The sequence below is a fragment of the Triticum aestivum genome, chromosome 6B (genome assembly GCF_018294505.1).
Source record: "Triticum aestivum cultivar Chinese Spring chromosome 6B, IWGSC CS RefSeq v2.1, whole genome shotgun sequence".
Taxonomy (NCBI): Eukaryota; Viridiplantae; Streptophyta; class Magnoliopsida; order Poales; family Poaceae; genus Triticum; species Triticum aestivum.
In genome coordinates this window covers 484289582-484361670 of record NC_057810.1, presented here as the reverse complement: position 1 = coordinate 484361670, position 72089 = coordinate 484289582, and the positions used below count along the sequence as shown (strand labels likewise).

Genomic DNA, 72089 nt, shown 5'->3' with positions numbered 1-72089 from the left:
CCACCTCTTGGTGGCGGTTGACAAATTTACCGAGTGGGTTGAGGCAGAGCCGGTCAGCAAGTGTGATGCGGCAACGGTGGTTCATTTCATCAAGAAAGTAATCTTCCGTTTTGGCTTTCCTCATAGTATCATAACTGACAATGATACCAATCTATCCAAAGGTGCTATGAGAGAGTTCTGTCAAAAGGAGCATATTCATCTTGATATTTCATCAGTAGCTCACCCACAGTCCAATGGTCAAGCTGAGAGGGCCAATCGGGAAATCTTGAGAGGTATAAAACCCCGGCTTATGGTTCCACTGTAGAGAATGTCAGGTTGTTGGGTAGAGGAGTTACCCTCAGTAATTTGGAGCATAAATACTGCGCCCAATAGGTCGACAGGCTATACGCCCTTCTTCATGGTCTATGGGGCAGAGGCGGTTCTTCCAAGTGATATCCGTCATGACTCGCCGCGTGTGACAGCTTATGTTGAATCTGTTAATGAAAAAGCATGTCATGATGCACTTGATGTGTTGGATAAGGAGCGTGCCTTGCAGAGGCTCGTTTGGCGATATACCAGCAAGATCTGAAATGCTATCATAGCCACCGGGTTAAGACCCGGACCTTTCAAGAAGGCGACATGGTACTCCGGTTAATCCAAGATCAAACAGATATGCATAAGTTATCCCCACCTTGGGAAGGGCCTTTCATGGTCAGCAAGAATCTTAACAATGGGTCATATTACATCATTGATATACGTGAACATAAAGAGCCACGTCATTTGGAGGAGGAGAACCGCTGGCCATGGAATATTGCCCATCTTCGGCGTTAATACACTTGAGCCACTGGCTCTTGTGCTGTACATACTTCTGTCATTGTATATATTATGATCAATATAATAAAGCCGACATCCTTGACAATTCAGGGCCTCTGTCGTTTCATTTTTAAACATCCGAGTCTTTATTATTTGTTCATAAGGTTACTTGGGGCCTTCCAACCCAATGGGTTTAGCTTTCTTACCCTCTTAACCAGGCATAAAACGTTGAATCCCTAGTTTTGACCTGCATGTCTGCTTGATGCTTCTCCACCAGTTAAACATGAATGCCCCATCGTACTCTTAACAGTCAATATTTTAAGAGGACGACTCTAAGGCTGTGCGGCCTATGAAAGCACTCGAATCTTAGCGGTTGTGAGGTCCATGAAAGCACTTGAATTTTAAGGTTGTGCGGCCTATGAAAGAACTTGAATTTTTTCTGAATTTCTTTTTCTCGACATTTTGGATTTGCACTCCTTGCAGATTTTTTTGCTTGTGTACTTTGTACAATTCAGGCCACGTAGCCTTGATTATATGACTCATAATTGAGCATATTTGGGTCTGATAACCCGCCCTGATAGTGGATCATAAACCGCAAGGATATTTGTCTTGCGCAATCAACATCATGATATTTCACGTCTACGACTTATCATTATCAAAGGAGTTACCATGATGTCACTCTACAAGTATGTTTATTATGGTGATATGAATATTCAGGGTTTGGTAAACCGCCCTGATCTATTATTTTAAGTCGACATCATATTTTCGGCTTAAATAGCCTTTATTATAGTCTTTCTATACAATATTTCAAAGACTATTATATCAGGATTTGTTACCCGCCTTGGCTTAAACCGCCAAGGCGTACACTGTTTACCTTGTATGCAGGAAATATGTAGACATCGATCTGTCTAACATGGATGATAATACTATGAAAAAGAGGAGCGGCAAATCATTAAATGAGTATACTGGCGGTTCAAAAGTTTAATGGCTAAAATATGCACGATGGCATAACCGAGCATTGTTTTCAAATCTAGCTTATTACAAGGCCAAAGTGGACCTTCAAAATGGGACTTTGGTGTTTTTTAGCACATTGTGCTCATGCTCTAATCTAAGAGCCACCTAGTATCAATGACCTTCATCATGGCGGGTTAGTGCCTCCGGGTCATCCTGCTCCGGCTCTTCTTCTTCGCTAGTGTGGGGGTTAGGAAATGTCCCTTCGATGCCGGTTAAGGCTTCGAACATAGCTTCAACATTCATAATTGGGGACGGATCGACATCAGGAGCAAAAGAATGCTTATGTGTTGGAGGGGTGAGATCCACGATGTCATAAGCCGGCGCTTTCACCTTTGCATTTTCCATGGTGTAAGCAGCCTGGTACCTGGATAAACCGGTTTCCTTGGCTAGTTTGCATGCCAAGGGACATATCTCCTTCACACACTTACCAAAATCTGCCTGATCGAAAGGAGACCCATCTTCTTTAGAGCTCGGACAACTGGTGACCATCTCTGCTGGGTCTAACTCTGCTTGCCATGCTTTGGCCCGGGTCAGAGCTGTAATAGCACCAGCGCTGGCGGCTGATCGCTTTATTTCTTCCAGTTTTTTGGGCATCATAGACAACTTATCTAGCACCTCCCTGAGGAGGGTAGGCGGCTGCTTGCCATTGGAGATAGCCACCAGAGTATGTTGTGTGCCGGTGTATAACTTCTCCACCAGAGTGTCAACTGCCTTCAACTTCAACAACATGTCTTGGCCAAGATTGGAGCTCCTTGGGCCTATTGAGTAAAACATACAGATGAGTCGACAGGCGAGTTACAGTTCAAAAGATTGAGAAAGGTTAAAAAGTTAAGAATTACTTCCCAAAGATAGCAGATGTCATATGTGATATATGGCATTGTAAGCCGGTCAACTTTGTAGTAGTTTCCTTCAAGGAAGTATCCGCAGTTTCTACCCTTTCCAATAAGGCGACCTTTTCTTCTTCCCAGGCAGTCCTCTCCGTGGAAAATCCGGCTTTGAGTTTTTTGTTCTCATCCAGGCTAAACTTAAACTTGGATTCAGCTTTACGTGTTTCAGCTTCTTGGTGCTCAAGTCTGTTCTTCACGTCCACCAATTGGGACTCAGTTAAATTTAAGGCATCCTGCAAAAAAGCAACACATGGTTTAAGCATATTGGTCAGGCTACAGCTTACATTCAAGTCCCAAGAACATTGCAAGCAACAAACTTGGCACTTGGGGGCTAATGTATGAGGAAGTTCTTTTTAACATTGCATTACAGGAGATCCGGCTCATCTTTATCAGATAAGCCGGCCTGTGAGGCTATGAGGCGAAGTTTTTCTTTGAAGATAATCAAAATGATCCGGCTCATCTTTATCAAGACAAGCCGGTTCATGAGGGCTATGACTTGAAATTTACAATGACATTGATTAAAGTCTTAACCATACTCAACAAATCCTTTCCTATGGCTCTGACTTTGGGGTTGGATGACTATATAAACAGAGGAAGACGATGTTCATACCTCATATTTCTGTCGCATTCTTTTGACTATGTCTGCTTCCAGATCACGACCAGTATGCAGACGGCTCAGATAGCCAGAATAAAGCTCATTGACATCCAAGTTTGAGTAGCTCGCAATGTCAAATTTGGTTTTGCTATTCTCAATTAATTCCTCCTTGGCAGAATGCTTAGCCAAAACTATGGGATTCCCCGGCTCTACATAGCCAGTGCTAGTAATCAAGACATCTTTAGTATTTTCCTCGGCAAGTTTGATTGGGCTTGGCGGCTTAACACTTGACGGGTCAATGCCCATTGGATCCACAGGTGTGTCATGAGTTTCTGGCGGCGGGTCATTTGTGGTGTCTTGAGGGTTCTGATTTGAAGCTCGAATACCGGGGTTTACTTCTCCATCTCATGGACCTTGGGATCTTCGGCTGGTTTGCCCGTCTTCAACCTCTTGCTTGGTTTGCCTATACCACTGAAAAAAGGGGCGCATGAGGATGTGAATATGACATTTTGAAAGGTGTTAAACAAGGAAGTAAAATACTCTTACCCAGGGGCAATCTCAAAAGCAGGCATCTGACTACCAGTAGAGTCGCCAGAGGATGAATGAGACGTTCCCTGATAATTGGAGTCAGAAGGCTTAAGCAGTTGACGAATAAGATCCGCCTTTGGAAAGAATGGGATTGAACTCTGAAGCGCCTCTTTTTGACGTTTGCGAGGGACTGGCGTGTTGGGTAAGCCAGCAGAAAGGTCTCCACCTCCGCTATTCTGAGTTGTGCACCGGGCTTCATGCTGTTATTGCTTCAAAATAAAGTTTGGATCCAAGTAAGCTAAGGGGTGAGAAAACCTTACTTTCCGGGTCACTTGTCAAACTTTCTGTCTTGGCAAAGGCTCTGCATGGCTTGTCTCCGCATCATCTTGAGAGGAGTCGACGTCAATAAGATGTATAAAAAAGGAACCAAGGGAATCGAGTTCTACCTCCGACTCATTATCCAGAGCAAATAGTTCTGATGTGTCTAATTTCTTCTGTTTTTTCTTTGAGGCCTTGGTCTTTGCCCTGACCTTTTTGGCCAGTTTATCCTGAAGCTTCTTGCTCCAAAAAGAAGAGTTGGCGTAAATGATGATAAGAAGTGTGCAGTTTACACGAATAATGAATAAAGTAAATGGTTTTGAGTACTTACATCTGGAGACGGGTTAAGAGTGCAAAAGGGATTCAACCCCGCCTTGCTGCAACTTTCTAAGCTTTCTCCAAGCAGTGTTTTAGTCATCTCATTGATTGCTTTATCATCCAGATGCACTTGACAGTGACGCTATGGATCTTTGACATCACCAGTATATGTACACATCAAGTCGGGTCGGCGGCTAAAAGGTATGATCCTCCAAGCGACCCAACATCGGACCAGGTCGACACCGGTTAATCCATTAGCCAGCAAGGCTCTTACCTTCTAAAAGGTGGGCATATACTTAGCCTATTCGGTGGTGCTGATCCGGTCCGGAAGTGGATGTTTTGGGCTAAGCCGGCAGTCGCGGAAACCCAATAGAGGATTTTTGTCAGATGGAGATGTATCTTGGGAGTAAAACCAGGTTTGATTCTAGCCTTTAGGGTGACTGGGAATTGCGGCTGAAGGGAAGATAACATCTTTTCGTCTTTGGATTGAGATTCCACCAAGCTCTAAGCTGGGTCCGTCTATGAATTCAGTCTGGCGATTCAAATAATAATACTCTCTGAAAAGATCAACACTGGGCTCTTCTTGAAGGTATACTTCACAAAAGACTTGGAAGTTGCAGATGTTGGAAATAGAGTTGGGTCCGATATCTTGAGGGTGAAGTTAAAATAAGTTCAATACATCGTGAAAGAAATTTGACCCGGGCGGTGAGAAGCCCCAGTTTATGTGGTCGGCAAAGACTATAACTTCGCCTTCCTTTGGTTGAGGTCTAACTTCTGGCCCTGAACCCGCCAGTGGATGACATTTTTGGCTGCTAAGACGCCTGTGTGAACATACTCATTAAGAGTTTGTTCCGTGACGGTTGAAGCAACCCAATTGCACGAGGTGATGGTCTTAGTCATTTTGTCACGTAAGGCCTAAGAAAGAAATATTGGTGGGTTAAATTCGTAATGGTAAGCCGCCCGAGGATTAAAGAAAGCAAATTTATTATGCAAAATTGGTTATGTGCAAAGATTGATTGCTATGAAAGAGAGTGAATGGCATGACTAAAATCAACAAGGCACAGTCAGGCCATATCAGTTTTAGATAAATGCTGGCAGTTTAAAAATTCATATATAAGCGACAGGAATTTGGCGGGTTACAAAAGATCATTTAAGCCGCGCCTACGACAGTGATGGAACAATTATCTACAAATCTGGAGTTGAGTGAAATTTCACCAAGTGCTGAATAAACAGCCTTCACATGTTCTGTTTATAATTTTGGATCTACAACAGTTCAGAAAATGGGAATGATTGTTAAACCTAAAATACGGCGGTGGAAGAGCATGCGAGGTGAGATTGAATCTTGAATGGAGGGGGTGCATCTATGATCGGAATAAGATGCTAAAACTACTATTGCGCAACTTCAGTACCATTTTCAGATCGAATTACGTGTTCAAGGAGGAGACTACGATGAACAACGAAGAACACCGACGAATGATAGAAATCGTAATGCAGATTTGGCGCAAGGGGGATGAGTACTTACCGATGCTGATGAACAGTGGAGGGGCGTCGCCGTGTTTTGGTTGAGGTCAGGTCGATGCAGCGGCCAAGTTAATGCAGACGACTGGGGTGGTGGAGCTCTGTTGGCGTTGGTCATCGCGAGGAGGAAGAAGAGGCAGAGGCAGGGGTAAAAAGTGAAAAGGAGGACCCATGTCCCTACTTATAAGGAGGTGAGAAGACGGCATATGCGGAGATTGAGGAGGCAGAATGATTATATTAAAAATACGGATGCCTTGATTTTTGGGAAGTCTAATAAAGATAAGGATCCGTTGAGATATCATCGGTTTTGTGTGGAATTCAATGCGCATGATGTCATGGCGGGTTACAATGATTTTATTGATATGACGTCATGGAGGGTTATAGCAGTTTGAATGGAGTTCAACACTAAAGCACAGTTCTGTTGAGATTAAGATAGTGAAGATTGACATGAACAAGTTCAAGTCAACCTGGGGCCTAATGTTGGGGATATAACTCCAAGGTGTGAACCGCCCAGGATGGGCCGGGTGAAACCGTTGGCGGTTTAATGTGAAAAGGTCCAAGGAGGCCCTAGGCGTGAAGATGGCGGCTCATGGAGGTAGGCCAGGTGAAGGCCCAAGAGCCGGGCCTATGAGCCGTCGTATGATGGATTGTCTTGTAAGGTATAGCTAGTTAGAAACCACGCCGGTCATGTTGTGTGAGCCAGCCGGGACTTTGTAAGCCTCTGGGTCTCAACCTGTGTATATAAAGGTGAGACCCGGCGGCGGGTTAACTCAAGAAACAAGCAATCGAGAACTAGGTCAAGCGTATTCGCTCCCTTGTAATAGAAACTCAAGCAATACAACTAGAAGCAGGACGCAGGCTTTTACCTCCATCATGAGGGGCCGAACCTGGGTAAACACTTTGTGTCCTTTGTCCCGTTCAAGCCCTTTAAGCTAACCTAGCAGTGATGGGTCCACACCAAGTCCTTTCACTAGGGCATCTGCCATGACAATATCACGACAGGGTCCAGATTGATTTTTTGTGGATACAGAGGCTTGCGGCGGTGAAACTTTTGATCTAGGGTTATTTCTGGGGGTTTATGTATTTATAGAATTTCTTGGCATAGGTCTCACTTCCAGATGGGCTTCGAGGGGCCCACTACCCACCAGCACATGTCCAAGGCCCCTGGCACGCCCTGGTGGGTAGTGCTCACCTCCTTCACCTTCTGGTCCTCCCACGAAGCTTCTAGTGCCTCTTTTGTTCCAAAAAATCGTCAAAAAGGTTTCCTCGCATTTGGAGAACTTTCATTTCTGCACAAAAGACAACACCATTGTAATTCTGCTGAAAATTGCGTCAGTCCGATTAGTTCCATTCAAATCATACCAAAATCATATAGGATTGTTGTAAACATGGCATTAATACCTCATAAATTATAGATACGTTGGAGACGTATCAGCCTCCAGAAGGGATCTCGTGGTTATGGAACTTGCAGCGGCGGAAAAAGTATTTTGGCTGGCTCTCTATTGATTTCACGATTTTAGAAAATTTATAGAGGCGAAGTTAGGTCAAAAGGAGCCACGTGGGCCCCACAAGCCACTAGGGCACTCCCACCCTCCTGGGCGTGCCCTCGGCCTCGTGGGCCACTGCTCCATCTTCTCGTCCCGCCCCGAAGCTTCCAGGGTCTCTTGTGTCTAGAAAAAAAACTCCAAAAAATTAGTGGCATTTGGACTTTGTTTGGTACTGGTATTCAGCAAAACCAAAAACAAGCGAAAAACAACAACTGGCACTGGGCACTAAGTTAATATGTTAGTCCCAAAAAATGATATATAATTGCTTGTAAAGGTATATAAAACACCCATGATCGATACTAAAATAGCGTGGAACAATCAAAAATTATAGATACATTGGAGACGTATCAGGAGTCAGCAGCTTGAAGGTCACCATGAAGCCTATCTTGATCTGATGGACGGCAGCGAAGGTGGCCCAACCCTAATCGAGGGTGACCCTGCCATTCAATAGCTATACAGTGATCCTCCAGGAGCAGCCGGTGTTCATCTTCAGCTTGAACTCCTGCGGCACGGACATGAACTGCTTCATGAAGTCCAACGGCATAATTATGGCCTCGAGCTGAGGGGCCATGATCACCTTGCAAGCTGGTTGGCACGCCCACCTCATGGTAATGGTCGTAGTTCCATCGCTTGTTGTAGGGGGGCTCCTCCGGCAGGTCTTCGTCCGTGGTCGGGCTCTTGACGGGCATCACCTCGGCGGGCATCACCTCTGAGGGCAGCATCACGTCCTTGCCCTTGGCCACCACCTCCTTTCCCTTGTTCTCCGTGTCGAGCTGCATTATGAAGTGGTTCAAAGGTTGGGTTAGGATCTGCATTATGAACCTTGCAATATCGCCATTAAAACCTATGCTCGTGTGCCCCTTTATTTACCCACCCTGAGGGTCACCACTTACACACCGCCTCTATGTCCCTCACTCTACCTCTAACCCAATGCCATGAACCCCAACCCCAACCCCTTCCTTTTGGGCATTGGATGGAGAGCTTTCTTCCTAGGGTGCTCATTGGGTGACCGCAACAAGTTTGAGAACACCATGAAAGTGTGCTCAAATTTCAACAGCTTGGAAGATCTGCACAAAGAGTCAGGCATTGTGTTGAAGAAGGCGATGCCGAAGGAGTCGAAGACACTGATTCCTGACCCAGCGAAGGGCGCTATGTCAGTCGACATACTTCGCTGGGCCATGAATCAGGTTGAATCCGATGATGCTGGGCAAAGGGCGAAGTGGGCCAAGTACAGACAGTACCGGCATCCTCATGACCATCGTGCCAGCGTGTACTTCACCACAAATATTGTGCCTATGGAATGGAAGAAGAGGATGTGGTGGTGATGATTGTGAGGGCACCGGAGCCAGGAAACCGAAGCATGCCAATCAAGGTGCACTCTGGCGAGGAAGAAGAGACGATGGTGTAGGAGAAGACCAAATCTAAGGCCACCCGCCGCTCCAATCGCCTCTAGAATCCCCGAGGCTAAGATCTGTGCGTACTATGTAAGATGAACCCTAATCCCCATTCCTATTGTACTAAATCTGGATCGGGAACCTCATATCTACCGATAGTCATGACGATGCTATGATCACTTGTATGGTGTTTACCCCGATTCCGTGTTCCCCTAACGCGGATCGAATCTAAACTCGAATTGAATACGAAGTAGTAGGCGAGGAGGGGGAAATAGCTTACCGCCACTGCCGAAGTGCTGCTGCTGATGCCGATGAAGGTGGTCGGAGGTCGACTTGCTGTTCTCTGATCTGTTGCATGTTGCCGCCATCGATGAGAGTGTGGAGAGGGAAGGGGGGATAGAGCAGTGAAGGAAGGTGAGGGTAATAATTGCCGGCGCTTCGGGAAGCACCGCGGCTTCTCAAGGGTGGCTCCTCGCGTGCAGCCCCCGCCACCCACGTGCCTTGCTCGGATCTGCCGATTCGAGAGTGCCTCGCAAGACAGGCCCAAAGGTGCTTTAAACTTCGTGCGATGTAGGCCCAATAGTGTATGCTGGCAACCAAACAACCCAGTTTCTTCCCACACGGGCCTGGTTGGACCTTATGCGGGCAACCAAACTAGTCCCTAGTCTATCCCAGTATCAAATCCCCGCTAGCATCGTTTTTTCGCTACAGTGGGCCGGCCTGATACTGTAGCGCCGGACGCGAGAGTTCCCTCTTGTCTCGCTTAATGCGAGATATAGACGCCGCGCTCGTACAGACACCTCCTGAGGTGGAATAGTTGCCAACCATTAGCGTCCTAGATTTGTCAAGTTTCATCTTAATGGATTTCCCAAAAAGCATAATAATAGTTTCATGCTATACAGGCCCGGTCCTGAGGGGGGGCAGTAGGGGCGGCCGCCCCGGGCCCCCACTATCTAGGGACCCCCTCCCCAGGTACGTATGCACTAGCCCGTGGCCCATCCACGCTGCATGCGAACTCTCAGCTCAAAAGGAAAAAAATAAACACATAGGTAGCTCACGACTCCAGGACATCGAGCGCTCCTTTCTCTTCCCAGTTTCAATCGCTATGATTTCTTTTGACGCTACAATCCCTAATTCCTTTCTGCTCTACCACCGGGCCCTGTGGCTTCGATCCACCACGTGCCGACGCCGACGAACTCCGCTCTCCGGACTCCAGCCTCCACGCGCAGGGCACATAGGCGAACGCACAACCAGACTGCATCAACGAGCGACTCCTGCTAGATGACAGTCCACTCCACATCGCGCTAGCGCCGAATCACCGAGAAACGGACATGAAACCGAGGTACGTCATATGATATTAAGAAATTCAACCGAGGTACAAGTTAGTCAATGTACTTGCAAATTCAACCACTTCAGTCAAAAACAATAAAACTAATGATGAAACGCTTGGATTTTAGTTGATGGTACCATGATAGATTTTTAAAGTTGAAAGTTCTTAGATTTGATTGAAATATCTTCATAGGAAGTTTTGTAGGATTTTTGTCACACATTTTTTCCACTTGATTTGAGTTTAGAACTCATACAAATTGTCTTATGTGATTGTATGTGTATTCACTCAAATTGTGAGAAACGAGAGAGAGAAAGAGATGTTTATGCGGCACACTTTATTCATTCATCATCGGGAGAATTTATACAAGGTGTGGCAGTAACAGAATCGGCTAACGAGAGCCCTAGCGAGCAGGAGATCGTGCAAGAGATGGGCACGTCGATCCTGGAGACTCGGTCGCGTACGTGCTAGCTAACGGCAGCCATGTTGGGCTGGCGTGGGAGCCAAGTTGGGCCGCGATGATAGGCTATGTACAAGGCCTGTTTCAACACCCCCACTCCCCCCCCCCCCCCCCCCCCAGTCGAAGCCTCGCCATTGGAGATGCAGAGACTGGAACAGAAGTCCCAGAACACCGACGGCGGGAGCCTTTTGGTCATGACGTCGGCGAGCTGTTGGGCGGTGGGAACATGGATGACGGGGACGTCACCGAGGGCCACCTTCTCGTGGACGAAGTGGATGTCGAGCTTGATGTGCTTGGTGCGGCGGTGATGAACTGGGTTGGCAGAGAGATACACCGCGGAGACATTGTCGCAGTAGACCATTGTAGCCTTGGAAACGCCGCGGTGTAGCTCCGTCAAGACCTGCCGCAGCCAAGAGCACTCCACAACCGCGTTGGCGACGGCGCGGTACTCGGCCTCCGCACTGAAGCGAGACACGGTGGGCTGGCGTTTAGACGACCAGGACACCAGCGAGGGCCCCATGTAGATGCAGTAACCGGAGGTGGAACGACGCGTGTCGGGGCAGCCGGCCCAGTCGACGTCGGAGTACGCAACGATGTCCAGCGACGGCGAGGCACCAAGGGTGAGCCCGAGCGAAGGTGTCCCGCGGACGTACCGCAGAATCCTTTTCACCAAGGTCCAATGCACGTCGCACGGGGTGTGCATATGCAGGCAGACTTGCTGCACCGCGTACTGGAGATCGGGACGCGTGAGCGTCAGGTACTGGAGCCCGCCGACCACACTGCAGTAGAAGGAGGTGTCGGCAAAGGGCACGCCAGCTTGGCCGGAAAGCTTGCCCGTGGTGTCAATCGGAGTGGAGGCAGCCTTGCAGTTGGCCATGCCAGCGCGGTCCAGCAGCTCGAGGGCATACTTGCGCTGATAGAGGAAGAAGCTGTCGGGACGGCGCGTGACCTCAACGCCCAAAAAGTAGTGGAGCGCGCCGAGGTCATTCAGGGAAAACTCGTGCTGGAGAAGCCCGACGAAGTGGCGAAGAAGAGTGTCGGAGGAGGCAGCCAAGACAATGTCATCGACGTACAGAAGAAGATACGCCATGTCGTTGCCACGTTTGTAGACGAAGAGCGACGCGTCAGACCGGGTGATGACAAAGCTGATCTGCACCAAGAACGCGGCTATCCGCTGGTACCAGGCACGCGATGCCTGCTTGAGGCCGTAGAGGGAGCGCGAGAGCAGGCAGACGTCGTCGGGGCACGCCGGGTCGACGAAGTCGGCTGGCTGTTCGCAAAACACCTGCTCCGTCAGGTGGCCATGCAGGAAGGCATTCGAGACGTCGAGTTGGTGAAAAACCCAACGGCGTGAGATGGCGAGCTGGAGGATGCAACGGATGGTGCCTGGCTTGACGACCGGCGCAAAAGTCTCGGTGAAGTCGAGACCGGCGCGTTGCCGAAAACAGCGAAAAACCCAGCGGGCTTTGTACTGGTCGAGGGAGCCGTCGGGACGAAGTTTGTGGCGGAACACCCACTTCCCACTGATCACATGAGCTCGAGGAGGGCGGGGAACGAGGTGCCACGTGCGATTCCGCAGTAGCGCATCATACTCCGCTTGCATCGCGGTGCGCCAGTGGGGGTCCTGGAGCGCCGAGTGAACGGACAACAGGAGCGGCGAGGGCGCGGTCGTGGCAGCCGCACAGACGTACTCGTTGGAGGAGTACTTCCGGCTGGGACGTGACGATGCCGGAGCCTGGAGGAGCTGCGAGAGGGGCGACCTCGGGGCCACCAAGCACCGAGTCGCCAAGCGCAGACGATGGCGAGGTCGGGCCGGGCGAGGGCGAAGCCGGGTCGGTGGAGGCCGCGGTGTCAGCAGTTGCTGACGAAGAGGAAGTAGCGACGACGCCTTGGCCTGACGAAGATGCCCGCGCACCACTAGAGTCGGGCGAGGGAGCGCCAGCCTGCAGCGCAGGGCGGGCGGCGGGGGCGCCGTGGGCAGACGGCGCCGCTGCGTGAATGGCGCGACGAGCCCCGCGGGCAGGACCGCCAGGAGGCCGAGCGGGCACATCCGGTAGGATGAGCACGGGCGGCCGGCGCGGGGCGTCTGCTGGTGGAGTCGATGACGCGAAGACCTTCTTGATGGAAAAGACAGATTCATCAAAGCATACATGCCTGGAGATGATGACGCGCCCAGATTCCGGATCGTAACAACGAAAACCCTTGGTATTGGAAGGGTATCCGAAGAATACGCAGGGAACGGATCGGGGGGGCCCGTTTGTGTGGAGAGGTGGCGAGGAGATTAGGGTAACAGAGGCACCCGAACACCCGAAGATCGTCGTAGGCACCCGAACACCCGAAGATCGTCGTAGGAGGGGGGATGACCAAAGAAGAGGTGGTGGGGGGAGAAGTTTCCACGTGCACGGCAGGGGCGAACGTTGAGAGTGCGGGTGGCTGTGGAGAGCGCCTCAGGCCAGAACCGAAGCGGAACGCCAGCATGGAGAAGGAGAGCGCGGACGCTGTCGTTGAGGGTGTGGAGGACACGCTCCGCACGCCCATTTTGCTGCGAGGTATATGGGCAGGTGAGGCGGAGGATGGCGTCGTGCGCGGTGAGCAGAGAGTGCATGCCGTGGTTGTCGAATTCGCGCCCGTTGTCGGTCTGGAGACCGAGGATGGGGCGAGAGAACTGCGTGTGTACAAAGGCAAAGAACGTGGTGAGGGAGGTGATCACGTCCGATTTGCAACGCAGGGGGAAAGTCCAGACAAAATGCGAAAAATCGTCAAGAACCACCAAGTAATATTGGAAACAGAATTATTAATAATTGGAGAGGACCATACATCACAATGTAACAATTCAAAAGGAAAACTAGAAACATGATGTGAATCGGGAAAGAGGAGGCGAGTGCTCTTGCCCAAGCGACAAGCGGAGCAGGAGTGTTTCGCACTCTTATTACATTGAAAGAAAGAACTACGAAGAAGCTGATGCATGGTCGAGGTGCCGGGGTGCCCTAAGCGCACATGCCAGAGATCAACACAGGCAGTGAGAGCGACGGGCGCGCGGCCAGGGAGCGACGACTGTAGTGGATAGAGATCTCCGTGGCTATTACATTGGAGCAGCACCATCTTGGTCCGCAAATCCTTAATAGAAAAACCAAAAGCGTCAAATTCAACCATGACAGGGTTTTGGCGAGTAAGAGCACGAATAGAGACAAGGTTAGTAATCAAATGAGGAGAGACAAGAACATCATATAGATGAATGGGAGAATGTGGGGAGGGGAGGGAGAAATCACCGTGGTGTGTGAATGGAAAGGAAGATCCATCACCCACCACAATGCGGACATGAGTAGAGTAGGGTTGGGAATGAGAGAGAATACCAGGGTGGCTAGCCATGTGGGAGGAGGCCCCTGTATCCATGAACCACTCGCCATTGCCGGTGTAGTTTGCCGGCGAGGGAGCTTGATGCAGGGCCGCGAGAAGAGCAAGGTCCTAGGAGGTTGATGCCTCGGCGTGGTTGCCGAGCCAAGCTGTAGGGGCATGGGGGGCCATGCGTTGGGTGGTGGAGTCGGGTAGCCGCCGGGCTGGGACGCGGCCAGCAGCACCTGATGGCCGGCAGGGCGCGCCCCGAGGATGCCAGGATGGGGAGCGCGCATTGGTGGCATGGCCCAGGCGTGGACGACGCCAGTCCAGGGGTTCCCCCCCCCCCCCCCCCCCCCCCCCCCCAAACCAGGGCGCAGGGGCAGGAGCCGGTGACGCGGGAGGACGCCAGGCAGGAGCCTGGCAGGTGGCGCAGGCACGGTCGTCGGACCCCCGCTTCTTCTTGCGGGTGGGGCCTGACGGAGAGGCCGCGGGCGGGGCTGCTTGAGGCGCCGAGGGCGCGGTCTGGGTGCGCTGCAGCGCGGACTGCCGCATCCGCCGCTCCTCGAGGCGCAGGTAGTTGAAAGTGCGCACGAACGTCGGCTCGGTGAGGAGGTTGAGGTTGGAGTTGGCGTAGTCCGGACCGAGCCCGCGGATCAGATTGGTGAGCATGGTGGCGTCGGAGATGAGAGCGCCCATGTTGCGGAGCTCGTCCGTGAGCACCTTAAGGCGCAGGCAGTAGTCGAAGAGCCACATGCCCTCCTGGGAAAGGCTGTAGAACTCGATGGTCAGAAGTACCTGGCGCTGCAGCTGGTTGTCGAGCAACAGCTGGCAGATGGAGGTCCAGACGCCCAGCACCTAGTCGTCGTCGCGGATCACGTGCGAGATGATCTCGCGGCTGACCATGCGGTAGAGCCACTTGACGATGGTGGCATCCACCGCCATCCAGTTGGCGTCGTCGTGCATGGCACGAGCGTCAACCAAGCAGTCGACGTGATCCTGAATCTGGAATTCACGGAACATCAACGAGAAGTACGTGCACCGGGTGGAAAAGGAGGGGGTGTGGAGATCCAAGACCATGGGAACATGGTCCTGGATATGGGAGAAGGCGAAGGCTGGCAGCGGAGGTGGGCTCAAGGACGGCAAAGGGATTGACCTCGCCGGAGAGGGAGGAGTGGTGAGACGCCATGGCCAGCGAGAGGGGAGCGGAAGCGTGGATGATCAGTAGAGAATAACTAATACCATGTGAGAAACGAGAGAGAGAGAGAGATGTTTATGCGGCATACTTTATTCATTCATCATCAGGAGAATTTATACAAGGTGCGGCAGTAACAGAATCGGCTAACAAGAGCCCTAGCGAGCAGGAGATCATGCGAGAGATGGGCACGTCGATCCTGGAGACTCGGTCGCGTACGTGCTAGCTAACGGCAGCCATGTTGGGCTGGCGTGGGAGCCATGATGGGCTATGTACAAGGCCTGTTTCAACACATTGCAAGTTAAAGTGCTCTGGATTTGAAATTAGAAAGTTACTATGTCAATATTATACATGTCCTATTTTCGTCTTCATGCATTGTCTAATCCATCCTTCTAAAAGAACTATCTTCCTTTTGAAAATTTACTCACGAATTAACCGCAAGATGTCGTCGCACAGTCTATACTTTTTTTGGAACGAAGACGCACGCAGCGTCCGGCTTTAAATTAATAAAGCCCCAAGGCAGCATCCACAAACGGTTCCGAACCTTACAAACCATAATAACAACAGTTCCACGGGCTCAACGTCCCAGCAATGCAAAGTTGCAACTAGCTAGTAAGCATAACATACATAAACGCTCGGCAAATCATAAGGTAACTCAAAAGACTCAAGCTTGTACTCCTTGATGCCTCGCTTTCACCGTGCACAGCTTGATCTGCTCCAAGATCTCGATCATATGGTCCTCGTCATGCTGCTTCCCCAATGGCGCCCAAGCCTGTAAGAAAATGTGGCATTTCAAGAGAATATCAGCTGGGTAAGCAGGGAACTTGTGTTCACTTGTAATTTTGTTTCGCACCGCCCAAATCGACCATAACAGCGCCCCTACGCTACGCCACAACAACCTCACATTGGCACCCCTATGTGCCTTCGGCAAGTTTAGTAAGTCCTCACTAGTTTGCGGGTTCCAATTCTGTTTGAAAGTCTCCCTAACCGTGCTCCACGAAAATCTAGCTAAACAGCACCCGAAGAAAACGTGGTTAGCATCTTCCTCGTGGCCGCAAATGGTGCAAGTCCTGTTCGCCGGTCCATTCCTCTTGGCCACATTATCAGATGTAGGAAGGCGATTGCGAAACAATTGCCACAGGAAATTTTTGATCTTGAGGGGAATACCAACCTTCCATAGCCCCCTAGCCATATCTAGCACATTCCCCTCCGTCAGCTTCTCATATAAGGACTTGACCGAGAATTTTCGGGAAGCCGTGAGCTTCTAGGTGATCTCGTCCCTTTCCTGGCTCAGAGTCTGTCCCTCAAGGTCGGCTACGAGAGTGTTCCAGGAAGCGGCCTCGCCAGCCTCCAGCGTCCTGTAAAAGCAGATCGCTGGAGGGTGAACCCTAAGGGCGTCGGCGACCGTGATGTTAGTGTCAGTGGCCAGTTGATACAGCTCCGGGTGGGATTGCCACGACGGGGATTGACCCCACCAGTAGTCGAGCCAAAACCGCGTGGATGAGCCGCTATGCACGTGAAACTTGGCACCCACCGTAAAGGTCGGTCTCACCGCTTGGTTCCCGTTCCAAAATGACGATCCCTTCGACTTAGCCTTGAAAAGATTTCCGTCCGGGAAATATTTAGCCTGAAGGATATCCGCCCAGAGACCCGTTTTGGGCAAGGTGCCACCACCATTTGGTGAGCAGGGCAACATTCATGAGCTTAGAGTTCGTGATCCCCAAACCACCGAACTTTTTTGGTCTGCACACCGCAGCCCATTTCACCAAATGATACTTGCGTTTCATCTCAGTTCCTTCCCAAAAGAACCTGGACCGCGGGGTGTCAAGTTTGGAATGGACCCCGTCCGCAAGTAGGAACATTCCCATCGTAAAGAGGGGGAGGGAGGACAGGCTAGAATTGGTCAAAATCAGCCTTGCTGCTGATGACATAAACCTTCCTCGCCACAGGCTAACCCGATTAGCGACTTTGCCGTATAGCGGCTCCCATTCAGCTATGGTCAAATTCTTATGTGAAATTGGGAGTCCTAGGTATTTGATTGGGAATTTCCCAATCTTGCAATTAAGCAAATTGGCAATCCGCGCACTGTCATGATCCTCCATCTCAATGGTGATCACCTCGCTTTTTTGGAAATTGATCTTAAGCCTCGACAAGATCTCAAAAGCAAGCAGCAGAAGCTTGATCGACGCTATACTATGATCGTTAGGTTCGAACATAAGCATCGTGTCATCTGCGTATTGAAGGTGGGTGACACCGCCAGGTATGAGGTGGGTGATTAGCCCTCTAATCTGCCTCGCTTCCCTGGCCTTTTTAATCAATGCAGCTAGGGCATCCGCAACAAAATTGAAGATTAGTGGTGAGCTCGGGTCTCCCTGCCGCAGGCCAGCTTGTTGCGGAAGAATTTGCCCATTGTACCGTTGATGGTAACCGTCTTGTGCCCGCTACACACGAGGTGCATGATTCGGTGGACGAAACCCGCATCAAAACCCTTCTTGATGAGGACCTCACGCACGAACTCCCTGTTCACGCGGTCATAGGCTTTCTCAAAGTACAACTTGAGAAGAACACCACGCGCTTTGGTGCGCTTAAGCTCGTGAACTATTTCTAGAAGCGCTAAGGGGCCTTCTAAAATGTTACGGTGTTTGAGGAGGCCGGTCTGACTAGGACTAATCACACCTTGAGCCACCGGAGACAATCGAGAAGCATAGGCTTTCGCACAAATCTTGAAAGGCACGTTGATCAGCGTGATCGGCCTAAAAAGTTTGATGTCATCGGCCCCTTTCACCTTAGGGATCAAGCTAATAGCCCCGTAGTTAAGCCGCGACAGGTCTACCGTACCTAATGCAAAAGCGTTCACGATCTCATAGAAAATATGCTTGAGATGAGGCCAAAATTTCTTGAAAAATTCCACCGGCCATCCGTCCGGACCCGGAGCTGTGTCGGTTTTCATGTCATTTAGAGCTTTGTCGATTTCCTCCGGAAGGAAAGAGAGCACGAGCCCTTCGTTCTCCTCCTGCGATACCCGTTCCGTTGGGTCCCACAAATCCTCACGGAGGCAAAGAGCTTTTTCTTTGGCCATCCACAAAAGGCCTATGAAAAACTCATAAATGTGAGCCACTATGTGTTCGTTGGTTAACAGAAGGCCGTTGTCAGATTGGAACCGCAGGATAGTACTCTTGCGCTTTCTACCGTTGGCAAACGCGTGAAAGCACCCTGTGTTAGCATCTCCTTTAGTAACCCACTTGACGCCGCTCCTACGGCGCCAATATTCCTCCTCCGCACGCAGAATAGCTAGGACTTTGTTTTCTAAATCGTATCTATGAGCCCATTCTCCCTCCGAGAAAGTCCGGCGATCTGCCCACTCTATACATACGAAGGACATGCTTCCCTCTAGCATAAAGAGGCCCCTGAGTTTTAGTTTCGCTCCGGGCCCCCAAAATACCAGGACCGGCCCTGGTGCTATGGAATGTCAACACCATGATGAGTATATGGAACTTTGCCGTGAGACTTTGATAAAAGCAGGACCGCACAATTCTGATGTCAAATCGAGACAGTCCACCTACATGACTTAGAGCGCATACCTATTTCCTTCCAGCTTCACACATCGTCTCATATCCCTGAACCGGCACAACCTTCTTTCCTCCTATCTTTTTTGAGCTTCAGTTGGACGGTAGAAGATGACAGGAGCAGGTTGGTGCTCCATCCGCTGTCACTGAATGTCCCGCACGTCATCTGAACGATGTTCCGATATGTTTCTTTATTCTAACTTAAGCGTACCACTACCAGGATGGTCTTCGATCTAAAGGAAGGGTGATCTCTGCTCGTGCAGATGTGCTAGCTCACACCTTTACGCCTGCTGTAAAAGAAAACTTGTACAGTTTCTCCGATGTATTGTGCATTGCTGAACAGATAAAATCTCGTGACATCATACGCATTTTGCACAAGACCATCGACGGAAAAACTGGCCAGATGCCATCACCAATCTTCATGGATTCCCAACCAAAACCATGGATCAGAAAAGACTTGTTCATGACAAGAACAACACGTACGTACGGCCCCGTCTTTGTGCAACTTTCTAAACTTTCTAGATGGATTCCCTTATTTCCCTCTGATAAGAGCGTCGGGTCGAGTGCTCTGTCTCAACTCTAAATCGACCGCGCGATTTTCTCCGGCCCCATAGCACACTTGGCGCGTCCCTTGGTTCCACTCCCCTTCCACCTCAACGTTGTTTTATAATACCATCTCACCTGTGCCATCGTCCATGGCGTTGGCTGCAGCTGGGGAGTGGTGGGAGGCAGCGAAGGCGACCATCGCGGCGTACACAGGACTGCCGCCGGAGGCGTTCACCGCGGTTGTTGCGGTGATCGCCGTGCTTTACGTCTCCGGCTTATTCACGCGGCCAGCGCCGTCGCCGCCGATAAGGAGGGAGGCGGAGGACGAGAGGACGCTCGAGCCGCTGCCGCCACCGGTGCAGCTTGGTGAGGTGACGGAGAAGGAGCTGGGGATTTATGATGGGTCCGACCCCAAGAAGCCGCTCCTCATGGCCATCAAGGGGCAAATTTATGATGTCACGCAGAGCAGGTACAGGTTCTCTCTCTCGTATAGCCATGGAATTTCAGGACTACTTCAGTTATCTCTTCGTCTTCCCTACAAATAAGAACACCTGCGTTTCCTGAGAAACTGAAAAGGAAAAGCTTTTTAATTCTTTATATGCGTCAGAGAAAGAGTACGGGTCAACAATTTAAATTATCAATATCTGCAAATTGTCATGAGAAGTTTTTTTTTTTTGCGAAATAAATTGTCATGAGAAGTTAAAAAGGGAGAATTTGTCAACCGGGACTGAAAGGAGAATTTTGTTATTTGGCATTGGAGTTTAATCATTATATAAGGATGCCACATTCCCCCCAAACTTTTTATAAAGAGTTCTCCTTGTTTTTGTTTACGTCGTTTCACATCATTCTCTTCTATGTCTACTGAACTTCCATAGAGTTTGACGCGCTCAATTAGAAACGAAAAGACTAACGCCCACATGTGTGGGCGTCTGGCAACTCGCCCACACGCATGGATCCTTGTCCAACTAATTCTGCACGAATCTTGGCACGTTCTAGCAGTTTTTGTGTGTCACGTAGGACTGGGCTGATGTGTGGGCATTCATCCGGTCGCCCACACGTCTTTTTTCACTACACGGAGGACTGGTGTGTGGGTGTTTAGCAATTCGCTCACACACCAGTTTTCACGCACGCAGAGGGGCTGGTGTGTGGGCGTTTATCATTTCGCCCACACACCCGTCTCCTCGCCCACACCCAAAGCTGTCAGTTGCCATGCGTTTTTGCAGGGTACATGGCAACTGTTCTAGCTTTGCTTGTAAGCAGATGGCAATTCTTTTTTACCCGAGTTGCCATGTATTTTTGCATGATACATGGCAACTGCCTTAGCGTGCACATAAGCAGATGGCAACTCTTTCTTTTACATGGCAACTGCCCTAACGTGCTTGTGAGCACATCGCAACTCTCTTTTTTATCCGAACATGTTTTTTTGCCATGCTTGTTTTGTAGTGCTACATGGCAACTGCCTAGTGTTAGTAGGTGGCAACTTATAAAGTTTTTGAAATCATGACAACTGCAGTAGACCAGACCATACATGGCAACTGCAGTTGAGCAACCATGGCAACTGTAGTTGTCCGACATGGCAACTGTAGTTCAGCGACATGGCAACTGCAGTTAAATGAACATGGAAGAGGGTCCAGACCATGGCAACTGTGGGGACGCATGGTGACTGTCACGCGGGACGTGCGGGACCATAAGGTAGGTGATGAGGATATGTACCTAGGGTAGGGTCATAGACCTATCTAGGGTACCATGCCCAAGGACATCCTTAGACGAAGCTACCTTCCAGTCGACCAAGAGAAACTTCACTCGACTGGCTAGAAGACACTCGACAAACCTGAAGACACTCGACCATCAAGACCCACTCGACCATCAGGAGTTCAGGATCTACTCTGCATCCAAACGGTCTGTAATTAAGTAGTCTTAATGGTCATGATGACACTTTAAGTAGGGTGTTACCAGTAACTCCCGGCCTTAATGTACTTTAATCCTCTGCTACATGAGAGGGCTGGGGTCCTGGCGTCCTCTATATAAGCCACCCCCCTCCACTGGTAGAAGGGTTCGCACCCCTGTAACTCATATACACAGAAATCAGTCGACCGCCTCCGGGCTCCGAGACGTAGGGCTGTTACTTCCTCCGAGAAGGGCCTGAACTCGCTAAACACTCGTGTGTACAACTACTCCATAGCTAGGATCTTGCCTCTCCATATCTACCCCCCATTCTACTGTCAGACTTAGAACCACGACAGTTGGCGCCCACCGTGGGGCAGGTGTCTTAGCGACTTTTTTGGAGAAGTTGCAATTTGTTCGATCGCCTTCATCACGGTTTCCGGCGGAGCTCTGGTCGAGGGCCACGAGATCCGTCTCGGTGCGCTCACTTTCATCGCAGACGACTCCGCTTGGCTCCTGGAGGCACCACTCGACATCGACGCGCTCCCGTCCGCGGGGCGACGCACTTTCGGGCGTGTGTCCGCGGCGTCTTGCTGCGGCAGCTGTCGACCCCGTACCGGTCGACTCCTGCGCCGTCCTCCCTCCCTGTCTCCCGCCAGCGCAAGCGCTCCGGTCGGTCGAGGCTCCAGCGTTGGGTGAGACACGCGGTGGCTCTCCAATCGGCCACCACCCAAGTCGCGGCGATTGAGCCCGACAAATCTCTCTACGGCCTGTTCAACCTGTCGACTGGCTCCGTAGAGACTGCATCCGAGTGCGATAGCAGTGATCCAGCGGCGGAGGTCCTGATGGTCAACGGGCCCCGTAGTCCTCCCGGTTTCCCCCGCGGCGACGGGATGGACGACGAGGATGACCCTGCTCAAGCCCATGAAGAGTACCAACCCGAGCCGCTCACTTCCCAGCAGAGGGAAGAACTTCGCCGCCGGAACATGGATGCCCTGCATACTCCCATTGCAGGAGAAATTCCTGAGGCTCGTGCCCTGGAAGAGGCGCGTTTAGCCAACCTGGCTGAACGCACTCGACTGGAGAACCTCCAGCGAGCACTCAACGAGCGTGCACGTCAACGAGTGACCAACTCCAACCGACGTCAGCTCTTTCCGCAACCAACTCAGGTATATCGAACCCCAATTCAGAATTTGGCAGCTGCAGCCCGCATAGCAGAGTCAATTCAGCCCTCTCAGTCAGAGGCTGGAAGAGGCTTGATGCAGATTAGAGATTTGCTCCGGGCGGCAGGAGATCAGAATTCAGTTGTGTCACAGTCGCGCAACAGGATTCACAGTCGATCCGTCGCTGCAAATACTGTTCAGTCAGCTCACAGTCCAAGGTCGCCTCTGAGGCGCATGGGACGTGAAGGCCCGCGGGACCACTATGATGATCGATTTGATCGTGATGACAGGCCTCGAGTGCCCACTCCTCCTCCGAGAAGTGGGTCTAACGCCCATCGGTACCAAGATGACAGACGCCAGCTCAGTGTTGGGCGGAGAGCTCCAGTCGACCCCAGAAAGCCAGGCTTTGACGCTAGATCCATCATCGTGCAAGGTTTTGTCGACCGAAACAGAGCTCATAGAGGTAGTCATGACAGAGATGTGCCCACAAGCAGCCGAGTCCACGTTTCAGGTCCAGAATGTTTTAGCAGAGCGATCAGAGCCGCAGTGATACCCCCCAACTTCAGGTTGGCGACTGGGGTGAGTAAGTTCACTGGAGAGTCTAAGCCTGAAACTTGGCTCGAAGACTACCGAGTGGCTGTTCAGATTGGTGGCGGTAATGATGAGGTGGCCATGAAACATTTGCCACTTATGCTAGAGGGTTCGGCCAGGGCGTGGTTGAATCAGTTAGCTCCTAGCAGCATTTACACTTGGGAAGATCTTTCTCGAGTGTTCGTCAGGACGTTTGAGGGAACTTGCAAGCGACCTGCCGGATTGACTGAGCTGCAAGTTTGTGTACAAAAGTCGAGTGAAACACTGAGGGATTACATCCAGAGGTGGATCACTTTACATCATACTGTAGAGAATGTGTCAGACCATCAAGCGGTTTGCGCCTTCAAAGATGGCGTCAAGAACAGAGAGTTGAGCCTGAAGTTTGGTCGAATTGGAGATATGACCCTGAGTCGGATGATGGAAATAGCCACCAAGTACGCCAACGGCGAAGAAGAGGACCGACTCCGGAGTGGCAAGTACAAGCCGAGTCAGTCGGATAAAGGAAACTCCAGTCGGAAGCAAAAGCGGAAGGCCGAGCCAGCAGCGCCTGGAGAGGCTCTGGCCGTGACTCAGGGCAAATTCAAAGGGAAGCCCAAAGGATCTTGGAACCCCAAGAAGGTAAAAGATAAGGAAGGTAATGATGTGATGGATCTTCCATGTCATATTCACACGAAGAAAGACGAAGAGGGTAACTTCATCTACCCAAAGCATACCACTCGCCAGTGCCGGCTTTTAATCCAGCAGTTTCAAGGGAAACAGCCGAAGGATAAAGAGAAGGAGTCGGACAAGGCTGAAGACAAGAAGGACAGTGATGGAGAGTACCCTCATGTCAACTCCACTCTGATGATTTTTGCTGATGTAGAGAGCAAAAGTCGACTGAAAGTGATCAACCGTGAGGTCAATATGGTCGCCCCGGTGACACCAAACTATCTGAGATGGTCGCAAACTCCCATTACTTTCGACCAGTCTGACCATCCTACTCACATTGCCACCCCTGGGAGGCAAGTTCTGGTGGTTGACTCGGTCGTCGAAGGCACTCGACTGACGAAGGTATTGATGGATGGCGGCAGCGGGTTGAATATACTGTATGCGGAGACACTCAAGGGAATGGGCATTCCGATGTCCAGACTCAGTTCCAGCAACATGAGTTTTCACGGAGTCATCCTAGGAAAGAAGGCCGAGTCACTCGGCCAAATAGCTCTGGATGTGGTGTTCGGCGACTCGAAACATTTCCGCAAAGAGAAGCTGACATTCGAAGTCGTGGATTTCCAGAGCGCCTACCACGCCATTTTGGGAAGACCAGCCTACGCCCGCTTCATGGCTCGACCATGCTATGTGTACCTCAAGTTAAAGATGCCTGGCCCCAAAGGCATGATCACCATCACTGGCAACCGAAAGAAAGCGGAAGAGTGTTTTCAGAAAGGCTCAAAGATTGCGGATGACCAGATAACAGTGGTAGATCTAGAGGGATACAAGAAGAATGCAGATCCGAGTGATTTACTGCGGGCCAAGAAGCCCGCCACAGAGTCAGCGTTTCAGTCGTCCGGTGAGACGAAGCCAGTTCATATCCACCCGACTGACCCCAATGCAGCTCCGACCCATATTTCCACAACACTCGACTCTAAATAGGAAGAAGCGCTCATCCAGTTCCTCCGTGAGAACTGGGACATCTTCGCATGGAAGCCAGCTCACATGCCGGGTGTTCCCAGGGGACTGGCTGAGCATCGCCTTAGAGTCGATTCAAAAGCAAAACCTGTTAAGGAACATCTTCGACGGTCCGCCAGAAGAAAAAAGCCATTGGCGAGGAGGTGGCTCGGCTCCTTGCAGCAGAGTTCATCCGAGAGATATACCACTCCGAGTGGCTCGCCAATGTCGTCATGGTTCCCAAAAAGGAGAATTCCCTTCATATGTGCATTGATTTCAAACATATCAATCGGGCCTGCCCGAAAGATCATTTTCCTCTCCCTCGCATTGACCAAATTATCGACTCGACTGCAGGATGCGAGAGATTGTCTTTTCTAGATGCTTATTCCGAGTATCATCAGATCCGTCTGTATGGGCCCGACGAAATCAAAACAGCTTTCATCACTCCATTCGGATGCTTCTGCTATATCACCATGCCATTCGGCCTCAAGAATGTCGGAGCCACGTTCATGAGAATGATTCAAAAGTGTTTACTCACTCAAATCAGTCGGAATGTGGAAGCATACATGGATGATATCGTGATCAAGTCGCGAAAGGGTTCTGACCTGTTGACTGACTTAGCTGAAACATTTGCCAATCTTAGGAGGTATGATATCAAGCTCAATCCATCAAAGTGCACATTCGGAGTACCTGGCGGAAAGTTACTCGGTTTTCTCGTTTCCGAACGAGGAATCGATGCTAACCCAGAAAAAGTTGGTACCATACTCTGAATGAAGCACCCTGTGCGTGTGCACGACGTCCAGAAGCTTACTGGATGCTTGGCCGCGTTAAGTCGATTCATCTCTCGCCTCGGTGAAAAGGCGTTGCCTCTTTACCGACTGATGAAGAAGGCAGACAAGTTCGAGTGGACTCCAGAAGCTGATGCAGCGTTTGCCGAGCTAAAAACTCTGCTCTCCACCCAGCCGGTGCTTGCTGCTCCAATCAGCAAAGAGCCTCTGTTGCTTTATATTGCAGCCACAGGACAAGTCGTCAGTACAGTACTTACGGTCGAGCGGGAAGAAGAAGGGAAAGCCTTCAAAGTTCAGCGCCCAGTGTATTATCTCTCTGAAGTTTTGACCCCATCAAAGCAAAGATATCCTCATTATCAGAAGCTCGTATATGGGATCTACATGACCATGAAGAAGGTTGCTCATTATTTCTCTGATCATGACACTACAGTCGTCAGCGACGCACCATTGTCAGAAATTCTGCACAACAGAGATGCAACTGGTCGAGTGGCTAAATGGGCGATTGAACTCCTTCCCCTTGATATCAAATTCGAGGCAAAGAAAGCCATTAAGTCCCAGGCTATAGCAGATTTCCTTGCCGAGTGGATTGAGCAACAACAGCCTACTCAAGTCCTCTCGGAGCATTGGACCATGTTCTTTGATGGCTCTAAGATGTTAAATGGTTCTGGTGCTGGGGTCATTTTGGTTTCCCCCCGAGGAGACAAGCTCAGATATGTGCTCCAGATCCACTTTGATTCCTCCAACAATGAAGCAGAATATGAAGCACTCTTGTATGGATTACGCATGGCCATTTCACTTGGCGTCCGTCGCCTTATGGTCTATGGCGATTCAGATTTGGTGGTCAATCAAGTGATGAAGGAGTGGGACGTTAGAAGCCCAGCCATGACTGGATACTGCAATGCCGTGAGGAAGCTCGAAAAGAAGTTCGAAGGATTAGAGCTCCACCACATACCCCGACTGAAAAATCAAGCAGCTGACGATCTGGCGAAGATAGGATCCAAGAGAGAAGCTGTCCCCAGTGATGTGTTTTTGGAACACATCCACACTCCGTCAGTCGTAGAAGATCCTTTTACCGATGAAGCCCCGCAACCTAAGAGTGTCATGGACCCGACTGAGGTTGAAGTCCCAGCGGTGGTCGACCTGATCATGGAAGTTCTAGTGATCACTCCAGATTGGACAGTACCATATATCGCGTATATCTTGAGGAAAGAGCTCCCGGAGAACGAAGAAGAGGCTCGACAGATCGTCCGCCGATCTAAAGCCTTTACCGTGATAAAGGGACAGTTGTACAGAGAAAGTGCGACTGGAGTTGGTCAGAAATGCATAACGCCAGAGGAAGGTCGAATCATCCTTGATGACATTCACTCGGGAACCTGTGGCCATCATGCGTCCTCTCGGACCATCGTGGCCAAAGCATACCGAGCCGGATTTTATTGGCCAAGAGCGAATGAAATGGCGAAGGAGATAGTCGACAAGTGCGAGGGATGCCACTTTTACTCCTATATGTCACACAAGCCCGCGTCGGCTTTGAAGACTATACCACTCGTCTGGCCCTTTGCAGTGTGGGGTCTGGATATGGTCGGTCCTTTGAGAACAGGCAGAAGCGGTTTTACCCATGTTCTGGTAGCAGTCGACAAGTTCACTAAGTGGATCGAAGCTAAACCCATCAAGAACCTCGATGCCGGTACTGCTGTCAGCTTCATCAGAGAATTGATATTCAGATACGGGGTCCCGCACAGCATCATCACTGACAATGGGTCAAACTTCGATTCCGAAGAGTTCAGAGCTTTCTGCACATCTCAAGGCACGTGAGTCGACTACGCTTCAGTCGCTCACCCACAGTCGAATGGACAAGCAGAACGAGCCAACGGTTTGATCCTCAAAGGGTTGAAACCCCGTTTGATGCCTGATCTTAAGCATGCGGCTGGTGCATGGGTCGAAGAACTTCCCTTAGTACTTTGGGGGTTAAGGACCACGCCCAACCGATCGACTGGGAGAACTCCATTCTTCTTGGTCTACGGGGCTGAAGCAGTCTTGCCGAGCGACCTTCTCCATAATGCTCCCCGAGTCGAGCTCTACACTGAAGCAGAAGCAGAACAAGCGCGGCAGGATGCAGTTGACCTTTTACAGGAAGAGAGGGAGATGGCTCTGATCAGATCGACCATTTACCAACAGGACTTGCATCGCTTCCACGCCAAAAACGTGAAGAGTCGAGCCTTCGAGGAAGGAGATTTAGTCCTCCGAGTGGATCAGCAGAAACCACACAAGCTTGCTCCTTCTTGGGAAGGTCCCTTCATAGTCACCAAGGTTCTCCACAATGGAGCGTACCGTCTTTACAATGTCGAGCATCAGATCGACGAGCCCCGAGCTTGGAACGCGGAACTTCTCCGCCCCTTTTACACCTAAGTATTCACTCGGACGAGTTGTAATAAAAGTACTTCTGCAGCTTGTTTATTAAAGACGGAAGCTTTACAATCTTCCCTGTAATCATTATTTCTTTTGTCCTCTCAAAACAATCCCCCAGTGGGTGGCTTGGCTGCGAATCCGATTCGCCCAAGTCTGTAAAAAAAATCCTAACCGAGTAGTGAGTCAGTCTCCCACACGAAGGCTTAGCTGCGAAATCCGTTTTCGCCTAAGATAAATAAAATCCTACCGAGTGGTAAGCCAGCCTTCCACTCGGAGGCTTAGCTGCAGTCCAAGTACTCGCCTAAGATAAATAAAATCCTACCGAGTGGTAAGCCAGCCTTCCACTCGGAGGCTTAGCTGCAGTCCAAGAACTCGCCTAAGTACAAGTACAACATGCGTTCCGCAAGGAGGACGAGGTGCAGGTCGACTGCTACCCTCTCCTTCCTAGCTGCGCCACCAATTCAAAAATCCTACTGAGTGTAGAGCAGACCTCCCACTCGGGGGCTTAGCTGCAGCCCAGTGCTCGCCTAAGTATCTGAAATCCTATCGAGTGGAGAGCAGACCTCCCACTCGGGGGCTTAGCTGCAGCCCAGTGCTCGCCTAAGTATCTGAAATCCTACCGAGTGGAGAGCAGACCTCCCACTCGGGGGCTTAGCTGCAGCCCAGTGCTCGCCTAAGTATCTGAAATCCTACCGAGTGTAGAGCAGACCTCCCACTCGGGGGCTTAGCTGCAGCCCAGTGCTCGCCTAAGTGTCTGAAATCCTACCGAGTGGAGAGCAGACCTCCCACTCGGGGACTTAGCTGCAGCCCAGTGCTCGCCTAAGTGTCCGAAATCCTACCGAGTGGAGAGCAGACCTCCCACTCGGGGGCTTAGCTGCAGCCCAGTGCTCGCCTAAGTATCTAAAATCCTACCGAGTGGAGGGCAAACCTCTCACTCGGGGGCTTAGCTGCAGCCCAGTGCTCGCCTAAGTGAATTAGGATGCAAGCCGATGGCAATAAGCGCTTTGCTTCAACCTGCAAAAGACGCCTCAAACCAAATGCAAACGTATTCAGCGACGAACCCAAGTTCGGATAACACCTAACGGAACCGAAAGTGCTCAGGCACTAGGCCTGTTAAGGTTTCTTGGTTACAAAACTCACTCGGCATACCGAGGCAAATTTAAAGTATCAAGCTCTGAAGTATTTTACCCCTCCCGCGGAGGGCTGGAAGGTGCCACAAACTCGTCCAGATCAATTCCATCTGCAATCCGAGTGGCAGCAGCAATGAAGGTCTCCATGAAAGATCTGAAATCGTGCTTCTTGCTGTTGGCCACCCTAAGAGCCACCAGCTTGTCCTCTCGTGCATCCTTGCAGTGAACGCGGACCAGAGACAAAGCAACATCCGCGCCGCACCTGGCCGAAGACTTCTTCCACTCTTGCACTCGACTTGGGACCTCGTTCAGTCGAGTCATCAGAGATTCGAGGTCGTTCTGGAGTGTCTCTCTTGGCCAGAGTGTTGTGTAGATACGGGAAGTTGCGACCTTCAGCCTTGCGAGATAATCGATGACAGCAGCAACACGAGATTCAAGTCGGAGCACGTTCATGGCGACTTCATCTTTCACAGGGGAGTTGATGGGGTCCAGGTTTACTTCCAGTCGACCAGTCTCCTCTTCAAAGTTCTGACAAAATTCTGCAAGCACAACCACCGAGTCAAGACAAATAGTCGGAGGTCACAATTAAAATATTTGTTTGATACAAATGATTACCTTCAAGCATGAGGAACAACTTCTTGGCGAGTCCACCTAGATAAGCCTCTAGATCATTCTTCTTTCTCTTCAACTCACTGGCCTTGTCATTCAGGGTGGTCTGGTCGTTTTTCAGTCGACTGACCTCCTGGTTGGCAGCATCAAGAGCAGCTTTCAGATTGGTGTTTTCTTCTTCAAGCTTAGTCACTGAAGCCAGCTTCTCATCCACTAGCCTGGTCTTCTCTAAAGCGGTTTTTTGCATCTCAGCCAAGTCAAGCTCTTGTTTCTTCAGGGCATCCCTCACTTTGCCTGCAAAGTTACAGTGAGATTAGATTCGGAAACAAGTGAGAGGCAAAGGCAGTCGTCAAAGGCCTCACCAAGCATACCTTTAGCTTCCTCCTTCACCTTCGTCAAGTTCTCTTGGGCCAGTTTCAGATCGAGCTCGAGCTGAATGTGTTTGTTCTCCAACTCAGTATAACGAGCCGCAAGGTCACAGGATTTCTACGAAGAACCGATCGACAGATGTCAAAGACAATTCACTTCCGAGTGAGTAAGGAAAAATCATAGCGTTTCTAAGACTACGGCCGAATGCAAACATTCGACCATAGTCTCGGGGACTACACCCAGTGGGTGCACTCAGTGTGCCCCCACTAGTTTCATCAGTTAGAGTCGACCAGTCGACCGACAACACAAAAAAGAATCGGAGGTGTTCTTCAGACTATAATCGACCGCAAGCAGTCGACCACAGTCTCGGGGACTACACCCAGTGGGTGCACTCAGCGTGCCCCCACCGTCTATGAATCTATTCGACCTAGTCGAGTAAGGAAAAATCTTAAGACATAAAGACTATAGTCGACTGCCAGCAGTCGACCATAGCCTTGGGGACTACACCCAGTGGGTGCACTCAGCGTGCCCCCACCGGTCTATGAATCTATTCGACCTTGTCGAGTAAGGAAAAATCTTAAGACATAAAGACTATAGTCGACTGCCAGCAGTCGACCATAGCCTTGGGGACTACACCCAGTGGGTGCACTCAGCGTGCCCCCACTAGTCCAGAATTTCAATCGACACACCCACTGGGTGCAGGACAAACTCTAAGAATTGCAGAAAGAAGAGTTTACAGATATCATATCCTAACAGAACAGGCAGTGACCGACTGACCTGAACATTACTCTGAAGAGCCGAACTGGCGTCATAGGCTGCCTGGCTAGCTTCTCGTATCGCCTTCACTTGCTCCATCATGACTCCCGCTTGGCGTATCGCTTCTCTAGAAGCACTGGCTTGGTCTTCTGGAACGGGGTAGGTGGAGAAAAGCGAGGGTTGAGCAGCACTCGACGACGAAGGGCGAGCACTCGTCAACGGCACCGTGAAGGTTACGGTGGGTAGAGTGACATTGTCTCCCTCCACGACCAACGTCTCGGGTGCCGGCACATCCTGAGTCGCCTTGCCAGCAGACGTTTTCTTGCTTCTCCTCAGCCGTGGTGGTTCTTCGTCGTCGTTGTCAGGAAGGTCAATAACAATGTTAGAGGAAACTGCAGAAAGAATCAAAATTAGAGACAATAAGTCAGTCGACTGAAAACGGCAGCACAAGAGTCATACCAGGTCTCGAGGTTGCAGCATCCTCCATCTTGCGGTCTTCGGCCCTCGCCGAAGTGTCGGAAGTAGCAGCGCTGCAGTTCCAAAAGTCAGTTGATTGACCCATGAGTCGACCAAGAACAAGTTCATGAAACAGGGAAAGCTCAAAACTACCATTAGCCTGAGATAGTGGGGATCACCATCTTCATCTTCGGCAAGACCTTTGCAGGCTTCGACAGCGCCACTCGAGATTGCTTCGGAGCCTTCTCAGTCGGTGCCGGAGAAGTAGTCCGAGGGCGCTTGGTCGACTGGGAAGCGGTTGCGACCCCCTTACCCCGCTCAGTCGCGGGATCATGGGCAAGCTTCGAGCGTCTTTCCGAGCGGGGAGGTGCAACTTCCTCCTCCTCCTCCTCCTCCTCTTCTTCCTCCTCACCAGATTCATCACCCTCGTCGTCGTCGTCAGCATCCGAATCCCACTCCTCTGGGCTTTCGCCCCCGCTTCCTTCCTCCTCCTCAGTCGGCATCTGCGCCCCATTGGGCATCGAGTACAATTCGGTGGTGGCCTGTCAGACAACAAAACAAAGATCAATCGACCGGTTCGCGGCAAAACAGAATGGATAAAGCAAGATCACAATCGGGAATAAGTGGCCATACCGCGTCCGCCGTATAAGTACAGTCGAGTGGCGGGATCCTCCTAGTCCCTCGAGGGTTGTCCTTGTTCCCTGTGATGGCGGCCACCCACCTCTCCAGCGTGGCGTCGTCGGCTGCTTCTGGATGGACCCGAGTGGTGTCTTCGGTACCGCAGTACAGCCACATCGGGCGGCCTCGGTACTGGAGCGGTTGGATATGCCGCCTAAGGAAGACTTCCAGAAGATCCATGCCCGTCACTCCGTCCCGAACGAGTTGGACCACGCGCTCCATCAACATTTTTACCTCGGCTTTCTCCTCAGGAAGCACCTTTAGAGAAGACGGTTTGTCCACTCGGTCCATGGAGAACGGAGGGAGACCAGTCGACTGCCCCGGCGTTGACTCGTCTTGGCAGTAGAACTAAGTCGACTGCCACCCTCTGACCGACTCAGGAAGGGTCATGGCCGGGAAAGTGCTCTTATTCCTCAACTGAATCCCAAGACCCCCGCACATCTGAATAACCTTGGTCCTCTCATCATCCGGACTCGCCTTTTTTACTGTCTATGAGCGACAGGTGAATATGTGCTTGAAGAGACCCCAGTGCGGTCGACAACCCAGGAAGTTCTCGCACATAGACACAAAGGCAGCAAGATAGGCGATGGAATTGGGATTGAAATGGTGGAGTTGCGCCCCAAAGAAATTCAGAAACCCACGGAAGAACACACTCGGCGGCAGAGAAAAACCACGATCTACGTGAGTGGCTAAGAGAACGCACTCACCCTCTTGCGGCTGCGGTTGACACTCGGACCCCGGGAGCCTCGCTGACCTGTGGGGGATCAGTCCCTCATTGGCCAGGTCATTGAGATCTTTCTCTATGATGGTCGAGCGGATCCAATCTCCTTGGACCCAACCCTTCGGCAGGCGGGACCTCGACGAAGATCCGCCCCGACTGGACGGTCTCCCCTTCGCTTGCCCCGTCGCCGTCGCCTTCTTCGCGCGCTCTAGGGCCGCCGTCTTCTCCTTCACCATTGTCGCCGGCAAAGCGCGCAAGAGGTGGGTAGGCGGAGCCGGGAGCAGGCGCAGTGGGCGGAGGCAGAGAGGGATGAGAGAAGAATGGGAGGGCACTGTTCAAAAAACCCTCCCCCAGCGCTTTATATAGGGACGTTTCCGAGTGGCTGACGAGTGGGTCCGAGCGATCCTATCACAACCCGAAATAGTCGGCGTGCACGATACCTGGCGAAAAAGGCGGTGCGGAAATCGAGGCGTCCACGCCTTATCCCTTCCGATTGCCGCGGACCGCCCCGCTTCGCGCGCTTTCCAAATTTCGGATCCCGCAAAATCCGCTGGCGGCAGATCAGTCTGTCAGACAATATCTTTCCCGCGATCCGTCGCTCGGGAGTTCTCTAGAGTTCAAAAGTTCACTCGACAGAAGATAAGAATGGATCAAGGCGACTGAAGTAAAAGTTGACGCCCACACCGAAAGAAAAATCGCCAATCCAAGATACGACACAATCAAAGCGCAAGAAATGAGTCGGAGAAAATCATCAACTCCTTCCTCACTCGAACCTCGATCCATTCGGGGGTTAATGATGAGGATATGTACCTAGGGTAGGATCATAGACCTATCTAGGGTACCATGCCCAAGGACATCCTTAGACGAAGCTACCTTCCAGTCGACCAAGAGAGACTTCACTCGACTGGCTAGAAGACACTCGACAAACCTGAAGACACTCGACCATCAAGACCCACTCGACCATCAGGAGTTCAGGATCTACTCTGCATCCAAACGGTCTGTAATTAAGTAGTCTTAATGGTCATGATGACACTTTAAGTAGGGCGTTACCAGTAACTCCCGGCCTTAATGTACTTTAATCCTCTGCTACATGAGAGGGCTGGGGTCCTGGCGTCCTCTATATAAGCCACCCCCCTCCACTGGTAGAAGGGTTCGCACCCCTGTAACTCATATACACAGAAATCAGTCGACCGCCTCCGGGCTCCGAGACGTAGGGCTGTTACTTCCTCCGAGAAGGGCCTGAACTCGCTAAACACTCGTGTGTACAACTACTCCATAGCTAGGATCTTGCCTCTCCATACCTACCCCCCATTCTACTGTCAGACTTAGAACCACGACAGTAGGAGGCCTAATGTACGGGCATGTGGGCGTTATCTATTTTGCCCACACATGGGCATGTGAGAGGGACTGCGAGGAAAAAAGAGAGGCGTGTGGGCATTACTTGTTTTGCCTACACGTAGGCGTGTGGCTGATATTCTTAAACACCACACAAAATGTGTGGGCAGACCCCTTAATGCCCACACGTGTGGGCGTTATCGGCGTCCATTAGAAAAGGACATTGTTAACCTGTTAGGAGATGATATTCTTACATGGAAACGTTTTAGTAGTGATAGATTACATACAAACTCATTAAATCTTTGTCATTTGTAAATAAGTTTGCTTTATCTCAGATAGTTTGTGCTGGATATTTTAATTCCTGCAAGTCAATGAATTTGGCATGGCAAATATAGTTTGATCAGATAGAACTGTCTGAAGCTAGAAACATATGATGTGTATTTCCTTGTCTAAGTAAGTGGGCTGGTTCTTCAGAGTGATTAGGTTTTTGTTTTGTTTGCATGACAGTCACAAACCCATTGTGGCATTATTCTCATGATCTGCACCGAACTGTGTTAACGAAGATCGCACATTTCATGCTATTCAAACTTAATCACTTTGAACCAGCTTAATTTTAAGGATGTCAGTACTAACCATTTTTTTGGAAATCAAGAGCTTTGCTAATCAATTCACGGAATTACAATCCTTCATTAGATAAGCCGTAAGGAAGGATGGGGTTTTTATCCACAAACAACATCTCCTAGAGGAATTACACTGTTTTGCGCAAAGATGAGCTAGTTCATTTGCTTCTCTCGCTGTAACCACTAGGCGAAATTCCTCAAAATTTCCGCAAAGCTCTTGAATCTCATTCAAAGTGGTAACTATCTCCAAGTGATTGAGTGCAGAAAAATTCTACTTGTTCACCACAACTTGTGCATCGGTTTTGATGATCACTTTCCTCAACCCAAGATCATAGGCTAATTGTACTCCTTCTCTTACCACTAGTGTCTCCATGACAAATACGCTAGATCTCACTTCATACCAAAGGCCCTGAGTACGGATGAGAGTGTCTTCATGATTGCCAACACCCAGGCCAGTATTAACTATTGTATTTTAAATCAATGTTTGCAACATATTTATCCATCCTTCATACTTCTAGCATCTTTGTGTGGTACACGATGTTCTATGGACCTGGTGGCCCATATGCATTGTTTGCGGGAAGAGATGCGAGTAGGGCATTGGCAAAGATGTCATTTGAGCTGAGTGATTTAACCAGTGACGTTTCAGGCTTAGGCCCTTTGGAGGTGGAAGCCTTGCAAGAATGGGAGCAGAAATTCATGGGCAAGTATGTGAAGGTTGGAACAATAAAGAAGACCATTCTGGTCTCTGAGGAAGACGGTAGAGCGCATGCCGACATATCTGAAAGAGGCTTTGACTCAAATGTGATACAGAGAAATCATGAGTTGGTACCAGAAGAAAATAGAGCTGAAACTACAACTGCAGGTCATGTAAGTGCAATGGAGCAGCCAATGAAAATATACCATGTGGGTCACAGCAAAAGCGTCCATGAAGATGAAGTGGAGACGCCAGAGGAAACGCCTGGTGCAGATTTAAGGAACACAAGCAGCACTGGTTATGGAGGAGAGCCTGAAGATGCCGGGGAGAAGGCGAAAGAGGCACCGGATGTAGATGTGAACGGTAGCAGAAACCGTGAAAGTGTAGGAGGATCAAGGGAAGCGCCAAGTGTTGGTTAGAACAATACAAACATCCATCAAGATGAAGTGGGGAAACTAAAGGAAACATCAGATATTGAGGTGAATTATGCGTAGAGTTATGCCTATTGATGATGATGTGTAGAGTTGTGCCTATTTAAGAAGGAAGTACTCTCTCTGTAAACTAATATAAGAGCATTTAGATTACTAAAGTAGTGATCTAAACTCTCTTATATTAGTTTACGGAGGGAGTAGAAATTTAACCTTGGAAGAGGACTGATTCTTCATGTTTCGGATCCAAACAGCACATCCTCTCAACTCTTACTCTGCAATGCGGCTCACTCTGCAATGCAATAAATGAGAATCTACTATGTTAAACCATGAGAGCATTACTAAGTGAAATAATGATTCTATTAGACTACATGGTAAAGAACTTCTACGCAATATTTGGTTGTTATGGCAAAAACAAAATAAGATACAGGATGATTCATCTGAACCATATCAACTCCTAAAAGGGTAGGCACAACCACACAAGGTTACCAAATTGAACTATCGGTGTAATGTACTGCCATATAAGTATTGTGTGAACACAAGGATGCATTTGAAGATGGGCATCATCAGAAAATATCGATGCTTCCAGTGACCTTTGTGAGTAGCGAACACAAAGGGCAAAAGTTATTTTGTACTTACTATGTGGGTGCTAAGAACTATAAATTACATGTATAATTAGCTAGCTAATTACAGTAAGCTATAAAACACAATAATTGTAGGAGGCCGTATAAGTAGATTTCTATGATAAATCCTCCACCTAGTTGAAATACAAATTGACGATCATGCAAACTAAGTTGTGTAGCAGAATTAGATAAGCAGAAATGCCCATTCGGGTTGCTTGATTTGTGATCAAGCACACGAGAACATCAACCTGTAGAAAGGCTTTAACGCCGTACCATCTCTGGCGACGGTTCCGTGTTTATATAGAAGGGCCGCGACCTCCCTAATAGCAGACAAGCTTCGGTAGTTGAGATACAACTTGTGCTACAAGAGATAGAATAGAGATAGAGGGAGTTGTTACAAAGAGATAAAGAGGAATGCTGACAACCTAGTCTATCTCTTCCTGCTGCGCCTGAAGGCTTCTATGATCATGACAACATTAGGTGCAATATGTTTAACACCCTCCCTTAATCACAACTCCATGAGATTGAGATTACGTTTGAATTCATCAAAGTTCCTTGTAGGTAATGCCTTTGTGAAACCATCTGCAACCTGGTCTCTAGAATGAACAAAATGAATCTCCAACTGTCGATTAGCAACTCGTTCTCTGACAAAGTGAAAATCGATCTCAATGTTTTTGTTCTTGCATGGAACACAGGGTTAGCAGACAAATAGGTAGCACCAAGATTATCACACCATAAGCAGGGAGCCTGTGTGGATTTTAGTCCAAGTTCTTTCAACATGGACTGAACCCAAATGATTTCTGCTATGGCATTGGCAAGTGCTTTGTATTCAGCTTCTGTACTTGACCTAGACACAGTAGCCTGTTTATTTGCACACCATGATATAAGGTTAGGTCCAAAAAATATTGCAAATCCACCAGTAGAATGTCTATCATCCAGACATCCTGCCTAGTCTGAATCAGAAAAGGCACTAACAAGAGCAGATGAAGATCTGTTGAAGGTTAAGCCAAGTTTTATGGTACCTTTCACATATCTCACTATGCGTTTTGCAGCTATTCAGTGAACTGTGGTAGGTGCATGAAGGATCTGACACACTTTATTAACAGTAAAAGAAATACCAGGCCTTGGCAATGTCAAGTACTGTAGTGCTCCTACTAAACTTCTGTAATTTGTACTATCAGCTTGATTCAAAGGATCTCCTTCTGTAAGAGACAATTTTTCTGAACTGGATAAAGGAGTTGGTGAGGGCTTACATCCTTGAAGACCAGCTCTTCTTACCAGATCAGTGACATTTTTTCTTGAGAGAGATGAAGACCATCACCATGTTTCTTAACTTCAATCCCTAAGAAGAAATGCAAATCTCCCAAATCCTTGAGCAAACTCAGCACTCAAGTCTTTCAGTAATCCTGTCACTGCTTTTTTAGATGAGCTTGTGACAATAATATCATCAACATATATGAGAAAAAATATGGATGTATTAGACTTATTGTAAATAAACAGTGACGTGTCAGACTTGGAGGAAACAAAACCAAGTGCCTGCAGCTTCTGACTTAAGCGTGAGTACCATGCTTTGGGGGCCTGCTTGAGTCCATATAAAGCTTTGTCAAGTTTGCATACATGAAATGGTGAGTTTTTGCTTACAAACCCAGGAGGTTGTCTCATGTACACTTCCTCTTCCAGAACACCATGAAGGAGCGCGTTCTGTACATCTAGCTTTCTAAGGCACCATCCCCTGGAAACAGCAATAGGCAACACAAGGCGAATAGTAGCAGCCTTAACAATGGGACTAAAGGTGTCCTCGTAATCTATACCATATCGTTGTTTGAATCCTTTTTCAACAAGTCTGGCCTTGTAGCGGTCTATGGTTCCATCAGATTTCCTTTTAATTCTGAAGACCCACTTGCAGTCAATTAAGTTTTTACCTTGCCTTGAAGGAACCAAGTGCCATGTTTTGTTTTTCTGTAGTGCCATGTATTCTTCTTCCATGGCTTCCTTCCACCGAGGATACACGAAGGGCTTCCTCAATTGTGTTGGGTTCACCTGAAGAATAAGCAACAAGACCAAATTTGGTTTTATAGTTCACATGTTGAATTACCCCTTTTTGGAGCCATGTATGTGGTTGTACAGGAGATGTCGCAGCAGGCCGTGGCGCAGAGGATCATGTCCTCAATCCCGAAGCAGATCCCCCTGGCACTGGTGCAGCCCCGTCAGGTGCGCCCGGATCTTCTGTGGCGTCAGGACGTGGCTGGTGTGGTAGAGATGGTGCAGAAGATCTCGAGCCAGACCCAGCGCTTGCTGCACCCTCATCATTGTCAGATGATTGCACGGGGCCGACAGGATCAGCGCTGGATCGCAAGCCCGTGGGCCTGGATGAATCAGCGCTCGTGGAGTCGCGTGCCGTCTGTCATCGCTCGTAGCAGCGGGGCCCACCTGGCGCCCAGCGATTCTCAGGCAGCCGCATGGTGGCTGCGGATTGGTGCAGCTCAGCGCCCGCACGGGGGCGAGTTGGAGTGCGCCGTGCGGCAGCCGCTGGTTTTCTACCGTCACGTCTGGTAGGCGACGCGGTTTCCTGCATGCTGCCGTCTGTGTGCGGCGCAGATCCCGAATCAGATCGCCTGGGCAGATCCTGTGGCAGCAATCCCAAGGAGGATTTGTCCCCCAACGGTGGACACATAAAATGTCGCCCTTCTGTACTGATTTCTTGGTTGTTTTGGTCGTTTCCGTCGCCATTTTCTATATTGAACGCATCTGCATTTGTATCACAACAAAGCTCATGCAGTTGGTTATGAGGATTAGTCAATGTATGGTCATCACAATTATTTCCCCCTTGAGCTAATCCGGTGAGTTGAGGTGGAAGAAGTAGGATTTCTTGGTGAAGGAGAGCACCGGCATTTGGGTGGAGATCAGCAAATGGGAATTTGGTCTCATAAAAAACCACATTACGAGAGATATAGACATGGCCAGTGGACACATCAAGGCATTTAACTCCTTTGTGTTGTGCATTGTATCCTATGAACCACTAAAAAAAGACACATCCGTGACATTTTGGGCCGAACGAATTTTTTTCTGTCATAACTATGACACTTTTATGACGATAATTGTGACAAAACCCGGTATCATCATAGATGTGGTGCGCTCCTACTTCTATGACAAAAAATCATGACAGAAAATGGGCTTTTCATCCTGGGCGGGCTGGAGACGCAGCTGCATGACATTCTTTGGGCCGTCCATGACGGAAAAAGGCGTGGTAGAAGCGAGCGCGAGGAAAATTTCGGGGAGGTCTCGGTTACGGTGGGTGGTCAGGGGCCGAGCGATGCGCGTTTCTCTCGTACACGTACGCGCGTGTGTGCGAGGCGTTGGGCTCTAACTGAACCCGAGCGAGGCGTTGGGCTCTAACTAAACCCGAGCGATTGCACTATAGGCTATGCGTTACTGAACCCGAGCGATCAATCGATGGCTGTTAACTGAACCCGATCGAGCGATTCCTTCGCTACTGCTGCTAACTGAAGCCGATCGATGCTGCCTCTAGATGAACAGTGAGTGTTGCAGGCGGGTTTGGATGAATAGTGAGCGGTGGGGGTGGATGAACAGGACCCCGTGGTGTTGCCTCTGGATGAAAAGGACCCTGATCGATTGAGCCAGTTGGGGCTGGATGAACAGGACCCCGTGGCGGGCTGGATGAACAGGACGGCCCCGTGGAGGGCTGGATGAACAGTAGACGATGGAGGGGTGGATGAACAGTAGCCCGTTGGTGGTTGAACAGGAGCCCGTGGAGAGGGGTGGTTGAACAGTAGCCGATGGAGTAGCGCGCGATGGAGGCTGGATGAACACGAGCCCGTGGATGAACAGTCGCAGGTGGAGGCTGGAGGAGGTCGACGGTGGATGAACAGTAGCTCGTGGAGGCTGGAGGAGGTCGATGGTGGAGATGAACAGTATACCGTGGAGTCCCATTTTGCGGTAGCCACACCCCTCCCGATGAACAGGACCCCCGTTTCAACCGTAGCGCTCCAACACAAGTCCATTTCCTCTATTTTGCGGTACGCCACACCCCTCTCGATCAACAGGACCCCGTTTCGACCGTAGGAGGTCCAACACAAGTCCATTTCCTTCGTTTTGCGGTACGCCAGACCCCTCCCAATGAACAAGATCCCGTTTCAAATGTGGTCGGTCGAACACAAGGTCGTTTCCTCCGTTATGCACTACGCCAGTCCTCGTTCCCATCGCCTGTTCTGTCCAAGTCGGTTGGCTCCCAAGCGTTCTGTTGCCTCCCGATGAACACGACGCATTCCGTTGCCTCCCGATGAACACGACGCATTCCGTTGCCTCAAAATGAACACGACGACGATGTTGTTTCTCCGTTCCGACCCAGCCATGTACACGAGCCCTGGCCATACGTATGCGCGAGTAGGCGTTCGAGACCCCGCCCGTATGTACGTACGTGACTATATTTTCCTTGTTGCACACTGGCCGTTGTACGTATGTGTACATGCTACGTGCGCGCCTCTACTACGACACGTGCACGCCTCTACATCCACTAGTATGTATGTACACATTCGCGACTAGAATGAAAACGCTACATACGCTTCGACCAGGTGGGTCCCAACTGTCAGGCACTTCCTTGCGTGCGAAGATGTAGCTGGTGGGTCCCAGCAGTTAGGGGGTGATTTTGCCAGGACAAACTTCCTCGCGTGCGAAGATGTAGCTGGTGGGTCCCAGCAGTCAGGGGGCGAATCATTTTTTTCGTGAAATACGGTGGCCTGTCCGGTGGGTCCTTGCTGCCAAGTGGAGGAATAATTATTTTGCGCGTAATAAGGAGGCACTTCCTTGCGGCCGCTGTGGACCCAGCTGTCAGCCTCTCCACATACAAGTACTCCGATGGAAGTCGTTCCTTGACCACGTTGACCACACCACGCGGAGAGCACCAGGGCAGTGGACGACGGCGAGGCCTAGGAAGGGGACGACACGGAGCCGGGGAAGACACGGCAGTGGAAGCCCGCGCGGAGAGGAGTACGAAGGTTCACTGGTTCGGCTGCGGTGTGAGGCTGTCGTCGTCGCAGAATAACAGGGGGTGTGGGTGAGTAGAGGGATGGCCTGGCCAGCGTGGGAGTAGTAGGGGGTGGTGCGGCCTCCGCGGCATCACAGCCAGACACGGGAGGCAGGAGCACGCGGCACGACCGGTGCTGGTTTGGGCAGCTGGAGCAAGAAGACCAGAGGTTGAAGAAGCACTACGGCCGTTGGATGAACATCGTACGGTAACAGGAGCTAGAATCGTTCATATTGACTAAGTTGACAAAGCCCTCCGTCCCCGTCAACTTGGTAGGCCCACAAGTCAGCCTCCCACTATGCTGGGTTCCAGCTGGCAGGGGGAGTATTCATTTTTTGCGTAATAAGGAGGCACTTCCTTGCATGCGAAGATAGCTGGTGGGTCCGACCTGTCAGCAGGGGGCACGTTTTTTCACGAAATACAGAGGTGTGGTTTGGTGCGAAGATAACTGGTTCTAGTGCGGTGTGGTTCAGCAGTCGGTGGAGAAGAACAAGAGGTGTGGAGGGGTGGAGGGATGGCCTGGCCAACGGTGGAGTAGCGCTTCATAGCGAAGCGTGCTAAGCAGAGCTGCTAGCAGCAGGAGGTGGGAGGTGGTCCCGGCGGCGCTGGAGGAAGAAGACGAGAGATTGAAGATTGATGCTGGTCGTTGGATGTAAATCCAACGGCTAACATGTGAGAGTCATTTTTTGACTAAATTGACAACGAATTGCGTTGGCTTCGACCTATTGGCCCACATTTCAGCCTCCGAAAATGTGGCACGTATTCAACCCATTTTTTCAGAATTTACAGTCTTTTTTTGTGTGATAGAATTTACAGTCAATTTGATCTTTTTTTTTTGAATTACAATCCATTAGCTGGGTTGGGTGAATAAATAATGTAGCGTCCATGCGGTCCATTTATTTTATTTCCTAAAAAATTACAGGTCATTTGCACTTTCTCAAAATACACTATTTTGCTGAGATGATTATAATTATAATGTTGGGTTGGGCCACCAATGTTATCAAAAAATAAAAAGGGGCTGAGCATTTTGTTATAAATATATTTAAATAATAAGTGATATTATTACATTCGACCTTAAATGTTACCAAGCTTTTGTACACAATCACTAGGATTTTCGTGCCAAAACAATCCAGGATTTTATTGTTAAGAAATTATTTTTATAAGTTAATAAGATGTGGGATATTGTTTTCTTACATATAGTATCTATTAAACATATGATGACAATAAAAATAATATATAATAACATAAAAAGTAATTTAAATATATATAATATAGTTAGAAGGGAAACATAAGTTGGACTTGGCGTTCCTATTCTTATATAGCAAAATAGAACAAACCTCTGTGTTTTCTTCAAAAAAATAATTAAATTGGGCTGCCGATGTTTCAGGAAAAATAAAACCTCGGATGGGAGGTCCATAGGCCGGTATGTATTTTCTTGAGGGCGAGGGCCGTCATGTATCGATCGGCCTATGGACCTCCCATCCGAGGTCGTGGGTTGCGTGTGTTAAAAATGAAAGTCTAGACGGGGCAGCCCAAAACCCAGCTGATACTTGTTGCCCCAGTGATAATAAATGATACCTGCCAGCTCCCCGGCTTCGTTGTGAATTCATCTCCTATAGTAACTACGTTGAAGCACCTAAAAAATGTAACTATGTTGACAAACCCGTGGGCCCCAACGTCGGTATAGCATTAGGAGGAAGTATTTTTTTATGAGGCACTTGCTTGCGTACGGCCATAGACCTGGTGGGTCCAGACTGTCCGCCTCTCCACGTACAGTCCTCTCCAGATTCCTCTCGTTTGTTCAGCATGTTCACAACGGCAGACAGCGGCGTCGCGGCGAGTGCACAAAGGCGCAGGAGGGGATCCAACCACATGAGGAAGTGCCTTATTATTAACATAACTACTGAACTAGCCTAGTGGCCAAGTGACACTACCCGACAGTTGTTCCGCCCGGGTTCGATTCCACCTGGGCAGGGAAAATATCTCCAAATTTTTTGCCTCTGCCTTTATTGACATGTGGGTCCCGATTGTCATCTACGCACACCACGTCCAACACTTGCCAAAACTTCGTCCCTCGTTTTCTCTGTGTTTCGCACACTCAACATTGTGTGGGCATTTTGACTGTGCATCATATGAAGATGTGCTATGCATGAATGTTGATCGGCATGATGTTAACTGGCTGGTAGTTCCATTTTCGACCATGAATAAAACTTCCAACATGGTGTTAACCCTGTTTGAAAAGGCCGTGTTAATATAAATGCTCTTCCTCTGAAAGTTGCAGTTTCTTATCTGAAGCTGAACTTGCAGTTTCTTATCTGAAACTGAAACTTGCAGTTTTTTCTCTGAGAATCACGTTGTCTGCACTTTTATACTCCTATGAAACTACATTTTTTAAGTGCTAAAAATATATCTCTAGAATTCATAAAATACTTCATATGCTCAATACTGCAAATCGAAAATTCAAAAGACATTCATATCTAAAAGTACTCTCAAAATACACAACACAAAACACATTTCTTAACCTGCAAATACTAACAACCCTAAGCTCCTCCTGACAATTCACAACCTGCCTGACTGAGGGGCAGTCCCCTCCTATTCCTCGGCGGTAGACAGCCGCCCCATGAGACGATTTGAACAGCGAGGGAGAGGATGGCGGGGAAGCGTTGTCGGGTCAACTGCTTTTCTCCTCTTGCAGTTGGGTTCGGTCGATGAAGACTCCACCGGCTCGCTCTGGCAGGACACCCTCACAAACGGCACCCTGTAGATGCTCAATCCTTCAATCTCTGGTGGATGCTCCATCTGGGATCGATACTCCCACCACCACTCCCTGACGATCGGATTCGGTGAATCTGTTTGCCCCATGGCCCAGAGGAGCAGCTCTACGTACTCCCGCGTGACTCCCTCTGGGAGTATCGCCGCCTTTTCGCTCTGTTGCAGATATTTGGCCATGGATGTCGCCATCACCACTAGTTGGTCCTTGTTGTCAAACCAAGACTATATATCCAACATCCTAGCTAGCTTCATAGGGTTGTCATCTATGATCCTCACGTATCGGTTGTACTCCTCCATCGATCTACTTCTCCACAGCACCTTCACTCGCTGGCGGTGGTTTTTGAATGGAAGAGGAGAGGAGCTGTGCTGGTTTTGGATTAGAACAGGAGTGGAGCGATGCTGGTTTTGGACTGGGACAGGAGAGGAGGGGCGGTGGTTTTGAAATGGAAGAGGAGAGGAGTGGCGCTGGATTTAGATTGGAACAGGAGAGGAGCGGCGGTGGTTTAAGAGGAGAAGAGCGGAAGAGCGACGCTGGTCTTGGAAGTATTTTTTTGTTGTTTTGTGTATTTTGGGTCAAAGTTTGACCACGTACTGTATTTGACAAGCAAAATGTGAATGCATGTCACCAAAAATTGTATCGTTTGGTTCGTTTCTGGATGTACTTTCAAATTATATTACTTTTGCAACGTATAACATATATTTTATATGCGAAAATCATGGTCAATTATGACCCAAAATAAAAGGGAGACTAGTTAATGTGGGGTCGCTTTCTTAATTGAAGGGTAAATTGATTTTGATTTTGATCCAGTCACAGCGCGTCGGCCCTCTCGTCCAATCCTAAATCGCTGCCGCACGCTCCTCTCCCTCTTGTCCATTGCAACCCCCCCTCTCCTCTCCATCATCTCCATTCCAAAACCACCGTCTAGCCTCTCCCTCTTGTGATCTTCTCCATTGCAAAACCACCTCCTCTCCTCTCCATCATCTCCATTCCAAAACCACCGTCTCGCCTCTCCCTCTTCTCTATTGCAAGATGTGACGCCCCCGATTCAATCGTACACTAATCATACACGCAAACGTGTACGATCAAGATCAGGGACTCACGGGAAGATATCACAACACAACTCTACAAATAAAATAAGTCATACAAGCATCATAATACAAGCCAGGGGCCTCGAGGGCTCGAATACAAGTGCTCGATCATAGACGACTCAGGAGAAGCAATAATATATGAGCACAAACATAAGTTAAACAGGTTTGCCTTAAGAAGGCTAGCACTAACTAGGATACAGATCGAAAGAGGCGCAGGCCTCCTGCCTGGGATCCTCCTAAACTACTCCTGGTCGTCGTCAGCGGCCTGCACGTAGTAGTAGGCACCTCCAGTGTAGTAAGAGTCATCGTCGACGGTGGCGTCTGGCTTCTGGGCTCCGGCATCTAGTTGCGACAACCAGGTAGAAGGGAAAGGGGGAAAAGAGGGAGAAAAGCAACCGTGAGTACTCATCCAAAGTACTCGCAAGCAAGGATCTACACTACATATGCATGGGTATATGTGTAAAGAGGCAATATCGGTGGACTAAACTGCGGAATACGAGAATAAGAGGGGGATAGCTAATCCTATCGAAGACTATGCTTCTGGCAGCCTCCGTCTTGCAGCATGTAGAAGAGAGTAGATTGCAGTCCTCCAAGTAGCATCGCATAGCATAATCCTACCCGGCGATCCTCCCCTCGTCGCCCTGTAGAAAAGCGATCACCGGGTTGTTTGTGGAACTTGTTTGGGTGTGTTTTATTAAGTATCCGGTTCTAGTTGTCATAAGGTCAAGGTACAACTCCGGGTCGTCCTTTTACCGAGGGACACGGCTATTCGAATAGATCAACTTCCCTGTAGGGGTGCACCACATAACCCAACACGCTCGATCCCATTTGGCCGGACACATTTTCCTGGGTCATGCCCGGCCTCGGAAGATCAACACATCGCAGCCCCACCTAGGCACAACAGAGAGGTCAGCACGCTGGTCTAAATCCTATGCGCGCAGGGGTCTGGGCCAATCGCCCATTGCATACCTGCATGTTGCGAGGGTGGCCGGAAGCAGACCTAGCCCCCTTAATAGAAGAGTAGGCTTACGGTCCAATCCGGCGCGCGCCACTCAGTCGCTGACGTCACGAAGGCTTTGGCTGATACCATGATATCGAGTGCCCATATCTTTCCCGCGTAGTTGGTTAGTGCGTATAGGCCAGTGGCCAGACTCGGATCAAATACCAAGATCTCGTTAAGCGTGTTATTTTGAAGTAACCGCGAACGCCGACCAGGGCCAGGCCCACCTCTCTCCTAGGTGGTCTCAACCTGCCTTGTCGCTCCGCCACATAGTAACAGTCGGGGGCCGTCGGGAACCCAGGCCCACCTCTACCGGGATGGAGCCACCTGTCCTTCCAGCCCCCACATCGGAATCACTTGCGGGTACTCAATGAGCTGACCCGAGTTTAGTCATCATCTGTATAGTATATGTATAGTATATACCCGTGATCACCTCCCGAGTGATCACGGCCCGATAGTATAGCATGGCAGACTGACAAGAATGTAGGGCCACTAATGGTAAGCTAGCATCCTATACTAAGCATTTAGGATTGCAGGTAAGGTATCAACAGATGTAGCAACAATGACAGGCTATGCAACAGAATAGGATTAATTAAAACAGTAACATGCTACACTACTCTAATGCAAGCAGTAGAAAGAAGAATAGGCGATATCTGGTGATCAAAGGGGGGGCTTGCCTGGTTGCTCTGGCAAGGAGGGGTCGTCAACTCCATAGTCAAACTGGGGGTCGCCGGTAGTCTCGGGGTCTACCGAAAAGAAGTAATGGAGAGGGAACACAATAAATAACAGGGCAAACAAAGCGTCACAAAGCGTAACAAGGCAATACGCGGTGTTCGGTGTGCCCTAACGCGGTAGTAGGTGATACCGGTGAAGGGGGAAAACATCCGGGAAAGTATCCTCGGTGTTTCGCGTTTTCGGACAGATGAACCGGAGGGGGAAAGTTGTGAGTTTGCTATGCTAGGGATGTGTGGCGGACGAACGGGCTGGGTATCCGGATTCGTCTCGTCGTTCTGAGCAACTTTCATGTATAAAGTATTTTCATCCGAGCTATGGATTATTTTATATTAATTTTCAAAGGTTTTATTGCATTTTCTATATTTCTTCTATCTATTTCCTTTAATTACTAAAATAGGCAGATACCTTTTACACCTACTAGGGGGCTAGCCATGTGTATGACAGTGGGGCCAGGGGTGGTCCAGTCAGCAGGGTTAATAGCAGTTGACCAGTCAATGTTGACTGGTCAACTGGGTCAAGAGGACCCACATGTAAGTATCATATGAGCTAATAAAAGTAGCTAGACTAAAATAATCTAGAAGGGGCCGCGTGTCATCTACACATTTGACTAATTAAACAAATAAACTAACCTGATCTATTCCTAGACTAATCTAACTCTAGCCAAATACGCCGGCCAGAGGCACAGCCAGTTGTGCACATACGCACGGGCACATGAGGCACCGGCGGCCAAAACCATCAGCAACACTAGGCGACAACGACGCATGTAGCAACATCAAAACAACAGCAGCAGCGGCTAGCAGATTAGCAGCAGGAAAGCGGTAGCAGCATGCGAGCAGCAGTAGCACAGCAACCGCATCATTGCTGCATCAGGCAGCAGCAGCAAGCGAGCAGGGTCGCGGGTGAGCGGGCGGCCGCAGGGTCGGTCGTGGGCGCGACCAGGGAGTGGCCGAGCGCGGCGGGGTGCGTGAGGCAGCGGGCGCATGTGGCGCGGCCGCGAGCGACGCGAGCAGGGCATGGTGGTCGTGCAGGGGCCGTCCGCCGCAGAGGAACAGCGGGGGCACGCAGCAGATGGGGAAACAGGGGGAAATGGAGTAGGCTCACCATGGGGAGGGCCGGTGGCGATCTCGACGAGGCCCGGGTGGCTCCGGGGAGGTTCGGAGATAGGGGAATCGGCAGCGGGGCGGCGGTCGATGACAAGGATGAAGAAGATGTTGCCGTGGTTGATGCAGAGAGCTTCAACTCCAACAGGTGGCTCCAGTAGACGAGGTAGTCGGCAGTTGTTCTTCTGGCGAAAGCAGGGACAGCAGGGAGCTAAGTGGGCGCGCGGGTGAGGTCGTCCATGGTGATGCGGGCGCACGACAAGGTGGATCTGGACGCGAGCGAGAGAGCGATGAGGGAGAGAGGGTGAGGGGAAATATCTGCGCAGCAGGTGGCTGGGGCTAACGAGGCCGAGAGGGGACCATGGCACCCTTATCCTCGTCGGGGCGTCGCCGGTCCAGTGGGGACGGCGCCTGTAGCGACCCAAGGCAGAGGTACAGGGAGGGAGATGTGTCTGGTGCGAGGAGTGGGCTGGATGGGGTGGACCGAGGCTGGCTGGGCCGCTTGGCCATCTGGGCCAAGGCCTAGTGGGGTGGGGGTTTGCCTTTTCTTTGTTTTGTTTTATTTTTATCTTTCTTTTATGTTTTCTTTTATTTCTTTAATAGTTTTGTTTTGTTTTACAAAGAGTAAAACCCACACCTAAAACAGAGTTACAATTCCAACTACTGTCACAAAAGGTTTTACCCCTAAACAAAATAGTTTAGTATTTTATAAAACTCAAAAGGCATTTATTTAATTGTTTTAGCAACTGTTTTATTCATTCTAGAGTATTAAACCATTTTATAAAAGTTTGGTTTCTTCACCATAATTACCTATGCATTATTTGGCTCCATCTGAACATTTTAGTTTTAATATTAAAAAACTTTTACCGTTGACTTTAATTTAAATTGAAATTGAACGGGGTTTGAATAAATGCGGTTTTATCAAAACTAATCATGGTGACGTGGCCTCATTAGTAGAGGGTTACTGTAGCTTAATTATCCGGGCGTCACAAATCTCCTCCACTACAAGAAATCTCGTCCCGAGATTTAAGGTATGGAGTAAGGGGGAAAGGTCTGGTTACGAAGTTCTAATGCGTCTTCTCAGTTTTGGTTGCTCTTCTCGAAGAGGTCGGTCCATAGCATTGATGTCTTCATTCCTATGCATCAATGCATCATGATAAAGTTGTCGTCCTTCCTTCAGGATCTTCACCGTACTTACGAAAGGATAAGAGGGGAAAAGCTCTATAAGGACGGATTCTAACAAGATTGAGCATCGGACGGTTAACTCATGGTAAGAAGCATAAGTATCTTCAAATTGAAACTTAAGAAGACATCGAGAGCAAAGTAAGAAGGTACCATGAGAAGTTTCAAACGGATAGGCAATCGTTCGATATCTGAAACAACGTGCAAAAGGGATCCAGAGCAACGAGATTTAGTATTGCGTTTGTTACCAGAATAGATCACTAGGAAGGTGGCCCGTGAATTACATATGAGGCCACGTGCGAGGAATAACTTTGGAAACCGGGGGTGTACAGGAGAGTCAGGTTTCGATCCAGTGGACCTGTGGGTTATGGGCCCACCATGTGGGTTGAAAGTAGGAAGGGTGGAGACATCTTGCACAACCGCGACAGGGAGGCATGTCAGTGAATAGCTTGTCAGCTATGCCGGCAACAATGTCGGTACCAAGGACGGGGAACGAAGAGAGCAATTTTCCTGCTTGTTGAACAAGGCGAACCAATTGGCAAAGTTATCACCCATCGGTCGTTACCGGAATGTCATCAACAATAGTAACAGGGTCTTATAGACAGACTGGTACAACAAGGTGCCTACCTAAGCAAGGAATTATCTCTGCTTAGTTAAGTCAGATTTAGGAAAGATTAAACAAAAGAATGGAAAGGAAAACGCGATTATCAGATTAAACAGAACAATGGAAAGGAAAATTGTGATTACACCCAATTATTAGGAGTATATCCTTCCCATGTACAAGCAGAACATGGCATACAGGGTAGGAGAGCAAATACCCAACCATTCAACTCTCTATGATATGCGATGCTACTTGGAGGACTGCAATCTACTCTCTTCTATATGCTGCAAGACGGAGGCTGCCAGAAGCGTAGTCTTCGATAGGATTAGCTATCCCACTCTTATTCTGGCATTCTGCAGTTCAGTCCACCGATATTGCCTCTTTACACATATACCCATACATGTAGTGTAGATCCTTGCTTGCGAGTACTTTGGATGAGTACTCACGGTTGCTTTTCTCCCTCTTTTAAGACAGAGATCACGAAACGCGACCGATTATGTAATAGCTACAAAGTTGGTATCAGAGCCGACTGCCTGTAGGAATCCCCCTTTCACACTCCTTGGCCGAAGTCGAGTCTAGACATTGCAAAGCTTTTTACTAACTTGGTTGTGCATCTTACGGGCCCACGTCACCATTGGGTGGTATTAGGATCTTTTACTCCTTGACCTTTACTCTGGGACTCTGATCTCTCCTCTATTCGGGTTAAATGGTTTCCCTAACTCTAACTCTAGGTTCTCGTAACTATTTCTCCCGGAGAGCCCTCATTTCGGAAGATCACCTGCTTCGTCAGAAGATTCCGAGGATATCCCTTGATATTTTCCTGAGACCCTTGTGCTCATCGCCTTTGCAATCCACTGTCATCGATATATCCCTATGGATATCTGTATGCACTTGTCATTCTCTTGATCATTCCTCGTCGCTTGTGTTGTTACAAGATGCCTCAAAATATTCGCTGTTGTCCCGAGAATCCTTTGAGTTTACTGTCTTGCAGTTTTATTTCGCATGAAAACCCTTACGATTTTTTCTCACATATATCGAGGATCCATTCTTCTCAATTGTTCATGTGTCTCACAAAATTCTTTGGAATACTTTTCGATCTTTTGAAAATCCTCTGCAGCCTGTTATTCTTGAAATTCTTGCCTGCTTGCATTATGGTTAATTCCATATGACTAGTAGTCCTCGATAACATCCCTTGTCTTTTTCATTTTGAGCCTATTGATTCAATATGTGCGTACGCACGCAGTCATTAGGTTATCCTTTTTAAAATTATCTTTTCGACTCAGACGTCATTCCAGACATGAGTTGGTTCTCGGCAATTCAAACCTTTATTGATTGTCCAACTAAGTGTTTTCAACTTATCCATCCTTGATCAGAGTGTTTGCTTCTGATCCTTCGTTTTGGAAACCATAATTTCTTTCTGTTTAAGCATCAAACTAATCGGTTGATTCTTGAATCAGATGCCTCTGCATTCTTTCTTCCTCTGAGTGAGTACCGATACTCACATCAGCTCCGTGATGGATCGCCCGATCCATTGTTGGATTGTTATCCGACAGTGTCCTTCATATTCAATCACATTGTAAGTTCTTCCCGTGATACATACTGCCTTTGGTAAATTGTATCATCTGCTTGGCCAACCTTGCTCTGCTTTCAAGCTTGTGTATTTACTTTTGAAACTTGTGGTATATGTTACTAAGATGCCCGATGGGTTGAACCTATGCCTTCCCCTAATCCGTGAGAACCCGAAAGTTTTCACAAGTCAGACTCTTCCGGTGTTCTACCAAATAAAATTCCAACACTACAGTTTTATCAAAGAGAGGGGTGAATGAAATGATATGCATTAAAGAAGTGGGAGTCGACCTTGTACTTTGTGTTCATTCCCATGAAAATGATGTAGACCATCTCGGAAGCTTCTTGCAAAATGATTATCCAGCTGTATGATTCATTCGGTATTCTTGAAATTGATTCCTTACAGTTATGGTTCTGACCCTGCTGTCCTAATCTAATATATCTGATGGGAATTCATTCCAGTGCCTCGTCTATTTTTGGCGAGGTTAAAGTATCTACTGTCACAGGTCAATGACCCAGTTATACTTCTATCATGTTCTACCTTGGAGTATTACCCCCTGGTATCTCGAAGATGTCTTGCCATTGCACCACATCTTACTAACTTTGTTGAAGTAATGTCTTTCCTTGTCGTAATCACTCTACGGGTTCTGGGTTGTTGTCAACCGAGGACACCGACTAGTGAAATTATTCCACTCTACAAATCAAATACCCCTAGTATTTTTATTGGGAAATTCTGAATCCAATCTGGTCATTCCTAGACTATCGGCTGCATCCTAGTCTTGCTATCTTTGATTGTGCTACCTCGTCCTTCTCTGGTGCACAAATTCTTCAATTTGTGAGCATGACTTACGTCGAGCTTTCAACATCCTGGTGCTTGTCTTGAAAGGCCACTTTGGTTCCGAGCTTGCATCTTATATATTGATCCTATAACTTGCCACTTCGTCTTTTCCTCGCTTGTTTCCCTTGTTGTTTGAATTCATCTTCTTGAAACCTCCCGGCAAATGTGTCGGATCACCTTCAACACTTTGACTTCTTCTGAGATGCCAATTGTGTTCATGATGAGAAATACCCTCCTTGCCCTTGATGATTTTTATTATCATCGACAGCACCCTTGACTTCCTTTCATCACGAACTTGTCCACATTATGAATACGACTTGCTCTCCAGCGAGTGTTGTGTTCTGCCTTGAAGTATTGATGTCTTTTATGTCGAGAATGTTGTGGGGATTGCTCCACCTCTTAGAAATTCTCGGTATGATGATACTTCTCACCATCACCATTCTTTCTTCGTCCCCGTGTTGTTTTTAACGAGGATACCGATATGCTAACGATGTTGTTTAAGTTCTGTACTTCTAGCAACCCAATTGCTTTGAAGTTAACGATCGACAGTTCGTTCCTAGACTGTTGGTTATTGAATCGTCACTCTAACATTGATCTTGCTGCCTAAGGTCCTATTTCGGGCACACCTTTCAACTAATGATTGATCGTGTATGTTTTCCTAGAGCATACAACATTGTATCATTTGAATTGACAAGTGTCATCTTCTTGTTCACAATATTGTGGAAATCCATCCGTTTGGAATTCTCGAGGAATTGTCGCTGAGCCCATCAGCCACCTTCTCATCCCCTCCTTGATTTAATGATGAACTATTGTTTAAGGAACCCGCTCCCATAGTTCATTTTCTCGAGGATCTTGCAATGTCATTTCGTCGATTTGTGTTGCACCTTTTCTTCTCGGGCATCCTGAGTCTGAGGTATCTTGACACCAATCGGATCTGAATCTCGGTCAGATATGATGGTTAGGACAACTTTCCAGGAGTTATGATGTTGGTCCTTTGATGACCCGGTAATATGATGTCATGCCTAGCACCCCTGACTGGAGGACCTATCATTATAATTTCTTTTGCAAGGATAACCATTCTTCCTGGAGGAAATTGTAATACTTATTTTATAAGTTGCTCCTGATGGATCATTTGTGTATCGAGTCTGGCCCTTGATTGAAACACCATATCATTGCTACCTCGAAGCATGACTATGATACCCCGCTCTTCAACAAGAACATTGGAGGCACGATGCTAAATGTTTCTTGGTCAGTTATCCAAACACCGTTGTATGGGTAACATCTTGGTTAATCCTTGCCTCTTATTTGAATGGTTGGTACTTGCTCTCCTACCCTGTATGCCATGTTCTGCTTGTACATGGGAAGGATATACTCCTAATAATTGTGTGTAATCACAATTTTCCTTTCCATTGTTCTGTTTAATCTGATAATCGCATTTTCCTTTCCATTCTTTTGTTTAATCTTTCCTGAATCTGACTTAACTAAGCAGAGATAATTCCCTACTTAGGTAGGCACCTTGTTGTACCACTCTATCTATAAGACCCTGTTACTATTGTTGATGACATTCCGGTAACGACCGATGGGTGATAACTTTGCCAATTGGTTCGCCTCGTTCAACAAGCAGGAAAATTGATCTCTTCGTTCCCCGTCCTTGGTACCGACATTGTTGCCGGCATAGCTGACAAGCTATTCACTGACATACCTCCCTGTCGCGGCTGTGCAAGATGTCACCACCCTTCCTACTTTCAACCCACATGGTGGGCCCATAACCCACAGGTCCACTGGATCGAAACCTGACTCTCCTGTACACCCCCAGTTTCCAGAGTTATTCCTCACACGCGGCCTCATACGTAATTCACGAGCCACCTTCCTAGTGATCTATTCTGGTAACAAACGTAATACTAAATCTCGTTGCTCTGGACCCCTTTTGCACGTTGTTTCAGATATCGAACGATTGCCTATCCGTTTGAAACTTCTCATGGTACCTTCTTACTTTGCTCTCGATGTCTTATTAAGTTTCAATTCGAGAGATACTAATGCTTCTTCCCATGAGTTAACCGTCCGATGCTCAATCTTGTTAGAATTCGTCCTTATAGAGCTTTTCCCCTCTTATCCTTTCGTAAGTATGGTGAAGATCCTGAAGGAAGGACGGCAACTTTATCATGATGCATTGATGCATAGGAATGAAGACATCAATGCTATGGATCGACCTCTTCGAGAAGAGCAACCAAAACCGAGAAGACTCGTTAGAACTTCGTAACCAGACCTTTCCCCTTACTCCATACCTTAAATCTCGGGACGAGATTTCTTGTAGTGGAGGAGATTTGTGACGTCCGGATAATTAAGCTACAGTAACCCTCTACTAATGAGGCCATGTCACCACGATTACTGTTGATAAACTCGCGTTGATTCAAACCCCGTTCAATTTCAATTTAAATTAAAGTCAGCGGTAAAAGTTTTCAAATATTAAAACTAAAATGATCAGATGGAGCCAAATAATGCATAGGTAATTATGGTGAAGAAGCCAAACTTTTATAAAATGGTTTAATACTCTAGAATGAATAAAACAGTTGCTAAAAAATTAAACAAATGCCTTTTGAATTTTATAAAATACTAAACTATTTTGTTCAGGGGTAAAACCTTTTGTGACAGTGGTTGGAATTGTAACTCTGTTTTAGGTGTGGGTTTTACTCTTTCTAAAACAAAACAAAACTGTTAAAGAAATAAAACAAAAGATAAAAGAAAGATAAAAATAAAAGAAAACAAAGAAAAGGCAAACCCCCCACCCCACTAGGCCTTGGCCCAGATGGCCAAGCGGCCCAGCCAGCCTCGGTCCACCCCATCCAGCCCACTCCTCGCACCAGACACATCTCCCTCCCTGTACCTCTGCCCTGGGTCTCTACAGGCGCCGTCCCCGCCGGACCGGCGACGCCCCCACGAGGATAAGGGCGCCATGGTCCCCTCTCGGCCTCGTCAGCCCCACCCACCTGCTGCGCAGATATTTCCCCTCACCCTCTCTCCCTCATCGCTCTCTCACTCGCGTCCAGATACACCTCGTCGTGCGCCCGCATCACCATGGCCGACCTCACCCGTGCGCCCACTTAGCTCCCCGCTATCCCTGCTTTCGCCAGAAGAACAACCGCCGACTACCTCGTCTACTGGAGCCACCTGTTGGAGTTGAAGCTCTCTGCATCAACCACGGCGACGTCTTCTTCATCCTCGTCACCGACTACCGCCCCGCTGCCGATTCCCCTATCTCTGAACCTCCCCGGAGCCACCCGGGCCTCATCGAGCTCGCCACCGGCCCTCCCCATGGTGAGCCTGCTCCATTTCCCCCTGTTTCCCCCTCTGCTGTGTGCCCCCGTTGTTCCTCTACGGCGGACGGCCCCTGCACGACCACCATGCCCCGCTCGCGTCGCTCACGGCCGCTCCACATGCGCCCGCTGCCTCACGCACCCCGCCGCACTCGGCCACTCCCTGGTCGCGCCCACGAGCGACCCTGCGGCCGCCTGCTCACCCGCGACCCTGCTCGCTTGCTGCTGCTGCTGCCTGATGCAGCGATGATGTGGTTGATGTGCTACTGCTGCTCGCATGATGCTCCCGCTTTCCTGCTACTAATCTGCTACTGCTGCTGCTGTTGTTTTGATGTTGCTACATGCGTCGTTGTCGCCTAGTGTTGCTGATGGTTTTGGCCGCCGGTGCCTCATGTGCCCGTGCGTATGTGCACAACCGGTTGTGCCTCTGGCCGACGTATTTGGCTAGAGTTAGATTAATCTAGGAATAGATCAGGTTAGTTTGTTTGTTTAATTAGTCAAATGTGTAGATGACATGCGGCCCCTTCTAGATTATTTTAGTCTAGCTACTTTTATTAGCTCATATGACACTTACATGTGGGTCCTCTTGACCCAGTTGACCAGTCAACATTGACTGGTCAACTGCTATTGACCCTGCTGACTGGACCATCCCTGGCCCCACTGTCATACACATGGCTAGCCCCCTAGTAGGTGTAAAAGGTATCTGCCTATTTTAGTAATTAAAGGAAATAGATAGAAGAAATATAGAAAATGCAATAAAACCTTTGAAAATTAATATAAATAATCCATAGCTTAGATGAAAATACTTTATACATGAAAGTTGCTCAAAACAACGAGACGAATCCGGATACGCAGCCTGTTCGTCCGCCACACATCCCTAGCATAGGAAACTCGCAACTTTCCCCCTCTGGTTCATCTGTCCGAAAACGCCAAACACTGGGGATACTTTCCCAGATGTTTCTCCCCTTCACCGGTATCACCTACTACCGCGTTAGGGCACACCGAACACCGCGTATTGCCTTGTTACGCTTTGTGATGCTTTTTTGCTCTGTTATTTATTGTGTTCCCTCTCTGTTACTTCTTTCCGGTAGACCCTGAGACTACCGGCGACCCCCAGTTTGACTATGGAGTTGACGACCCCTCCTTGCCAGAGCAACCAGGCAAGCCCCCCCCCCCCCCCCCGATCACCAGATATCGCCTATTCTTCTTTCTACTTCTTGCATTAGAGTAGTGTAGTATGTTACTGTTTTGATTAATACTATTCTGTTGCATAGCCTGTCATTGTTGCTACATCTGTTGATACCTTACCTGCAATCCTAAATGCTTAGTATAGGATGCTATCTTACCATTAGTGGCCCTACATTCTTGTCAGTCTGCCATGCTATACTATTGGGCCGTGATCACTCGGGAGGTGATCACGGGTATATACTATACATATACTATACAGATGATGACTAAAGTCGGGTCAGCTCGTTGAGTACCCGCAAGTGATTCTGATGTGGGGGCTGGAAGGACAGGTGGCTCCATCCCGGTAGAGGTGGGCCTGGATTCCCGACGGCCCCCGACTGTTACTATGTGGCAGAGCGACAGGGCAGGTTGAGACCACCTAGGAGAGAGGTGGGCCTGGCCCTGGTCGGTGTCCGCGGTTACTTCAAAATAACACGCTTAACGAGATCTTGGTATTTGATCTGAGTCTTGCCACTGGCCTATACGCACTAACCAACTACGCGGGAAAGATATGGGCACTCCACGTCGTGGTATCAGCCGAAGCCTTCGTGACGTCAGCGACTGAGCGGCGCGCGCCGGATTGGACCGTAAGCCTGCTCTTGTATTAAGGGAGCTAGGTCTGCTTCTGGCCGCCCTCGCAACATGCAGGTGTGCAATGGGCGATGGGCCCAGACCCCTGCGCGCATAGGATTTAGACTGGCGTGCTGATCTCTCTGTTGTGCCTAGGTGGGGCTGCGACATGTTGATCTTCTGAGGCTGGGCATGACCCAGGAAAGTGTGTCCGGGCAAATGGGATCGAGCATGTTGGGTTATGTGGTGCACCCCTGCAGAGAAGTTGATCTATTCGAATAGCCGTGTCCCTCGGTAAAAGGACGACCCGGAGTTTTACCTTGACCTTATGACAACTAGAACCGGATACTTAATAAAACACACCCAAACAAGTTCCACAGACAACCCGGTGATCGCTCTTCTATAGGGCGACGAGGGGAGGATCGTCGGGTAGGATTATGCTATGCGATGCTACTTGGAGGACTGCAATCTACTCTCTTCTACATGCTGCAAGACGGAGGCTGCCAGAAGCGTAGTCTTCGATAGGATTAGCTATCCCTCTCTTATTCTAGCATTCTGCAGTTCAGTCCACCGATATTGCCTCTTTACACATATACCCATGCATATGTAGTGTAGATCCTTGCTTGCGAGTACTTTGGATGAGTACTCACGGTTGCTTTTCTCCCTCTTTTCCCCCTTTCCCTTCTACCTGGTTGTCGCAACTAGATGCCGGAGCCCAGGAGCCAGACGCCACCGTCGACGACAACTCTTACTACACTGGAGGTGCCTACTACTACGTGCAGGCCGCTGACGATGACCAGGAGTAGTTTAGGAGGATCCCAGGCAGGAGGCATGCGCCTCTTTCGATCTGTATCCCAGTTTGTGCTAGCCTTCTTAAGGCAAACCTGTTTCACTTATGTCTGTGCTTAGATATTATTGCTTCCGCTGACTTGTCTATGATCGAGCACTCGTATTCGAGCCCTCGAGGCCCCTGGCTTGTATTATGATGCTTGTATGGCTTGTTTTATTTGTAGATTTGTGTTCTGATATCTTCCCGTGAGTCCCTGATCTTGATCATACACGTTTGCGTGTATGATTAGTGTATGATTGAATCGGGGGCGTCACATCTTGCAATAGAGAAGAGGGAGAGGCGAGACGGTGGTTTTGGAATGGATATGATGGAGAGGAGAGGAGGTGGTTTTGCAATGGAAAAGATCACAAGAGGGAGAGGCTAGACGGTGGTTTTGGAATGGAGATGATGGAGAGGAGAGGGGGTGGTTTTGCAATGGAGAAGAGGGAGAGGAGCATGCGGCAGCGATTTAGGATTGGACGAGAGGGCCGGCGCGCTGTGACTGGATCAAAATCAAAATCAATTTACCCTTCAATTAAGAAAGTGAACCCACATTAGCTAGTCAACTCCATAGTCAAACTGGGGGTCACCGGTAGTCTCGAGGTCTACTAGAAAGAAGTAACGGAGAGGGAACACAATAATAACAGAGCAAACAAAGAATCACAAAGCGTAACAAGGTAACACGCGGTGTTCGGTGTGCCCTAACGCGGTAGTAGGTGATACCGGTGAAGGGGGAAACATCCGGGAAAGTATCCCCGGTGTTTCGCGTTTTCGGACAGATGAACCGGAGGGGGAAAGTTGTGAGTTTGCTATGCTAGGGATGTGTGGCGGATGAACGGGCTGCGTATCCAGATCCGTCTCATCGTTCTGAGCAACTTTCATGTATAAAGTATTTTCATCTTAGCTATGGATTATTTTATATTAATTTTCAAAGGTTTTATTGCATTTTCTATATTTCTTCTATCTACTTCCTTTAATTACTAAAATAGGCAGATACCTTTTACACCTACTAGGGGGCTAGCCATGTGTATGACAGTGGGGCTAGGGGTGGTCCAGTCAGCAGGGTCAATAGCAGTTGACCAGTCAATATTGACTGGTCAACTGGGTCAAGAGGACCCACATGTATGTGTCATATGAGCTAATAAAAGTAGCTAGACTAAAATAATCTAGAAGGGGCCGCATGTCATCTACACATTTGACTAATTAAATAAATAAACTAACCTGATCTATTCCTAGACTAGTCTAACTCTAGCCAAATACGCTGGACAGAGGCACAGTCGGTTGTGCACATACGCACGGGCACATGAGGCACCGGCGGCCAAAACCATCAGCAACACCAGGCGACAACGATGCATGTAGCAACGTCAAAACAACAGCAGCGGCGGCTAGCAGATTAGCAACAGGAAAGCGGGAGCAGCATGCGAGCAGCAGTAGCACAACAGCTGCATCATCACTGCATCAGGTAGCAGCAGCAAGCGAGCAGGGTCGCGGGTGAGCGGGCGGCCGCAGGGTCGCTCGTGGGCGCGGCCAGGGAGTGGCCGAGCGCGGCGGGGTGCGTGAGGCAGCGGGCGCGTGTGGCGCGGCCGCGAGCGACACGAGCGGGGCATGGTGGTCGTGCAGGGGACGTCCGCCGCACAGGAACGGCGGGGGCACGCAGCAGAGGGGGAAATAGGGGGAAATGGAGCAGGCTCACCATGGGGAGGGCCGGTGGCGAGCTCGACGAGGCCCGAGTGGCTCCGGGGAGGTTCGGAGATAGGGGAATCGGCAGCGGGGCGGCGGTCGGTGATGAGGATGAAGAAGACGTCGCCGTGGTTGATGCAGAGAGCTTCAACTCCAACAGGTGGCTCTAGTAGACGAGGTATTCGGCGGTCGTTCTTCTGGCGAAATCAGGGACAGCTGGGAACTTAGTGGGCACGCGGGTGAGGTCGGCCATGGTGATGCAGGTGCACGGCGAGGTGGATCTGGACGCGAGCGAGAGAGCGATGAGGGAGAGAGGGTGAGGGGAAATATCTGCGCAGTAGGTGGGTGGGGCTGATGAGGCCGAGAGGGGACCATGGCGCCCTTATCCTCGTCGGGGACGGCGCCTGTAGTGACCCAGGGCAGAGGTGCAGGGAGTGGGATGTGTCTGGTGCGAGGAGTGGGCTGGATTGGGTGGACCGAGGCTGGCTGGGCCGCTTGCCCATGTGGGCCAAGGCCTAGTGGGGTGGGGGGTTTGCCTTTTCTTTGTTTTGTTTTATTTTTATCTTTCTTTTATGTTTTCTTTTATTTATTTAATAGTTTTGTTTTGTTTTACAAAGAGTAAAACCCACACCTAAAACAGAGTTACAATTCCAACTACTGTCACAAAAGGTTTTACCCCTGAACAAAATAGTTTAGTATTTTATAAAATTCGAAAGGCATTTATTTAATTGTTTTAGCAATCGTTTTATTCATTCTAGAGTATTAAACCATTTTATAAAAGTTTGGTTTCTTCACCATAATTACCTATGCATTATTTGGCTCCATCTGAACATTTTAGTTTTAATATTTGAAAACTTTTACCGCTGACTTTAATTTAAATTGAAATTGAACAGGGTTTGAATCAACGCGAGTTTATCAACAGTAATCGTGGTGACGTGGCTTCATTAGTAGAGGGTTACTGTAGCTAATTATTCGGGCGTCATACAAGACCACCATCTCTCCTCCCATCTTCCAAAGCTAGCACCGGACCACTCAGAAGGACATCTATGGAGAGGATGCAGCAGCGAATCAGGCAGATCGCCGGCGGCGACCAGGCAAAGTTAGCCAGGCTGAAGGAGATCCTTACTTGGTTTGACAATGAGTGGGAGATTTCGAGGGTGGTGCGGGCCATGTGGCAATGTATGCGAAAGAGTGAGACAGCGACGATGAGGGTGGCGATGTACATGTACTCCTTGGTGGCAGTCACATCGCAGTCCTCCGAGTTCAACGAGTATCTCCTCTGGGCGATGGAGCAGACAGATTCACCCGAGGCGACAGTTAGGCGGAGGTGGTGGGCGTACAGGTCGAAGGTCGAGCACCCAGAGGATAACAAATCGATCGAGTATGGTGTGCCATTCGTGAGGGTGCAAAGCCAGCCAGAGCCACAGGAGTATTCGTTCTCCCACCGCAAGAGGAGGCCGGATGGCGCGACGTCACTTCCCCGCCGTTCTCCATGGTTCCCTCGACGCTCACCTCGTTTCAACGGTGGTGGTAGGGTTTAAGGTAAGCTTCGTACTAACCTAATCTTCCACCTGCCCATGCTTACAATCAGTGTGACAGCTAATGAAAATCATGCTTACAATCAGTCTCCGAGTACTACGCCAATCACCCTGAAATAGCTCTGGACCTTTGGGTCAAAGTTGTAACACAGTGTACAAATGAAGAAAAATAGTTTGGTGCTTCTTTCAGAAAAAAGTACTCCCTAGAAAACTGCCAATATAAGCTACTAGTATTTGGTTAGAGGATTTGCTACCGAGAAAGATCCGTCCACAGAGAGCGCCACACATCCCACTGGTGATGGTGGATGCCAATGCGTGCATGCAGCATGGTTGGTGTCGGTAATTTTTACTTGGCACACCTCGCACTCTGTATATATGCCGGTTCCATACGTACATTTGTGCAGTTCCACCAAAATGCAACTGAATAACCCTGTTTGCACAGATAATGAAAAAGCATGATTACATTATAGTGGCACTAGTTGATTAAACACACAAAATAAATAGAAGAAAATATTGCGGTAGTATCATAGTACGCCATGCTGCGAGGGTGAGATGGGCCCTGTGACGCTTCATACGGTACGCCTCATACTGGAAATCGTCCCAAGTCTCCCAGATACACCTTCTGCAGTGATGAACATCAGTGTACAGCGGTAGTACAAGGAGGCGCCTTGACACATTCAAATCTCTATTTTTGTACAGATCAACTAAAATCAAGCACCCTAGTTTGCAGAAATGCTTAAACATTAACAATGGGACTAGTTGATGAAACATACATTAACAAAGAGAAGCACTTTCTTTATCTACATTGGAAATAAAATGATAGAGAGGACACTCGCTCTATTTTAACTGTATTATTACTTCATTTTATCAGTGACACTAGGGTCGAGCAGGTGGCAAACAAGGTGTATTGTGCGTCGCAAGGATGGAGGCCGGGGGTGCTTAGACTGGGATGCTGAAGCTGGCTCTTTCAGTCACCAACATGGATGATTCAATTCGTGGGACCTTTTGGTGCAGTTCACCTAAAATGAAGCAATTTCCCGTGAGCTAGCAGCTTCTTCTTCATTTTTTTAAGAAAAGGGCTCCAGCCCCGGTTCCATTTCCATCAGAAAACGAAACCCACAGAGCTTCTTCTTCATTAATTGCAATAGAATTTAGCAACATCAAGGTTGGTTGTGAAGCTCCTGGAATGTTCAACCATAATTTGGATATCATTTGTGCAGTTCAACTAAGATCAAGCGTGAAATGTATATCTCTATTTGCACAAAAAAAGGTGGAAAGGAGGGTGACTAACAAGTGATGAAACATGCATCAAATGAAAAGAAACATGTTCCTTATCTGAATGGCAATCCTACAAGGACGGTAGCAATTTCTAAAGCAGTGGCATTTCTAGATAATAGTGTGGGCATTAGGATTAACTATGACAACCGTTAAATACGACATTACTTTGGGCACGGGAGAGTAGGCGGACCAGGACAGTTGCATTTGTAACAAAAAGAACCAGCTTATCTTAATGAGAAATTTAGCGGGACATGTAAAAAAGTGCCATTGATTCATATTACTGGAGGCATTACATTGAAAACAACATTGGTTTAACGTGTCCTTACTTTTAACAGTGCGACTGCTACATTTTACCAGTGGCATTACATAAGAGTGGCTCGGGGCAACAAACATCATAACAGGATATCTGGGATGGTCACATTTTTGTTCGGTATAGCCACCTTATACTGTGTGAGGCTAGCAAATCTAGTGGTGGACTTACTCTGTTGACTTGTCCCCCAGTCCCACTTTCTTTCCTTTTTCAACCAATAGATCGGGTTTATATAAAGTTTGTACTGCGTTTCCCTTTATTTCCCTATTAGACCTAGAGACCAGTTGGATAGCCAGTGTCTGCTACTTTTCGCCCCCATTATTTCCTCTTTCGACCAAGTCCTAGATTCAGGTAACAAATCTTCCCCCACCCCCCACCCCCTTTCTTCCTTGTTTGAACCAAGTAGTACTAGATTCGAGTGCATGAACTAGTTTTACCTCTTAACCGTAAAAAATTAGGTGGTTTTTGAATAGCCAATCGATCCTATCTACGAGGGGGCCTGAGAAATAGTAAAAGATACAAATGCAGCGACGTCAGGAGCTCGGGAAGTACAGCAAGGCCGGTTTTAAAGGAAGTTATACTTGATGGTCGCCGGGATGTCGCTAGGTGGGCAGCGGGAGGCGAATCTGCCCACACTACGACAGCGAGAAAGAAGGGGTCGGAGGCCCTCCCTCGCCAGCGGTGGTTGGGAGAGAATGGCAAGGAAGGCTGATCGGGACGCGCCAGCAGTGGGTAAGAGCCGTCGCCGAGGACGACCGTGTGAACATTGCACCTTCTCACCTTCCCCGGTGGAGAGGATCTGGCTGGATCTGTGACCAGCGGTGAGCAGAGAGAGAGAGTGTGTGTGGCCACCGCTATCGTGTTTAGATCTGGAGAGGACGAGACAGTGTGAAGAGAGCAACACTAGCAAGCAAGCGCGGAGGCTCCTGCCTATATAGTGGAGTACTAGTTTTCTTTTGTCTACCGGAGCCAGCTTGACCTCGTCAATGACTGTTGAGAAGTCTTCATGCACGTGGCCCGAAGGCACAGTTATCGTCATTTTGATCTGAAGCACCGGATTATAAAATATAACACGAAAAATGCCACATGACAAGAAATCAGAACCTCACTGCCCAAAGGAGACAACATGAATCCCGACGGACAAACTAGACTAGGAACAAAGCTCAAATTAAAGATAAACTCGTAGAAAAGGGGTCCGTCGATAGATGTCCTAATTAACATAGCTGGCTTGACCTAGATGGCAGCCGAGTAGTCTTCGTGCATGTGACCCCAATGACTAGCCCAACTCAGTTGTCGCTGTTTAACCCTCGCAGTGATCCGAAGCACATGACACCTAATTTTGCGAGATGACAAGAAACCTTTTTTTTAGATTTCTCACCACAACTACAGCCATGTACAACACAGCCTACACGATATGTAGACGATAGCCAATCCAGGCGTGTCTGCTGGAGTCTGGTCACATGCATGGACGAACTGATCTTTTGTGTCTTGCGGGGATCGTCCAGGCACCAACGTAGTACAACACTTCTCTAGTACTATCGCTCGTCTCCCTCTTCTATTAAGTCACCGGAATTGCGGGGTCGGGGAGTGTGCCTATGGTCGGTTCTCAATTGTGGCCCCACATGTGTGTGCAAACGCAATATGACGCGCGTTCCATCCGGAGAGCAGCGTGCCAGACCGACCGACCGTCTGGGGTGCGACGCAAACACGACGGGCGTGTTGTATACTCCGTACATGTGTACCGCCGTTTTCTAGAGGCTTTGCTCCATGGCGCAATCCATGGATACAAAATTAGTATACTATACTATTTAAAAGTCGAGGGCGGGGCTTTTCCTGTGTGGTAGGCGGGGCAGTTCCGCCTAGTCGGTTCGACAGAGACGCGAGAAGATGAGGGAGTAGGCTGCTACAAACGTAGGGTTGTGTGATTTGACAGCGAGTTACTGCTGGACAGGTGGGGCCCCGTGATTTGACTTGCCATTATCATTTTAACTACGACGCTACGGCCGGCGTGAGTCTCCTGATTCCTGACCATCTCCATACAGGTGCCTCTCCCAATCCTCCACCATGTAGTAGAGGCTAGCTCTTGCATGAGAGTCCACTTCTCCACTTTTTCCTTGCCTCTCTTTCCTCCACATATGCGAAAATGCCATGTAAAGCGCACTATTGTACTTACTTGCTCCTACAGGTGCTAAGCTTTCCACATAGGCATAAAGTCTGATGTGGCAAGTTAATCAAGAAGAGAGAGACTAGTTTGGTGACCCAAGGAAGAAATGGTGCTAAGCACGTGTACCTAGGTGAAAAGACAATTTTGAGTCTATAGCTAATTTAATGAAGCAAACTTAGCAACAAAAAACTAATAAGCACACCATTTCATTGGAAGAGGTCACTCCTTGGCAAATGCAATAAATACTACTCCCTATGTCCCATAATATAAGAACTTTTTTGGCACTACACTAGTGTCAAAAACGTTCTTATATTATGGGACGGAGGGAGTACGAAGAAAGAGATAGAGAGAAGTAAAAAATACACTTATAGCCAACTTTATAGCTAACCTTGTTGTAGTATGAGTGACTAAGTGATGACTATGTATGACATGCCAACATCAGATAGCCTAACGCACCGTGTTAAATCTCCAAGGGTGCGACCGCGCGAGCGACGCGACGGTCGTGGTAGGCGCGACCATGATACGGGCTGCTGGCAGCCCTTGGATCTAAGATCAAACGGTCACATGCTAAGTTACTGAAAATTTGCAGAATAACCTTCTAGGATAGGATATTCACCCATAGGTCTAGAATCACACCATGCAACCGTTCGATCTCAGATCCAAGGGCTCTCGGAAGCCCGTATCATGGGAGAATGGAAAGACACTACCCAGCCGTTCGCACGCTGGCAGTTTGCTCCTACTCGTCCCCGCACGTCCTTTAATATTACGGCGGTTCGCTCCTAGTCGTCCCGTCCGTTCACATTACGGCAGTCCCACTAACCCTAACCCTCCTCCCAAATCCATGGAATCCCAAATCTCCATGATCAGCGGTGAGTACAAGGTTAGAACCATCACCGGTGATGAGTTCGACGTCATCTACACCCGTTCTTCCGCGACGGTGAAAGGATGCCTTTCTCGCTTCAGACGCATGTTCGAAAACTCAGATGATGAGTGGGTCACTGGGCTAGATGTTGAGTACACCACAGTCCTAGGGCTAGAGAAGGATCTAAAGGACGAAGAGAGGAAGAAGCCCGCCGTGATCCAGGTTTGCGTGCATGACTTATGCTTGGTCTACCACATATGCCATGCCGATGTTGAATGCCTGGATTTTAAGAACTTCCTCGAGAGCAACCTAGTCAAATTCGTTACTGTAGACTTTACGAATGACAAAGAAGTCCTGGGTCAGATAGGCCTCGTTGTAGGCAACCCCTTCGACCTCCAGAAGAATTGGCTACTGCCCTCTGGTGGCCAGCCTTCAATGCTGACCCTGGCAGGAGCCATGGTTCATCCTTCGTACGGTATACTGGAGAAACCTCAATACATGTTTCATCGTTATGCATGGCAGCGGAATGTACTAGATATAGACCACATCCACTACGCTGCAATGGATGGATGGCTACCTTTGTTTCAATATCTACAAGGGTTGGATGAAGAGCAAGAGCCAAGTGTCGGTTCAAGCAAAGAAGTATCAGCCAAGAGGAAGAGGGACAAGGACGAAGTCGAGGACGTGGGCGAGGACTCCGAGTAAGGTGGCAGTATCATTGCTCATGGTGGTTCTAATGCAGTGTCTACCGGATTAGTTGCATAGTTTAATTTCAGGTGTGCTTAGTTTAATTTGAGGGGTGTGTTGTGCTGAGCCCCCAGCAGAACTATGTTATGTTTCTTCTCGTTACTTTAACTCTTCAGTACGTACATACAAGTATTTCTTACATTTCATCTTTTAGTTGGTATAGTACTATCACTCGTTTCTTCATATCATATACGTAAATATATATGGCCAACATCATATAGCCAGCAGTTTAGTTGTCAAAGAATTTCAGGGTGCTTAGTTTTGTCAAAGAATTCCAGGATGCTTAGTTTTATTTGAGGGGTGGGTTGTGCTAGACACCATTATTGTGACTAGCCTTTTTAATAGTACTATATGCATAATTTGGCGACGAGCGCTCTCTATATGTACCACCTTTTTTTAATTTCAAGTATTGCTCCATGGCGCAATCCATCGATACTAGTATTGTACAAAAGTATACATTTTTAAAAGGCTAGAGGGCAGGGCAGTCTAGCTTGGTCGGCTTCACGAGAGGTGAGGACCTTTGTGATTTGACAGCTCATTACTGATGGAAGGCGGGGCCTTGTGATTTGACTGCTCGTATAAATGCGCCGACGACCTGAGGAGGAGCAAATAACCGTGCGATATACTCAAGTTTTCCACTGGAGTAGTACTACGACGGAGGAGCACGAAACACGGCAGCCCAGTGCCATATGGTGATAAAAAATGATCTAATTTGCTAGTCATCTCATTGTTAGCATTGTTCTATTCATTCCCTCAAAAAAAGCATTGTTCTATTCATGCCTCGCAAAGAACATGACACATGCGGCGAAACATCTGAAGCAAAAGATGAAACACAGGAGCAAAAGAAGAAGGAAGATTATCACCCCAAATGATCTAATTCGCCGCAGAGTCGTAACTGCTTCTTCATCGCCTCCACGACCTCATCTCCTTGCGCGTCTCCTCCGCCATCTTCTTCATTCTATCCATGACGTGGCATTTCTCGACGCAAGCCTTCATCATCTATTCCACGGCCGCATTACGTACCTTGACATCAGCCGGGTGCTCGATGTGGAGCTTCGCCAACTCCTCCTTCTGTTCCATGACGAGGGCCTGCAGCATCTTCATCAAGGAACTACTATTCTCATGCAGCTTCTTCCAGCCGGCGTTCTTCTCCTTCAACAGGTCGAGCTCGTGGCAGAGCTTCGCCTTGTCCTCCTGAAGTTGCAGGATTTTGCCGGTCGCCTTCTTCTCCGAGGAAATGCTCTTCTTCAGCAGCATCACCAAGCCGGCGGTAAACTCCCCCTGCTTATTGAACTCAGTGGGCATGTCATTGAGGCTCTCCTTCAGCAACTCCACCAAGCCTTGGATGAACTCCTTCTGCTTATTGAGGTGCTTATTGAGCTGATTGGGCATGCCGTCGAGGGATAACGACTCCAGCGCCGCCGGCTCGGCATGTTCACCTCCGCAGCTAGGGCGCTCCTGGGATCCATCGCCTGCCCGTGAGAGATCTTTCGAGGTCTCTGCGTGGCGGCGAGCCCTCCCTTTTTTTCCGCAACCTTGGTTGCCGCTCCCTTGTTATGAGTAGTTCTCGACCTAGAGCTCTGCTCACCGGCCATGGCAAGGACGGACGAAGAAGAAGCACTTATGAGGAGGAAAGGTAGAGTAATTTTCAGTTAGGTAGTTCCCCTTTTAATAACCTAAGTACTAGAACTAGTACTAATACTTGCATAGTGGGAACACGTTCAGGTTTGGTACGTACTAGTAGGTGTGAGCAGGCTTTCGAATGGGATGGGAACAAGGTAAAGATTAATTGATGGTTTTGGTTTCAAGGCCCGAAACGGCACCCGATGAGTTTAGTGGACCATAAATTTCAAATAGACTACACTGCTCAAATGCGTAAATATTGTGTTACTACCAAAAATTGGCACAAAATACGAAGGAGACCAATGGAAGTACTACTAGCAACCCATGATTTAACTACTCGCATGCGCGCGGTGGAGTAGTTATGTCTTTCTTCCGCCCTCACGTCCACTCAATTTGCATGCGCTTATTAATGGACCATCAATGAAGTGAACGACTTCACACGCGTCAAATTATCACATGGGGTGGATCTTGGTACAAAATTGTGTCCGCCCGTGTACCCACGTGTGCGTGCGAGGGAATGAGTGCGTGTGTGGCATGTGTGTGCACATCTTCACTTCATGCATGTACCGACAGTATGGCTCAGGGAGGACGAGTACATTCTTCTGGAACCAGCAGCATGTCACTGTGATCAATCCACACAAGGAGGTCGCGACAACGCCTCCACATGTGCCACGTGGCTTCATGAACTGTAAGAGAGACACTGTGTAGTGTGCCATTGGAATCCTAATTTACGTGTTTTGCACATACTCGAAGTACTAGTAAGGTACACGTGCATTGCACACATCAGATTTTGCAACCAAATTATGAATAAATACCACACTATAGCATGTAAGATCTGAGTCATATATGCCTAATGTAGACCTTCGTTTAATTATTATAGTTCATCTCATTCAAAATCAATTAGTTTTTATAAAAAAAGCTAGGGCCTCTTGGATTCGTAGGATTTCCAAAAGGCGGGAATAGGAAAAACATGGGATTATAGTGGACTGTCGTCTTCAATCCTACAGGATTGTACGAGTGTTTGATTGTGCATAGAAAAAACATAGAATTCTTTCAAAGAGGTTTGAGTGGGTGGGATGTTTCCTATGAAATCTAGTGCAAATGAATCATATGGAAAAATTCCTATGGTTTACAATCCTACGAATCAAACAACCAAGATAGGAAAAATTCCTAAGGATTAGAATCCTCAAAAATTCCTTTGAGAATCCTTTGAATCAAAGAAGCCCTTAATCTATTTTATGATCCATGGAATTGTGCGTTGTAAAGCATAAAGTAAAAACAAATAATGGCAATTCAACTAGAAAAAAAGTTTGGGCAGTTATGATACGGAAGACTCTAGAACAAAAGAGAACCACTGTTGTTTTGAGGTTTGTGCATTATGCTTAAGTTCACCCATGGAGTCTGCTAGATTGTACATGTGGCAAAATCCGGTGGGGGGCTAGAAGATGGTGCGAGGGGCCGAGTGGAGGGAGACTATGAAGGAGTGCACAAGTGCGAGATCGATATTTAGAGAGAGGGGGCGAGAACATGTGCTGTTGCACGTAGTGGCGGAGCCATGAAAAATAAATGAGCTAGGGGGCCAAGCATTGCTAATCCTTTATGAGGAGGGTCAATTCATGAACTTAAACCATTTTTAGCAGAAATTGTCTAATGATCACATTCATATTAGCCTCGATATATAGTGATGTTAGGGGGGCAGGGCCCTTGCTGCCCCTGTCTTCGCCATTGTGCGCGCGTCTGAGAGATGAAGCCGAAGGCATGGATGATGAGAGGGGGACGTTGGATATATAATTAATGTGGGTGTATTAGCTATATATGTTAATCCTATATAGAGAGGTATAGATTGATCGATGTGGATGTGGGAAAGAGGGTGAGACCTCACTGGATATATCGGTTGATCGGTTTGTGTGGAAAACTATGAAAGACCTAGCTATATACACACATACATAGAGGAACATCGATCATTGCGCATGCATGCGTGAGAGACAAAGAATGCCCGTTATGATGGAGAGGGGGATGTGTGTGGGTGTGTGCCTTCATGGGAGACCGACCTGAAGAAAAAGATTGCATGTGTGCGATGGATAATGCCAACTAGTAGTGTGTGTGCATGCATGCACGAGAGAAAGTTAGTGGTACAATTATAAAGAGAAGACGACTGTGTGGGTGTAAAAGACTAGGTGAGGTCATAATCAATGTAAAGTTGAATTCAGATATTTGAATAAGAGATCCTGATGTTTGAAACCCATGCATGCATGAATATAATGGAGATCTGCGCGGTATGGTTTGGAAACGAGCATGTTGTAATGTATACACATTGAACAAGGTTAGACTAATTTGAATTTGAGATACCGATGGCAGACATCATTTGGCCACGTCGCATCCGTGCATGGACACACTATTTTAATTGGAGGCGATGGGTGGCTTTCGCATCACATATCTATATCTATGCCCCTATATATATTATATATTATATATTATATATTATATATTTTTTTTATATTGTGTGCGGGTAACTTTAACTTTGAAAGATGGTCGTCGGATGAGGCAAATCCAATGGTCCAAAGATGGCAAATTTGAGCACTACTGGCCGTTGGATATCATCTAGATTCCACCAGATTTCGCCACATGTATAATCTAGAAGACTCCATGGTTGAACTTAAGCATAATGCACAAACATCAAAACATAAGCACTTCTTCTTTGTTCTAGAATCTTCCGTATCAGAATTGCCCAAATGTTTTTACCTGATTTGCCATTATTTGTTTTTACTTGTGTCTTACAACGCATAATTCCATGAATCTTAAAATAGATTAGCTTTCTTATAAAAACTAGATGATTTTGAATGAAATGAACTATAAGAATTAAATGAACATCTACATCATGCATAAATGACTCAAAGCTTACATGCTATAATGTGGTATTTGTTCATAATTTGGTTGCCAAATCTAATGCGTGCAATGCACGTGTACCTTACTCTAGTCTAAATGGTGTTTGTATGTGTGTTGTGCGTGTTGAGGTGCAAATTGTCTTTTTTTTATACACGTTAAGCTTGTTCTCCCGAAATTTCAAGTCGCGCCTTGTTATGCCGAAAATTCAAGCTAGCGTCTCTGTCTATCATGCTGCGAAACTCCCGCCTCTTCAACCCGCGCCTTGTTAGCCCGAAATATTTAAGATATATCTTTGTCTCATTGTGCTCCGACAACTCCCTCCATCTCTTGCGCCTTGCTATTCCAAAATTACAACGCGCGCGAAAACTCCCACCTCCTGTGAAATCCCGACACGTGAAATGCCCGTGGTACCCCTGAACCGAAAGAACCGCCTCAAATTGGTGGGGGTACTTTTGTAACTTACCCCACATTTCATACAAGCGAGTCCCTAAGCCATGGTTCCCTACTCCCATCCCATCCGCCCACCCATTCGTACACTGAGGCCGCGAAAACCCGCAACGAAGCCCCACACCCTCCGTCTGCCACCCAGCCGGAGCCTCGTCCCCGATGACGTCGTCCACAGCAACACCTCGACATCCCTCATCCACCGTACCGTATGAGGATCCGTCGTCAATCTCATCGTCCCGCCGGTTCAGCCACCCCTTCCTCCACCTCCAAGGAGCTGCCCCGATGTTCCCTCGTCTTTCGCACCACCTCCATTCCCACACAGCTGTCTTCACCTACACAACCGGAAGAGCATCATCATCACCGTTTCCTCGGATGAAGCTGCGGCCTAATCAGCGCCACCAAAGAGGTTGTACACTAATTGCCGCATTTTTTTCTTGATTCAATCTCACGGTAC

The 72089-nt window shown here is 48.6% G+C and overlaps 1 protein-coding gene across 1 annotated transcript; it reads left to right on the top strand.

The window, feature by feature from the left end:
* Positions 1 to 19353: 19353 nt before the first annotated feature.
* LOC123134275 (membrane steroid-binding protein 1) lies at positions 19354 to 35868 on the top strand. Its single transcript, XM_044553547.1, has 2 exons — positions 19354 to 19807; positions 35135 to 35868. Exons 1-2 carry the CDS (start codon positions 19488 to 19490, stop codon positions 35235 to 35237), a joined length of 423 nt encoding a protein of 140 aa, XP_044409482.1. The 5' UTR covers positions 19354 to 19487; the 3' UTR covers positions 35238 to 35868.
* Positions 35869 to 72089: the final 36221 nt, after the last annotated feature.

Excerpts from the sequence above, each read along its gene's own strand:
- LOC123134275 (XM_044553547.1), top strand. The coding sequence starts at position 19,488 with ATGGCGTTGGCTGCAGCTGGGGAGTGGTGGGAGGCAGCGAAGGCGACC. Across the intron at positions 19,808-35,134 it reads TATGATGTCACGCAGAGCAG|GCTTAGGCCCTTTGGAGGTG; the intron begins GTACAGGTTCTC and ends GTGACGTTTCAG.